This window comes from Triticum aestivum, chromosome 3D, assembly GCF_018294505.1.
Source record: "Triticum aestivum cultivar Chinese Spring chromosome 3D, IWGSC CS RefSeq v2.1, whole genome shotgun sequence".
Classification (NCBI taxonomy): Eukaryota; Viridiplantae; Streptophyta; class Magnoliopsida; order Poales; family Poaceae; genus Triticum; species Triticum aestivum.
Window position 1 is genome coordinate 288,426,258 of NC_057802.1, and position 72,089 is coordinate 288,498,346.

A 72,089-nucleotide genomic window follows, 5' to 3' on the forward strand; every position below is an offset into this window, starting at 1 on the left:
AGCTCTACCACGGCCCAGCGGCTGCGTGCGATTTTCGCCAGCACTTCAGGGAGCATGCTGGACTCCTTCGTCCCGCGAACGATGCACAAGGCTCTTCCCACGGCGGTGTCCGGGGTCTCCAGCGTGGTGGAGCTGCTCGTCGCGCGCACCCTGGGAAGAGCGCGTTGTGGGCGCTGGCGTGGGCATCTTGGAGGTCGCTGCGCCGCCCATGGGTGGTACAACGACACTCCCGGAGGGCCCCGCGCCGCCTGCAGGGGGCCTAGCTCCGTCTTTGGATTTGGCGGCGTGCGGCCCGTCGCCTGGGGCACGAACGACGCCGCTCACCAGGCTCTGACTGCCAGAGCGATGCTTGTGCTCGCGGACTGTGGCCCGGGTCCTGTCCGCGACCTGCCCGCTGCTCGTCCGCACTGGCACGGGCCGTTCGGCTCCCGACGAGCCGATCGCCGTGACGTCTTCTTCTTAGGATCCATGGCGATGAAGAACCACTAGGCTAACTACTAGACCAGATTCTCACAATTGCGTCCCCTACATGGCGCGCCAAAGATGTCGGTGGGAAACGACACCTATGGGATCACAAGAATCCCTACTACGGTTGCCGGGGCGTGGGGTTGTGAGAAGAGCAGGATTAACAGTCGGCACAAGGTTCGTTTACCCAGGTTCGGGCCGCGAGGATGCGTAAAACCCTAGTCCTGCTTTGGTGTGTATTTGAGAGAGTTCTTGAGCTCTCGAACTAGCTATGGTGGCTGTGTAGTTCAAAAGAGCCGAATCCCTCTCCAGTATGCCATGGGCCTCTTTTTAATGTCGAAAGGGGCTGCCACAGTGGCACACAGGAGGTGGAAAGGCCTACAGTGCTGTGAGCTTATCGCCCGTATTACAGGACAAGATGCATTTAATGCGTCGCTTAGGTGCCCTGGCTTTATCAGGGACGAGGAGCGAGGCTCGTCCCGTCCGTCGCCGCTCCTCTTCGCTTCGACACGCGCCCTGGCCAGCGACGCATGCGGTGCCACATAGGCAGGCGAGCAGCTGAGGTGGCGCGGTGGTAGGGTCTTCACGAAGATCTGCATGCCGCCACGCAGGCACTTGCTGATCTAGCCTGGAAGCTGCATGTTGACACGCAGGTCCCAGCCCAACTGGTCGGGCTGGCACCTGCATGCGAACGGCGGTAGAAAATTGGCTGGTGCGGGCCTGGTAGTGGCCCCGCTGATATCCTTGGCAAGGGCCTTGCCGGGGGCCCCGCAAGGGTCTTGCCGCGGCGCGCAGTCGTCCCCGGCAAGGATCTTGCCGGGGGTCTCGTGGCCTTCCTCGGCAAGGATCTCGCCGAGGGTCGCCGTCTTCTGGTCCTCATCTGATCTTGTGTGTTTATGATCTTGACAAAGATCTGCATGCCACCACGGAGGTGCCTCCCGAGCCCTGGCCCCAACATAGTCGGTTGGGTTGGAACTTGTGGGCTCAAGGGCGGCTCACTCCGTTGGTGTGGGCGAGCTGCCCCGGCAAGGGTCTTGCCGGGGGAACCTACTCCGTCCCTCTGCTTCTTTGTGTTCTTGGCATTGGCGTTGCCTTGGGCTTCGGCTTCTCTCCGGGCCCCCTCCTTTGCCCTACTTAGTGTGGCCGTGGCGCGCGGCTCCGACTGCCCGTGCACAAGTAAAGGAGTACAAAGTTGTGCCCCTACTTTTGTACACCGACATTGACGCTCGCAGACGTTGACACACGCATATTTCTGGTAGAAATGGACTAGGTCGGACAGGGTTGGAAGGAGCATAGAGGGGAACTATGGGTTAGAAGCATAATTTGTATCTGGAAGCATTACTTTCAATCAATTGATGCAAATTGTGAACATTTGTATTTTTCGATATGCGTCCTAATGTGCTTGAAATATGTGTACTTATGATGATGGTTATTTTTTATAGTGAAGGTCTAATTTTCTTAGAAGCAATTATCTATTTGCTGGAAACAAGATTTTGATGTTTCGAAGCAAAATTTTCTACTATGTAAGAAATGAAATTCAATTAAACTGTAGCACGTTGATTTTGTCCATCGACGCAAATTCATCCGTAGGCGGGAGCATGTTTAATTCATCGTGAAATAAATCTATTGCTCCAAAGAAAACAAAGCATCACATTGGGGAAAAATTCTACATGTCCGCATGGCTGAGAAACCTCACTTTCGAAGCAATTTTGTTTTTAAGGGGAAAATACTGGAAGCAATTTTAAAAAATACCGGAATCAAAGTTGCTAAATAAGGAAACAAACCGCCTAACGTCTAGTCCAACAGCGGATGGAATCTTGCATTTAATTACCCGTGATTTAAGGTAGTAGTTATAGCAATAAATCACAATTATCCATACTAACTAGTCGGACACTCCTTTTACTAGGCCCCATCGTACGTTGGAGACTAACTCAATCCTACGGCATTTGACTGGTCTGATAGATGCAAAGCATCAGTAGTCTGATGCCTAGTGATTCTCTATATATATTACACAAGACTTGAGGTGCAAGGAAAGTAAACATATAATAATAAGGACTCCTAGACTAGTACTAATACTTCCTCACATTGGTCACTATTGTTGTTTGTTGCTATATATGACAAACAACTCGTAACTTTGTATCATGTTAGTCACTATATTGAGGGTAGCTAACAATTGTAATTGTCTCATGTTGGCATAGGCAGCGTGATAATGATATAATTGACATGTTACTAATTGTAGTGTGGGCTGTCGTAACTAAGTTACCCACGTTATAGTTATCACTAGGTTTGAGATTCCCTACCATTGATGCCGGCAGTTGCGGCATGCAGCATACTACATGTTGCCCTTCACTTTTCTTTCCTACCACTATAGTATCCTAAGTGGCCCAAGCCCTCACCGTGTTGTTCTGTTATCGGTAAGACCCCCATGATGTTGATGGTGCAATAAATAAACAGAAGAAAAGAAATCAAAAGAGATTTTTATTTGGGATAAAAAAGTTCTAGGAAAAATAGCATTTATATTGTAACAACAATGGGCCAAAATGATAGTTTCCATCTATAGAACACAGAGTAAGGTGGGTTGAGGTTGTTATTAGATCATGTGTGGCTCCATCTTAGGTGACCTAGGCTCAAATCCTCCATCACAAAAAAAAAGCGGGAGCGTAAGAAAGGAAATCGTCATCCCAATCGAGTGTCTTTGGCCAAATTTTATCTTACAAACCACTAATCTCGCAAAGACAAATATTTTATCTTACAAACCACTAATCTTGTTTAGTCTTCACAATCAAAGTTATCTCTATGAGAGCTCAATACTAGATTTTGAAGTTGTCGCATGGTGAGTTGTGATGTTGATATCAAAGTTGCCACGTGATAACTTTGGTACAACACAATGACAACTTCAATAATTATGAGATGGCAACTTTGGAGCCCAAAACTTTTTAGGGCAGTACTACGCATCATCCGGATGATTTGAGGGAAACTTAAGCGGCCTCCAGGGCCGTCAGATGCGCCCCATCACACCATCGATTCCGTCCCCAACCAGTCTCTCCGTGACGCGCTGCACACGAACTCCCGACGGAGAGCTGCAGCGTGCTCCATTGGAACATCGGCGGTGCTCCAGCGGTCCCGTGATGCTCCATTCCCGCATAAGCTACGCTTCCGGTGGCCTGGCGTTGCTCCATTGCAACACCGGTGGTACTCCGGCGTTTCCGGTGATGCTCCATTGCAGCACCGCGTGCGTTGCATGGAAGAAATTGTTGGGAACGTAGCATGCAATTTCAAAAAAAATCCTACGATCACGCAAGATCTATCTAGAAGATGCATAGCAACGAGAGGGGAGAGTGTGTCCACGTACCCTCGTAGACCGAAAATGGAAGCGTTAGATTAACGCGGTTGATGTAGTCAAACGTCTTCACGATCCAATCGATCCAAGTACCGAACGTACGGCACCTCCGTGTTCAGCACACGTTCAGCTCGATGACGTCCCTCAAGCTCTTGATCCAGTAGAGGGTCGAGGGAGAGTTCCGTCGGCATGATGGCGTGGTGACGGTGTTGGTGATGTGATCCGCGCAGGGCTTCGCCTGAGCACTACGACGCTATGACCGAAGGAGTAAACTGTGGAGGGGGGCACCGCACACGGCTAAGAGAATTATTGGTGTGCCTTTGGGGTGCCCCCTTCCCATGTATATAAAGGAGGGGGGAGAGAGGCCGGCGTCCAGGAGGGGCGCGCCATGGGGGGAGTCCTACTTGGACTCCTAGTCCAAGTAGGATCCCCCCTTTTCCTTTCTCCACCGGAGGGAATAGGAAGCAGAGGGAGAGGGAAACGGAAGGGGGGCGCCGCCCCCTCCTCCTTGTCCTATTCGGACTCCCTAGGAGGGGGGCGTGCAGCCACCCCCCGCGGGCTTCCCTCTCTCTCCCTTAGGCCCATGTAGGCCGAACACTTCCCTGGGGGGGGGGTTCCGGTAACCCCTCGATACTCCGGAAAAATACACGAATCACTCGGAACCATTCGGATGTCCGAATATAACCTTCCAATATATGAATCTTTACCTCTCGACCATTTCGAGACTCCTCGTCATGTCTGTGATCTCATCTGGGACTCCGAACAAACTTCGGTCTCCAAAACACATAACTCATAATACAAATCGTCATCGAACGTTAAGCGTGCGGACCCTACGGGTTCGAGAACTATGTAGACATGACCGAGACACATCTCCAGTCAATAACCAATAGCGGAACCTGGATGCTCATATTGGTTCCTACATATTCTACGAATATCTTTATCGGTCAAACCGCATAACAACATACGTTATTCCCTTTGTCATCGGTATGTTACTTGCCCGAGATTCGATCGTCGGTATCCTCATACCTAGTTCAATCTCGTTACCGGCAAGTCTCTTTACTCGTTCCGTAATGCATCATCCCACAACTAACTCATTAGTAACATTCCTTGCAAGGCTTATAGTGATGTGCATTACCGAGAGGGCCCAGAGATACCTCTCCGATACACGGAGTGACAAATCCTAATCTTGATCTATGCCAACTCAAAAAACACCTTCGGAGACACCTCTAGAGCATCTTTATAATCACCCAGTTACGTTGTGACGTTTGATAGCACACAAGGTGTTCCTCCGGTATTCGGGAGTTGCATAATCTCATAGTCAGAGGAATATGTATAAGTCATGAAGAAAGCAATAGCAATAAAACTAAACGATCATAATGCTAAGCTAACGGATGGGTCTTGTCCATCACATCATTCTCTAATGATGTGATCCCGTTCATCAAATGACAACACATGTCTATGGTCAGGAAACTTAACCATCTTTGATTAACGAGCTATTCAAGTAGAGGCATACTAGGGACACTCTGTTTTGTCTATGTATTCACACATGCACTAAGTTTTCGGTTAATACAATTCTAGCATGAATAATAAACATTTATCATGATATAAGGAAATATAAATAACAACTTTATTATTGCCTCTAGGGCATATTTCCTTCAGTCTCCCACTTGCACTAGAGTTAATAATCTAGATTACATAGTAATGATTCTAACATCCATGGAGTCTTGGTGATGATCATGTTTTGCTCGTGGAAGAGGCTTAGTCAACGGGTCTGCAACATTCAGATTCGTATGTATTTTGCAAATCTCTATGTCTCCCTCCTTGACTTGATCGCGGATGGAATTGAAGCATCTCTTGATGTGTTTGGTTCTTTTGTGAAATCCAGATTCCTTCGCCAAGGCTATTGCTCCAGTATTGTCACAAAGGATTTTCATTGGACCCGATGCACTAGGTATTACACCTAGATCGGATATGAACTCCTTCATTTGCTGCTTCCGAAGCAGCTATGTACTCCGCTTCACACATAGATCCCGCCACGATGCTCTGCTTGGAACTGCACCAACTGACAGTTCCACAATTCAATATAAATATGTATCCGGTTTGTGACTTAGAGTCATCTGGATCAGTGTCAAAGCTTGCATCGACATAACCATTTACGATAAGCTCTTTGTCACCTCCATAAACGAGAAACATATCCTCTAGTCCTTTTTAGGTATTTCAGGATGTTCTTGACCGCTGTCCAGTGATCCACTCCTGGATTACTTTGGTACCTCCCTGCTAAACTTATAGCAAGGCACACATCAGGTCTGGTACACAACATTGCATACATGATAGAACCTATGGCTGAGGCATAGGGAATGACTTTCATTTCTCTCTATCTTCTGCAGTGGTCGGGCTTTGAGTCTGACTCAACTTCATACCTTGTAACATAGGCAAGAACCCTTTCTTTGACTGATCCATTTTGAACTTCTTCAAAACTTTATCAAGGTATGTGCTTTATGAGAGTCCAATTAAGCGTCTTGATCTATCTCTATAGATCTTGATGCCCAATATATAAGCAGCTTCACCGAGGTCTTACATTGAAAAATTCTTATTCAAGTATCCTTTTATGCTATCCGGAAATTCTATATCATTTCCAATCAACAATATGTCATCCACATATAATATCAGAAATGCTACAGAGCTCCCACTCACTTTCTTGTAAATACAGGATTCTCCAAAAGTCTATATAAAACCATATGCTTTGATCACACTATCAAAGCGTATATTCCAACTCCGAGATGCTTGCGCCAGTCCATAAATGGATCGCTGGAGCTTGCACACTTTGTTAGCACCTTTAGGATCGACAAGACCTTCTGGTTGCATCATATACAACTCTTCTTTAAGAAATCCATTAAGGAATGCAGTTTTGACATCCATTAAGGAATCCAAATTTCATAATCATAAAATGCGGCAATTGCTAACATGATTCGGACAAACTTAATCATCGTTACGGGTGAGAAGGTCGCATCGTAGTCAACTCCTTGAACTTGTCGAAAACCTTTCGCAACAAGTCGAGCTTTGTAGACAGTAACATTACCGTCAGCGTCAGTCTTCTTCTTGAAGATCCATTTATTCTGTGACGCCCCCGATTCGACCGTACACTAATCATACACGCAAATGTGTACGACCAAGATCAGGGACTCACGGGAAGATATCACAACACAACTCTAGACACAAATCAAAATAATACAAGCTTCATATTACAAGCCAGGGGCCTCGAGGGCTCGAATACAAGCTCGATACACAAGAGTCGGCGGAAGCAACAATATCTGAGTATAGACATAAGTTAAGCAAGGATGCCTTAAGAAGGCTAGCACAAAAGCAACACGATCGAAGAGGCAAGGCCTCCTGCCTGGGACCTCCTAACTACTCCTGGTCTGCGGTGGCCTCCATGTAGTAGTATCCGTCGGCGGTGGCATCTGGCTCCAGGGATCCACCATCTGGTTGCAACAACCAGAAAGAAGAAAGAAGGGGAAAAGGGGAAGCAAAGCAACCATGAGTACTCATCCAAAGTACTCGCAACCATCAGATCTAAACTAAGTATGCATTGGTATCAAATGAAAGGGCTGTATCTGTGGACTGAACTGCAGGATGCCAGAATAGGGGGGAAGTCCTAGCCTATCAAAGACTAGCATCTTCAAGCAGATGCAAGTATCTTGCAGCATAAAGAAGAGTAAAGAATAACAGTTTAATTATCAAGCATGTTGTAGCAATAATGCCCAGAGATCCTTCCTCAACTCCCTGCGAGAAAGCAATCCCGGAGCCACATAACTTAAGTATCCATTTCTAGTTGTATTAGATCAAGATATAAGTCTGAACGTCCATTACCGTGGACACGGCTATTAATAGATAATCTTCCCTGTAGGGGTGAACCACGTTTTCCAACACGCTTGATTACTCTGGCCGGACACACTTTTCTGGGTCAATGCCCGGCCTCGGAAGATCAACACGTCGCAGCCCTACCTAGGCTCAGCAGAGAGGTCCCCGCCGGTCTATATCCTAAGCACTCCGGGGTCTTGGGCCCTCGCCCGGTGCACTCCGGGTCGTTGCGCGCAGGGCGGGTCCAGGCTCCACCACTATAGGATGGTGCCGGCCCGGCCGTGCCGCCATGCTGAACTGGACGTCTGACAAAGCTTCGGCTGATACTGCGACGCCGAGGCCCATAACTATTCTCGCGTGGTGGTTAGTGTGTAAAGGCCAAAGGCCAACTCAGAACAAATACCCAAACCATACTGTATTATTAGCTTGCGGAGACGAGCAGAGACTCACGATAATGTGACCCCGTTGGCCCGTCTCGAGGAAATACGGCAAGGGCTAGCCCAGCCCACTTGGGGGCGGCCTGCCGGCCCGGCCGTGCCTCGTAACCATCTTGCGGGTGCTCTCTAGGCCCGCCCGACTTTCCCAAAGGTCTCAAGTAAAGTCAAGGTAACCGTGTGTCCAGACATCAAGGGGAAAACCCGAGGAATCACCCCCGGAGGATTCCACTCAATGTAATCATCAAGGTGAACGTAAGAGGGACCACCCTCGAGGTTCACACTTGAGGTGTTGAACGACAGAGCCGTATCGGGAATGGTGAAAGAGGAAATCACCCTCGATGACCACGACCGAATAGCTACACTACAAAATTATCATCAGGATTGCGTTATGAGGGATCACCCTCGGCACTCGATAGTAGCTCTGCAGAGTCGAGAAACTAAAGGGGCGTGATATATGTGAGGTGTCGGGCTCTGGTCGTTGATCACGTAGATCGAGTCGTCGATGATGAAGCAGGGGCAACAAGGACAAGTGGGGGTCACTGATGGATCACTAACCAACCTATACTAAGCAGTTTAGGAGAAGCAGGTAGGTAACAATAGCAGGTACAAAAGCAGGTTATGCATCAGAATAGGAGCAATCAAATACAGTAGCAAAATCTAATGCAAGCGTGACAGAATGGAATGGGCGATATAGGGATGATCAAAGGGGGGGCTTGCCTGGAAGCTCCGATGAACGGGAAGAAGGGGTCGTCGTCAACGTAGTCGATCACAACGGCATCAGCGGCAGTCTCGGGGTCTACCGGAGAGAAGAGGGGGGAGAAACAGTAAATACATGGCAAGCAAGAGCATACCAGGACAACATGCAGAGCTAGATGTGTTCTAACGCAGTGCTATACGATACCGGCGAAGGGGGAGAACATCCGGGAATGTTTCCCCGAAGTTTGGCATTTTCGGACAGACGAACCGGAGGGGGGCGGTTGCATGTTCTCCATGCTAGGGATATGTGGCGGACAAACGGACCACGTATTCGGATTCGTCTCGTCATTCTGAGCAACTTTCATGTAGAAAACATTTTCATCCGAGTTACGGATTAATTTATATGATTTTTCAAAGTTTTAAACATTTTTTGAAATTAATATTAATTCGAAGATAATTGCTAAAATGCTAAGCGCACCCAGCACAGGGTACACAAAACTGTACCCAGTGGCTGACAGGTGGGCCAGGGGGTCCCAGTTGACCAGTCAACGTTTGACTGGTCAATAGGGGGTGGGGCCCCTGTCATTGGCTCATTTACTAACTACAGATTAAACATTTTGTTAATTAAGTTAATTAACTTTTTAACTGATTAATTAAGTAATTCACTAATTAATTTTACCATTAATTGTTTTTATTTATTTAATTCTCTTTTTTTTAAACAGGGGGATGGGCCCCACTGCTCAGTGGCCCATTAGGCCACTGGAGCGGTGGTTAACGGTGCGGGCGCTGCCCCGGGCGGAGGCCGAACCCGCCCAGGTGCGGGGCCAGGCCGGCGGGGCGCCGCGGGCGCCGGCGAGGCACGGCAGGCCGAAGCCAGAGCGGGTCGAGGCGCCGGGTTGCAGAGGCGGGGTGCGAACGTCGGCGTGCAGCGGCTTGGCCGGAGCAGAGCCGCAGCAGGGGCCGACAGCGGTCGCCGACGAACGGGGCGCAGGCTGCGGGGTTCGCGGCGGCCGAGCGCGGCCACAGCGGTTAGCGCGCAGACCGGAGCGGGGCGGCAGAAGGTGAAGGCGGGCGCGCACCGCGGGGCAGAGAGGAGAGGGAAGAGGCCGGGGCCTCACCGCGGGGCTGTAGGGGTTCGGGCAGTGGGCTCGAGGCGGCTTGGGGTGGTCCGGCGAGGGAGAGGACGAGGCGGACGACGGCAACGGGGACGAGGCAGTCCGGCGACGGCGCGGTCGGCGACGGGGGCGAGGTATCTTCGACGGGGTCCAGTGATGGCAACGAGGTGGCGGAGACTACGAGCGGTGAAGGGGCGCCGATCCCCCCGATCCAGATCGGGGGAGGCAGAGGAGGGGCGAGGGAGTGGCGTGGGGAGTTGCGTGCGGGGCTCTCCCCTAGCGGCGCTGGAGGGAGCGGGTGGAGATCGTGGGGGAGTGGGGGGTTGCTTCTAGGGTTCAGTTGGGGGAGTTGGGGTTATAGGCCAGGGGGTGTGGGGAGTGGGCCGGCCTGCCTGGAGGGGGCAGTTGGACCGAGGCCCAGTGGGGAAGGGCCTATTCTTTTTGCTTTTAACTTTTCTATTTTCCAATTTCTCTTTTTCTTTTGCATTTTCTTTTTGTACCAAATGAGTTTTGTTTTAAACAAAACTTGGCACATAAATCTAACACAATATATTGAGATGGAACGAAAAGTATGGGGTCAAAAGGACTTGTCTAATCATTTTTAGAAACTGAAAAGGCCAAATAATTTGTTGCTGGATCAAAATTTAATTCCCAGGGGCATTTTGGGAATTCAAAAGAGGTTGGTTCCAACATGAAAAATATCAATGGATTATTTGCCACACTTTGAACATTTAATTTTGCATGTTTGAGAAATTTGAATTTTGCACTTTAATTTGAATTTGAATCATGATTTGGATCAAGTGAGGATAGCAACAGTAATGTGATGACATGGCACCATTAGCGGGGGATTACTGTAGCTTAATTAGCCGGGCGTCACAATTCTCCTCCACTACAAGAAATCTCGTCCCGAGATTTAAGGGGTGTAGTAGGGGGAAAGACTCGGAAAGGACGGACCTCAACACAAGATAGGTAACTGGGGCTATCTCTCGAGTTGAAATTTAAGAAAGACATCGAGAGCAAAGCAAGGTGCAATAATAAGTTTCAAGCGGGTAGGCAATCGTTCGTTGCCTGAAACAGAGAGTGAAAGGGGTTCAAGAGCAATGGGAATAAGTATTGCGTCTGATACCAGAACAGATCACAAGGATGGTGGCTCGTGAATTACATACGAAGCCAAGCGCGAGGGACAACTTTGAAAACAAGGAGAGTCAGGTTTCGACCCATAACTATTCTCACGTGGTGGTTAGTGCGTAAAGGCCAAAGGCCAACTCAGAACAAATACCCAAACCATAGTGTATTATTAGCTTGCGGAGATGAGCAGAGACTCACGATAATGTGACCCCGTCACCCCGCTCGAGGAAATACGGCAAGGGCTAGCGCAGCCCACTCGGGGGCGGCCTGCTGGCCCGGCTGTGCCTCGTAACCATCTTGCGGGTGCTCTCCGGGCCCGCTCGACTTTCCCAAAGGTCTCAAGTAAAGTCAAGGTAACTGTGTGTCCAGACATCAAGGGGAAAACCCGAGGAATCACCCCGGAGGATTCCACTCAATGTAATCATCAAGGTGAACGTAAGAGGGACCACCCTCGAGGTTCACACTTGAGGTGTTGAATGACAAAGCCGTATCGGGAATGGTGAAAGAGGAAATCACCCTCGATGACCACGACCGAATAGCTACACTACAAAATTATCATCAGGAGTGCGTTATGAGGGATCACCCTCGGCACTCGATAGTAGCTCTGCAGAGTCGAGCAACAAAAGGGGCGTGATGTGATGTGAGGTGTCGGGCTCTGGTCGTCGATCACATAGATCGAGTCGTCGATGATGGTGCAGGGGCAACAAGGACAAGTGGGGGTCACTGATGGATCACTAACCAACCTATACTAAGCAGTTTAGGAGAAGCAGGTAGGTAACAATAGCAGGTACAAAAGCAGGCTATGCATCAGAATAGGAGCAATCAAATACAGTAGCAAAATCTAATGCTAGCATGAGAGAATGGAATGGGCGATATAGGGATGATCAAAGGGGGGGCTTGCCTGGAAGCTTCGATGAACGGGAAGAAGGGGTCGTCGTCGACGTAGTCAATCACAGCGGCATCAGCGGCAGTCTCGGGGTCTACCGGAGAGAAGAGGGGGGAGAAACAGTAAATACATAGCAAGCAAGAGCATAACAGGACAACAGGCAGAGCTAGACGTGTTCTAACGCGGTGCTACACGATGCCGGCGAAGGGGGAGAACATCCGGGAATGTTTCCCCGAAGTTTAGCATTTTCGGACAGACGAACCGGAGGGGGGCGGTTGCATGTTCTCCATGCTAGGGATATGTGGTGAACGAACGGACCACGTATTCGGATTCGTCTCGTCGTTCTGAGCAACTTTCATGTAGAAAACATTTTCATCCGAGTTACGGATTAATTTATATGATTTTTCAAAGTTTTAAACATTTTCTGAAATTAATATTAATTCGAAGATAATTGCTAAAATGCTAAGCGCACCCAGCACAGGGTACACAAAACTGTACCCAGTGGCTGACAGGTGGGCCAGGGGGTCCCAGTTGACCAGTCAACGTTTGACTGGTCAATAGGGGGTGGGGCCCCTATCATTGGCTCATTTACTAACTACAGATTAAACATTTTGATAATTAAGTTAATTAACTTTTTAACTGATTAATTAAGTAATTAATTAATTCACTAATTAATTTTACCATTAATTATTTTTATTTATTTAATTCTCTTTTTTAAAACAGGGGGATGGGCCCCACTGCTCAGTGGCCCATTAGGCCACTGGAGCGGGTGGTTAACGGTGCGGGCGCTGCCCCGGGCGGAGGCCGAACCCACCCAGGTGCGGGGCCAGGCCGCCTGGGCGCCGGCGAGGCACGGCAGGCCGGAGCCAGAGCGGGTCGAGGCGCCGGGCTACAGAGGCGGGGTGCGAACGTCGGCGTGCAGCGGCTTGGCCGAAGCAGAGCCGCAACAGGGGCCGGCAGCGGTCGCCGAGGAACGGGGCGCAGGCTGCGGGGTTCGCGGCGGCCGAGCGCGGCCATAGCGGTTAGCGCGCAGACCGGAGCGGGGCGGCAGAAGGTGAAGGCGGGCGCAGCACCGCGGGGCAGAGGGGAGAGGGAAGAGGCCGGGGCCTCATCGCGGGGCTGTAGGGGTTCGGGCAGTGGGCTCGAGGCGGCTTGGGTGGTTCGGCGAGGGAGAGGACGAGGCGGACGACGGCAACGGGGACGAGGCAGTCCGGCGACGACGCGGTCGCGGACGAGGTGGCGTCGGCGCGGTCGGCGACGGGGGTGAGGTAGCTTCGACGGGGTCCAGCGATGGCGACGAGGTGGCGGAGACTACGAGCGGCAAAGGGGCGCCGATCCCCCTGATCCATATCGGGGGAGGCAGAGGAGGGGCGAGGGAGTGGCGTGGGGAGTCGCGTGCGGGGCTCTCCCCTGGCAGTGCTGGAGGGAGCGGGTGGAGATCGTGGGGGAGTGGGGGGTTGCTTCTAGGGTTCGGTTGGGGGGAGTTGGGGTTATAGGCCAGGGGGTGTGGGGAGTGGGCCGGCCTGCTTGGAGGGGGGCAGTTGGACCGAGGCCCAGTGGGGAAGGGCCTATTCTTTTTACTTTTTACTTTTCTGTTTTCCAATTTCTCCTTTTCTTTTCCATTTTCTTTTTGTACCAAATGAGTTTTGTTTTAAACAAAACTTGGCACATAAATCTAACACAATATATTGAGACGGAACAAAAAGTATGGGGTCAAAAGGAGTTGTCTAACCATTTTTAGAAACTGAAAAGGCCAAATAATTTGTTGCTGGATCAAAATTTAATTCCCAGGGGCATTTTGGGAATTCAAAGGAGGTTGGTTCCAACATGAAAAATATCAAGGATTATTTGCCACACTTTGAACATTTAATTTTGCATGTTTGAGAAATTTGAATTTTGCACTTTAATTTGAATTTGAATCATGATTTGGATCAAGTAAGGATAGCAACAGTAATGTGATGACATGACACCATTAGCCGGGGATTACTGTAGCTTAACTATACGGGCGTCACATATTCTCTATGGCTTGCCGATCATCGGTCAAGTCAACCAAAGTCCACACTTTGTTCTCATACATGGATCCCATCTCAGATTTCATGGCCTGAAGCCATTTTGCGGAATCTGGGCTCATCATCGCTTCCTCATAGTTCGTAGGTTCATCATGGTCTAGTAACATGACTTCCAGAACAGGATTACCGTACCACTCTGGTGCAGAACGTACTCTGGTTGACCTACGAGGTTCGGTAGTAACTTGATCTGAAGTTTCATGATCATCATCATTAACTTCCTCACTAATTGGTGTAGGAATCACTGGAACTGATTTCTGTGATGAACTACTTTCCAATTCGGGAGAAGGTACAATTACCTCATCAAGTTCTACTTTCCTCCCACTCACTTCTTTCGAGAGAAAACTCCTTCTCTAGAAAGGATCCATTCTTAGCAACGAATATCTTGCTTTCGGATCTGTGATAGAAGGTGTACCCAACAGTTTCCTTTGGGTATCCTATGAAGACACATTTCTCCGATTTGGGTTCGAGCTTATCAGGTTGAAGCTTTTTCACATAAGCATCACAGCCCCAAACTTTAAGAAACGACAGCTTACGTTTCTTGCCAAACCACAGTTCATATGGTGTCGTCTCAATGGATTTAGATGGTTCCCTATTTAACGTGAATGCAGCCGTCTCTAAAGCATAACCCCAAAACGATAGTGGTAAATCGGTAAGAGACATCATAGATCGCACCATATCTAATAAAGTACGGTTACGACATTCCGACACACCATTACGCTATGGTGTTCCAGGTGGCGTGAGTTGTGAAACTATTCCACATTGTTTCAAATGAAGACCAAACTCATAACTCAAATATTCACTTCCACGATTGGATCGTAGAAACTTTATTTTCTTGTTATGATGATTTTCCACTTCACTCTGAAATTCTTTGAACTTTTCAAATGTTTCAGACTTATGTTTCATTAAGTAGATATACCCATATTTGCTCATATCATCTGTGAAGGCTAGAAAATAACGATACCCGCCGCGAGCCTCAACACTCATCGGACCGCATACATCAGTATGTATTATTTCCGATAAGTCAGTTGCTCGCTCCATTGTTCCGGAGAATGGAGTTTTAGTCATCTTGCCCATGAGGCATGGTTCGCAAGCATCAAGTGATTCCAAAATCCCATCAGCATGGAGTTTCTTCATGCGCTTTACACCAATATGACCTAAACGGCAGTGCCACAAATAAGTTGCACTATCATTATTAACTTTGCATCTTTTGGCTTCAATATTATGAATATGTGTATCACTACTATCGAGATTCAACAAAAATAGACCATTCATCAAGGGTGCATGACCATAAAAGATATTACTCATATAAATAGAACAACCATTATTCTCTGATTTAAATGAATAAATGTGTTGCATCAAAATCCAGATATAATGTTCATGCTCAACGCTAGCACCAAATAACAATAATTCAGGTCTAAAACTAATCCCGAAGGTAGATGTAGAGGTAGCGTGCTGACGGTGATCACATCGGACTTTGGAACCATTTGCCACGCGCATCGTCACCTCGTCCTTAGCCAATCTTCGTTTAATCTGTAGCCCCTGTTTTGAGTTGCAAATATGAGCAACAGAACCAGTATCAAATACCCAGGCGCTACTATGAGCATTAGTAAGGTACACATCAATAACATGTATATCAAATATACATTTTACTTTGCCATCCTTCTTATCCGCCAAATACTTGGGGCAGTTCCGCTTCAAGTGACTAGTCCCTTTGCAGTAGAAGCACTCAGTTTCAGGCTTAGGTCCAGACTTGGGCTTCTTCCCTTGAGCGGCAACTTGCTTCCTATTCTTCTTGAAGTTCCCCTTCTTCCCTTTGCCCTTTTTCTTGAAACTAGTGGTCTTGTTAACCATCAACACTTGATGCTCCTTCTTGATTTCTACATCCGCAGCCTTTAGCATTGCGAAGAGCTCGGGAATTGTCTTTTCCATCCCTTGCATATTATAGTTCATCACGAAGCCTTTATAGCTTGGTGGCAGTGATTGAAGAACTCTATCAATGACACTACCATCACGAAGATTAACTCCCAGCTGAGTCAAGTGGTTGTGATACCCGGACATTTTGAGTATATGTTCACTGACAAAACTATTATCCTCCATCTTGCAGCTATAGAACTTATTGGAGACTTCATATCTCTCAACTCATGCATTTGCTTGAAATATTAACTTCAACTCCTGGAACATCTCATATGCTCCATGACGTTCAAAACGTCTTTGAAGTCCCGATTCTAAGCCATAAAGCATGGCACACTGAACTATTGAGTAGTCATCATCTTTGCTCTGCCAGACGTTCATATCGTCCGGAGTTGCTCCCGCAGCGGGTCTTGCACCTAGCGGTGCTTCCAGGACGTAATTCTTCTGTGCAGCAATGAGGATAATCCTCAAGTTACGGACCCATTCCGTGTAGTTGCTACCATCATCTTTCAACTTATCTTTCTCTAGGAACGCATTAAAATTCAAGGGAATGGTAGCATGGCCATTGATCTACAACAACATAGATATGCAAAAACTATCAGGTACTAAGTTCATGATAAATTAAAGTTCAATTAATCATATTACTTAAGAACTCCCACTTAGATAGATATCCCTCTAGTCATCTAAATGATCACGTGATCCATATCAACTAAACCATGTCCAATCATCACGTGAGCTGGAGTAGTTTTCAATGGTGAACATCTCTATGTTGATCATATCTACTATATGATTCACGTTCGACCTTTCGGTCTCAGTGTTCCGAGGCCATATCTGCATATGCTAGGCTCGTCAAGTTTAACCCGAGTATTCTGCACGTGCAAAAATGGCTTGCACCCGTTGTATGTGAACATAGAGCTTATCACACCCGATCATCACGTGGTGTCTCGGCACGACGAACTGTAGCAATGGTGCATACTCAGGGAGAACACTTATACCTTGAAATTTAGTGAGGGATCATTCTTATAATGCTACCGCCGTACTGACAAAATAAGATGCATAAAAGATAAACATCACATGCAATCAAAATATGTGACATGATATGGCCATCGTAATCTTGTGCCTTTGATCTCCATCTCCAAAGCACTGTCATGATCTCGATCGTCACCAGCTAGACACCTTGATCTCCATTGTAGCATCGTTGTCGTCTCGCCAACTATTGCTTCTACAACTATCGCTACCGCTTAGTGATAAAGTAAAGCAATTACATGGCAATTGCATTTCATACAATAAAGCGACAGCCATAAGGCTCCTGCCAGTTGCCGATAACTTTTACAAAACATGATCATCTCATACAACAATTTATATCTCATCACGTCTTGACCATATCACATCACAACATGCCCTGCAAAAACAAGTTAGACGTCCTCTACTTTGTTGTTGCAAGTTTTATGTGGCTACTACGGGCTTCTAGCAAGAACCGTTCTTACCTACGCATCAAAACCACAACGATTTTTCGTCAAGTGTGTTGTTTTAACCTTCAACAAGGACCGGTCGTAGTCAAACTCGATTCAACTAAAGTTGGAGAAACAGAAACCCGCCAGCCACCTGTGTATGAAGCACGTCGGTAGAACCAGTCTCATGAACGCGGTCATGTAATGTCGGTCCGGGCCGCTTCATCCAACAATACCGCTGAATCAAAGTAAGACATTAGTGGTAAGCAGTATGACTATTATCGCGAACAACTCTTTGTGTTCTACTCATGCATAGCATGTACGCATAGACCTGGCTCGGATGCCACTATTGGTAACGTAGCATGCAATTTCAAAAAAAATCCTACGATCATGCAAGATCTATCTAGGAGATGCATAGCAATGAGAGGGGAGACTGTGTCCACGTACCCTCGTAGACCAAAAACGGAAGCGTTAGATTAACGCGGTTGATCTAGTCGAACGTCTTCACGATCCAACTGATCCATGTACCGAACGTACGACACCTCCGTGTTCAGCACACGTTCAGCTCGATGACGTCCCTCGAGCTCTTGATCCAGTAGAGGGTCGAGGGAGAGTTCCGTCAGAATGACGGCGTGGTGACGGTGTTGGTGATGTGATCCATGCAGGGCTTCGCCTAAGCACTACGACGCTATGACCGAAGGAGTAAACTGTGGAGGGGGGCACCGCACACGGCTAAGAGAATTATTGGTGTGCCTTTGGGGTGCCCCCTGCCCACGTATATAAAGGAGGGGGAGAGAGGCTGGCGGCCAGGAGGGCTGCACCATGGGAGGAGTCCTACTTGGACTCCTAGTCCAAGTAGGATTCGCCCCCCCTCCTTTCTCCACCGCAGGGAATAGGAAGGAGAGGGGGAGGGAAACAGAAGGGGGGCGTCACCCCCTCCTCCTTGTCCTATTCGGACTCCCTAGGAGGGGGGGCACGGCCACCCCCTGCGAGCTTCCCTCTCTCTCCCTTAGGCCCATGTAGGCCCAACGCTTCCCCGGGGGTTCCGGTAACCCCTCGGTACTCCGGAAAAATACCCGAATCACTCGGAACATATTCGGCAATATATGAATATTTACCTCTCGACCATTTCGAGACTCCTCGTCATGTCCGTGATCTCATCCGGGACTCTGAACAAACTTTAGTCACCAAAACACATAACTCATAATACAAATCGTCATCGAACGGTAAGCGTGCGGACCCTACGGGTTCGAGAACTATGTAGACATGACCGAGACACGTCTCCAGTCAATAACCAATAGTGGAACCTGGATGCTCACATTGGTTCCTACATATTCTACGAAGATCTTTATCGGTCAAACCGCATAACAACATACGTTATTCCCTTTGTCATCGGTATGTTACTTGCCCGAGATTCGATTGTCGGTATCCTCATACCTAGTTCAATCTCGTTACCGGCAAGTCTCTTTACTCGTTCCGTAATGCATCATCCCGCAACTAACTCATTAGTCACATTGCTTGCAAGGCTTATAGTGATGTGCATTACCGAGAGGGCCCAGAGATACCTCTCCGATACACGGAGTGACAAATCCTAATCTTGATCTATGCCAACTCAACAAACACCTTCGAAGACACCTGTAGAGCATCTTTATAATCACCCAATTATGTTGTGACGTTTGATAGGACACAAGGTGTTCCTCCGGTATTCGGGAATTGCATAATCTCATAGTCAGAGGAATATGTATAAGTCATGAAGAAAGCAATAGCAATAAAACTAAACGATCATAATGCTAAGCTAACGGATGGGTCTTGTCCATCACATCATTCTCTAATGATGTGATCCCGTTCATCAAATGACAACACATGTCTATGGTCAGGAAACTTAACCATCTTTGATTAACGAGCTAGTCAAGTATAGGCATACTAGGGACACTCTGTTTGTCTATGTATTCACACATGCACTAAGTTTCCGGTTAATACAATTCTAGCATGAATAATAAACATTTATCATGATATAAGAAAATATAAATAACAACTTTATTATTGCCTCTAGGGCATATTTCCTTCAGCAACCCGCCGCCTGCAAGATTCGGATCGCAGCAGCAAACTCGTTGCATTGAAGCTCCGTCGGCCGAGATCCGCAGGTTGCAGCATCGTGCGTGTTGCATGGAAGCAACCCGCCACCGGCAAGATCTGCAAGTGAAGCCGTTGGCACCTGTTGGGTGTTGTGTTGGTGGTATTCTTGCATCTAGAGAGGAGAGAAGCAGGGTGGAAGAGAGATAAAGGTGCTTGAAGCAGCTGTTGGCGGCCTGCAGCAGTGCGTGGCGAGTCGCAGCTCCTACGGCGACCGCCGGTCACGAGAGAACTAGTACAAGACGGACTGGGATCAGGTGACATGCCTATAGCATGTCACGCTGCAACATGCGGCCTCCCATCCGCCCTCCAATCTCCATCCAACGTTCCACACGATCCAAGGCAAAAAAATATTCCCAGGCGATAAACTACACAGGCTTGGACCAAATCATGGTGGGTTGCCCGCTCGAAACCAATTTGTGGCGGGGAAAAGTGTTGAGTAAATAGGCAATTTCTCGATTAAATTAATCCACGAGTAAATCACTAGCATGGCATTAACACATATAATCGCATACTGATATTCAGTCAAACTAGCACATACTACGCTAATTGCAGAAAGATCTACGTATAACGCTAGCATGGCTAAAACAGAAAACAGTAGAAGCGGGATAAACGAGTTATACCCTCCAGTAGGCCATGCAGAGGCCGCGGCTTTGGTGGCAGCAGCGGCGTCCTCGGCGGCCTTCTTGTCAGCTTCAACTTTCTCGGCGGCGGTGGACATGGTGATGATAAAGGCGACGCGGACGTAGAGGAAGTAGACGATCGGAAGTGAGCAGTCGCGTAATCGCTGCCCAAAAACCGTTGGCACCTGTTGGATGTTGTGTTGGTGGTATTCTTGCATCTAGAGAGGAGAGAAGCAGGGTGGAAGAGAGATAAAGGTGCTTGAAGCAGCTGTTGGCGGCCTGCAGCAGTGCGTGGCGAGTCGCAGCTCCTACGGCGACCGCCGGTCACGAGAGAACTAGTACAAGACGGACTGGGATCAGGTGACATGCCTATAGCATGTCACGCTGCAACATGCGGCCTCCCATCCGCCCTCCAATCTCCATCCAACGTTCCACACGATCCAAGGCAAAAAAATATTCCCAGGCGATAAACTACACAGGCTTGGACCAAATCATGGTGGGTTGCCCGCTCGAAACCAATTTGTGGCGGGGAAAAGTGTTGAGTAAATAGGCAATTTCTCGATTAAATTAATCCACGAGTAAATCACTAGCATGGCATTGACACATATAATCGCATACTGATATTCAGTCAAACTAGCACATACTACGCTAATTGCAGAAAGATCTACGTATAACGCTAGCATGGCTAAAACAGAAAACAGTAGAAGCGGGATAAACGAGTTATACCCTCCAGTAGGCCATGCAGAGGCCGCGGCTTTGGTGGCAGCAGCGGCGTCCTCGGCGGCCTTCTTGTCAGCTTCAGCTTTCTCGACGGCGGTGGACATGGTGATGATGAAGGCGACGCGGACGTAGAGGAAGTAGACGATCGGAAGTGAGCAGTCGCGTAATCGCTGCCCAAAAACCTATTCGCCCCTCACCCCGTACAGGAACCAGAAGGGCGTGGTTTCGGAGACCTGCTCTCCCGTCGACCGTGTACGCGGCGGACGGGATGGAGTCACCGGCGGCAGCAGCAGCAAGGGAACGACGGTGGGCGTGCTGGCGTCTAGGGTTAGGAGACACCGCACACTTATATAGGCGCAACCGCGTGGAGAGACGTGGCAAAAATAAGCGCATAGGTGTAAGCTCGGCTCGATCCCGCGTCGCGGCGGGCGGCGGAGGAGGAGTGCGCGAGGGCATCTTCTCTTCTCAAGCTCCAATAGCATGTAGAAGAGAAACCCTTATAAGGAGGTCCAACTCCTCTTCCACTTCCGGGGTGGAACTAAACTTCCCACTACACCTAATACCATATAACTCACATGGGCCCTTAGAGATTTTTCAGAAATTGCTACATGGGCCTAGAGCCCATCTCAAATTTCAGCAAAAAGGGGAGATTGGCGCTGAGCGTTGCCACCGCAGAGGACAGGCAGGGCAGCGCCGCCGCCGAGGAGGACCCGCAGGGTCGCACCGCCGCCGCCCCAGTGAAGCGCTCCGCCTCGCCGCGGCGGTAATCAACGCCGCCGAGCCCCCGCGGGAACCAGCTCCGTCGAGTCGCCGGGGAACCAGAAGAGGGACGTCGTGCGCCGGGAAGCAGCGACGTGCCGCCGCGGTCCACGGAGGAGCGCCACCCTGACCGCCACGTCCGGTTTCCCAGGTCGCCTCTCCTTTTCCTTCACATCAGTTTGATGCTTGTGCAGTTTGGGTTCAGAGTTAGCACCGTTTGGGTTTAGTTTTGGTTTCAGAATTAGCTGATAATATGTGTAGTTCTATGAGTTTGCATCAATATTACCGCTGCACCAAAACAATGCATTGGAAAATCATTTGAAATCAGATTTTCATATTCTTTGATTCTTGATGCATTTTGAGAGGACAGTGGCAGTAAAAAGAAGAGCTGAATTAGAATCTGAATTCGATGCAATAAATAATATACCAATAATTAAGATGAAGACTCCTATGTTGGTGGAAGCAAGCGAAGTATACACTCCGATTATTTTTTAGGCTTTCCAAGGTGAGTATGAAAGATCAACGGCTGCATGTTGTAGAGTATTGGATGGAAATAACAGATTTGTTTTTGCTATTGCGAGGTTGCATGGAGATTTACAGTTTGAGGAGGAGCGCATAGTGATAGGTGATCCTTTGACCAAAACGGTTTCATGTAGTTGTGGGATGTCCAATAGGACAGGAATCTTGTGTGCACATGGTCTAAAAGTGCTTGATTTGATGAACATAAAGACATTGCCGGCACATTATGTTTTGAAGAGGTGGACTAGAGAAGCTCGCAATGGAAGTATACAAGATAGACAAGGAAGGAATGTGGTAGAAAATCCAAAAATGGAAGCTGAACTTTGATACAAGGATTTGTCTCATAAATTTCACAAAATGGCACAAAAAGCAGCCAACTCTCCACAATGTTGTATTCTATTGGATAATGCACTTGATTCCGTCGCTCCGCATATACATGATTTACTCAATGCATCCACTAGTGCCATGAATGAACTATGTAAAGACAAAGAGAATGTTGACCCAAATGTGCAGCAAGTAGATGAGTTGCTTAGATCTGCATGGCTGAAGAAAAAAGAGGTTCAGTCAAAGAACTTAAGGAGAAAGAAAACATGGCTTGATAAGTTACTCAAGGGGAAGCATAGAGTAACTAAAGGACCAACAAAACAGGGAGAAAAGGTATGTTGCAATTGGTACATGATATGTTGTTATTGCTCATTTGTTAACTAATTACAGTGATTTTTGTTCTCAGCCACAAAGGAAGAAGGATGGTGTGCAACAAAAGAAAAAAGATGGTGTGCAGCCTCAAGTAGAAGTGGAGAAGTATGACAACAACAAAGAAATAAATTTGGTGCTTCAAGAGTGCAATAATATTATGAGTTTCACCCAGCTCTTGACGGCTGACCATGATAATCTGTTCTAGCATGGAAGCTCCTTAGATAATATTTTGTACATGGTGGTGATGATGATGATTATTTGTTCTAGCATGGAACTTGTTAGATAGTATTTTGGACATGGTTAACTATAGTAGTATGGGGTTAACTATATCATTTTGTAGCCTAAGTGTACAAGTGAAATGGCCGTTTGGTGGAGAATTTGAATGTATCGAGCTTTTCAATTACAAGCAAGTGGTACTGAATTTCAATCAAGTGGTACTTAATTTGTATTGTTAAATTACTGTTGTTTTTGTTGCTATATGACTGTTGTTTGCATACAGTTTTTTTGTATAGCTAAGTTTGAAATTTAATTTATGCAAATTCGGTAAAAAAAATAGCTGATGTTTGTACTGTATAATGACTGAAAAGTTAGTGATTCTATTGAACAAACTCTGAAAACAGTAGTCTGATGCATTTCACCTGTGTAGTTTGATCGCCTGGGAATATTTTTTTGCCTTGGATCGATGTGGAACGTTGGATGGAGATTGGAGGGCGGATGGAAGGCCGCATGTTGCAGCGTGACATGCTGTAGGCATGTCACCTAATCCCAGTTCGGTCAGGAGGAGGTGCGGTCGCTGGGCCCGCACGAGATACGTGTCAGGCGGAGGGAGCGGCTTACAGCAAGGAGGGATCAGCCGGCTTAATTTAAGCGTTTTCCAACTTTTTACGAAGTCCTCAACAATACAAAGCTAATGGTGAAAATGTTTAAAGTCGACCAAGCGATTTAATCTGCAAATCAAAAAAAATTCCACCATTCTCACTTGCATACATGCATGAATATGCTTCTCGCGCTAGAGGACATGAGCTAGACCTGTCATGAAATTAAGATCGTATGTACTCCTTCCGTTCCTAAATATTTGTTTTTTTAAGATTTCAAATGGACTACCATATACGGATGTATATAGACATATTTTAAAGCGTAGATTCATTCATTTTGCTTCGTATGTAATCACTTGTTGAAATCTCTAAAAAGACAAATATTTAGGAACGGAGAAAGTAACAATCATGCATGGATTTTTTAGTAGTCCACCTAGTTCAACTAAATTTGGGGCGTGCTAGGCGATTATCCGGCTAATCCCTCGCGCGGATTAGTCGGGTCAGCCGCCGTCCGATCACACTTAATCTGACGTCTGTCAACAGCCAGCTTTCGTGGTACGGCGCTCGGTCCAGTCCGATGATATGATTGTACATCGCCTTGCTCTCGTGATCTGCACTGCTACGCACGCAACCTGCCAACCTGGTGGGGCAAATTTGACAAATTTGACCTATAGACGAAATCAAATTACAGAATGAACTGTACGTGAAACTATTTCACGCAGCTGACCCTTGGCGCCTAGCTCCTAGGCGTTGCACTAGTGCAACGCCTAGGAGCTAGGCGCTACACTGTATAGTGTGGCGCCTAGCTCTCAGGCGCTGCACATTGACTTAGTAATTTTCGGATCACACGGGTGCGACGCTGGCCGTGTAGCGCCTATCTGTGAGGCGTTGCACAGTGTAGTGTGGCGCCTTCGTGTCGGGCGTCACACAAAAAGGTCAGCCGCGTGAAATAGTTTCATGGACAGTTCATTTTGTGATTTGATTTCGTCCATAGGTCAAATTTGTCAAATTTGCCACCTGGTGGTACCTCTTCCGCATCTCGTTGACTAGTGTGTTAGCACTGCGTTTGCTTGCTTCCTGTACCCTGCCATCAACATGCAGCCAAAGCACAAGAAGGCACAAGCTTAAATGAGAAAAATAAAGGGTGTCTGAACTGCTCATTGAGGCTTTGCAACAAGCCTCGTGTTGCACTCAGCATTCTGCAACAGGAACCTTGTTACAATCCCTTGAATAACTTTTGTTTTTTCCTTTGCGGTGTGCAACGTAGTTCGTGTTGCACCCGTGCGTCTTGCAACAAGGGTCATGTTGCAGGCATCTCAGTCAGGGGCATGTGGCATGCAGGCGATGCGACAGAGTTTCTTGTTTAATCCCGCAGTTGAAGGAAGCATTTTTTAAAAACAGAACACATCAAGTGTAATTGACTTGCTGATCATTGCAACAATGTTTTGTCACTACACAAAAAATGATTAAAAAAATCATTGCAACACTCAAAAACATGCAACGGAAATTATTTAGTGTAAGTTGCGGTCGACCCTTACAGCATCACGCATCCCGCTTGCAACAATGACAGTCAGCTCTTGCAGCAATGGCGGTCAACCCTTGAAGCGTCACACGTCCCGCTTGCAGAAATGGTGGTTAGCCCTTGCAGCAACGAAAGACGACCCTTGTAATTCACGCGACCTGTGTCTCGCCTTGCAACAGTTATACTAGCCATTGCGACATTGTGTGTCCCTCTTGCAGCAACAGAGTCGACCCTTGCAACATCGAGCATCCCTCATGCAGCAATGGTGATCGACCCATGCAACGTCCCGCTTATCGCCTTGCAATAGCGGTGTTGTCCATTGAAGCATCATGTGTGCCGCTTGATGCAGCGGGGTTGACCCTTGCAACGTCCAACATCTCGCTCACAACAATGACGGACGACCCTTGCGGCGTCATGTGTCCCATGTTACTGCAATGACATGTCTTATTGCAACGGCGGTCGATCCTTGCAACGGTACACATCCCGTGTTGCAGTAACAATAGACCACATTGCAATGGCAGTCAACCCTTGCAGCGTCCCAACTTGCAGCAACAACAATGAGCCTTGCAACAACGACGATTGGCCTTACCTTATAACGTCACGTGTCCGGGTTTGTAACATCGTTGCCCAAGCCTTGTAGGCGCCCAGATTGCAACATGTCAACAAATTATTTAGTATTTATTTTGACAAAACCAGCTGGGTTCGGTCGGCTAGTAACAACTGAGTTGCAGCGGTACACATCCCTAGTAGCTATGTGATGTGATATGATAGGAGTGTAAGATGTCCACACACGTAAAAAAGGCATGTAAACCTGGGAGCGCTGTGCTCCACGCTCGGGCCGGATCAGACCGCTAGAAGGTCAATCGCTACAGAAACGTAAAGTGAGGGAAGGGACCACGTACGCGTGGCAAGCCAGGGACGCGGCTGATTTACGGAAAGAAATCATCCGGCTGACATCAAGTGTTTTCCACTAAATTTTGCATCGGAACAACATAGTTGGGGAATAGCTGGTCAAGAAACAGACGTGTTTAACAAGCTGGATCTGAAACAATTTAAAGCAACGAGCACAAATATTTTCATAAAAAAAATAGCATTCTCTATTTGAACTGAAGCACATCGAGTCAGAAAGAATTACAATAGCTAAACTAGAAATAATACCATGTGAAATATTATAGTTCCAAATTAACCTAATAATGAAACAAAAGACTAAAGTAGACAAAACAGTTGCCATCCAAAAAGAATTGTGCTTTCACATATCGCAAGACACGAGACTACCGCCAAATGACATTTCGCATCAACCAATTGTCCCCCATGAAACGGAGGGTAAATTTTGAAGCAAATTGACCAATTTCTGATGAAGTGTGCGCGTGCAGTTAGACAATGGTGCTCATTTGTACAGTGATTGGCCACAATGGAAGGCAAAATAGTACACTTGCTTATTGTACAGCAGTTTGCTTCGAAGTTGCTTGTGGCTGATGAGCACTTGAAGCAAAGATGATTGCCTGTCTTCTGAGGGGTCTGACTAATAATTGCTCGTCAGCTATGCCATTTCAGTCCATGAGATACGCTGCCAATTCACTCTTTTGCTTCTGCTGCGCCAGTTTTAGCTTCAACATCCACGGCAGATACTTCCTTGCTTGGTACCTCCACGACTGCATCAGCTTTCACTCCAACATCCCCGACTGCATCAGTTTCCACGACTGTATCAGTTTTCTTTTCAGTATCCACAACTGCATCAGTCTTGATCGGTACCTCCACATAATCGTGACGGACAGCTTGCTCAGAAGATAATGCCGAGCCAGCCAAATCACTCACATTGACATCGGGATCGGGTGAAGCTTCAGAGATAGGATTGTCCAAATCAGATGAGACAGCTGGTTTATCAACTGTTCTCTCTGCCTGTGTCTCAGTAGCTGGGGCTGAAGATTCAGCTGCTTCAGAGGCAGCTTCGTCTGTGCTAGCTTCAGTACGACCAATTGAAACATCTGGATGCCGCTCGGTACCTTCTGCACTTTCTAGTTGCTCATTCTCAGTGCTAAAATTTGTCTGTTTGGTACATTCTGCAGCATCTTCTGCCTCCTTAGCAGGGCCATTTCCATGACCCAAAGTTTCCATTTGATCCTCAGTGCCAATTGCTTCACCATCATCAGCTTCCTCCATGTCTGGGGAAGCCTCCTCGGAGTTGGGAGAGGAAGAAGGAACAGAGGCAGCTAAACGGTCATTGATACCTCTCTCTCCATCAAACGTGAACCAATTTGAATTTGTAAAGAGGGAACTGCTTTTAAACACATGATACATTGCCAATCAGTTACCTCCATCAAGAGAGAAAAATCAAGGGTGCTGGAGTACGATTTAAGATAGCAAATTACCCGTCCGGATCATCTCCCAGACGCAGGGAAGATATTACCACCTCAGCTGATTCGTCATCAAAATAGACATCCTGAAAGGCAAATATAAGAGATTATTAGACTCAAAAGAAAGCAATATACTTGTCGGTGCATTATACATTCCATGGATAAACCAACCATAATGTTATATGTTTCCAAACAAACTTAAAACTACATAGCAGTTCATACTTTATAGTCGGCTTTTTGTACATTGCAGTAAACATTTTTTTAGGAAAGCCTCAGCATTTAATCGCAGTGAATGCTAGAATCGTGTGCAAATAACAAGAGAACAATATGTTACTTAAATGTACCTCATCATCACGTTCAAGTGACCCTTGTGCCTGCATTCAAATGATCAGCGTGTATCATTAATATGTCTGAATATACAATACAGCAGCAGAAACAATAGCAAGATGCAGGGAATAAATATTTTGATAGTAGCGAACTAGCACATTAGCATACCTCTTCAATGTCATCATTGCTGTATATCCCATAGCGGAATGCCTGGCTCAAGTTATTGGCCAGAGCTGCAACATCATAATCCCTGTCTCGGAAGTCATCATCATCACTATCCCTACCACGGTCATGAAGCGAGGTTGGGCGTCTGCAGCATACAAGTCCACCGATACTTAGAGAAAATGAAAGCAAGATATAGCATGCTAAACAAGGAAAGAAAACCTACCCACAAGCCCAATGATAAACATTCTCCACCTCATTTCGCCTGACCAGAACATCTGTCTGCCATTCAACCCATTCACTGTTACCCTACTCAAACAAAAGATTCCAGGTCAAAGTAAGGCATACAAAACTATAGAAAAATCATACTTACAGACAAAGTATTGAGTGGATGCACAAATAGGAAAGATACCTGCAGGTGAGTCTGGATTGTGCTGTTACTATTTCCCAACTGAATGAGTTTATTGGCTATTCTTGTCATGTGACCAACATTCCCAATTTTTGAAGGGGTTTTCCCTTCAGACGGCACAGTAGGCTGCACACAAGAAGCAAAGCATGATGGGGTATTCTTGGTAGTATTAAGTCAAAGCTGTTATAGCATAAATATAACTTACCCCATTAGACTCTGTTGACAAAGAAGAAAGCTTATCGGCAGCAAGAATTTTACCAACAATGTCACATTCATTAAGAACATGTTCGACAAGTTCTGTTCTTTTACCCTCCAGGCAAGAAACAATTATATTCTCGACATGATGGTGCAAAAAGTTGTTATACGGGTACCTGTTGTTTAACAAACATATGAGATAGCCCTTTAAACGATGATGAAGCAAAAGAAAATAATATATCCATCTTACTCAAAGAATAAGTCAATGGAGCGCTTTATTGCCGATTGGCTGATTAGCTCTTGTTCAGCAGTTTCACTACCAACTGTCAGCAAAACAGAGATGAACTCCACAATCTGTAAAAAAGGGTATATCCAGCTTAACACAAGCGAGCAGGAAATTACCAAGACACTATAACATTGCCGAAATTTAAGAGCATGCAGTGCTAAATAACACTAATACGTTCTATATGGCTAGGTAGAAAGAAATGATATACAAATAGCATTTGATCACACTAGGATCCAAGCATGCATGCATCTCGTCTACGTCTCAACCCCAGGTAACCACACCAAAATTATAGTAGGTCAGTCCAGACAACACTATGCACCTTTACAAAATACAAATAAAGTAAGTCCATCTGGACAGGAAACAAAGAGCTCAAGGCTCAACAATAATCACTACAAGATAGAAATGACCAAATGGTCAACCGAAAGGATTTGCATCATCCAGTACCTTCAGTCGATGTTTCCCCAGAGGTGGGCGTAAACATCCGTAAGTTGTAGGCAAAACATTTTCAGCGGTAGAGGTGTCCAATAAGTTGAGCAAATTACCTACAAAAGTATGTCAGCTATAACAATAAATCTCAAAAAAAAAGATCTAGCAAACCATGACACACAGTGTAGTGTAGACAAAAAGTCTAGAATTGATTAAGGAAGAAGGTTTTCCTAACAAAATCTTGCACAAAATACCCAACACTCACCTAGACTCTCGAGCATACCATCAACTGTCTCAGGACTGGCAGTGACCAATGCCCCATGACTTACGTTGCTTCTGAATGCTTGATAGGAAGCTGATGCCAATCTTTTTGGGTCCAGCAAAGATATGCACACTGACAATGAATGAACCAGCACAGACTTGGGTCTTGATCCTTCAAGAGCATGGCAGAACAACCTCCCAACAAAACTGCAATTGCATAGAACGGAGCATAAATATGTCAGATCCAAAAAGGAAAACCAACAAGGAAACCTACTTGTAAATGTAGGGCTTTGTAACCATCTATGTGAAGCCTCTTTAGATAAAATTAGACATGGACTCTTTACAAGCATAAATTGGACATGGACTCTTTACAAGTAAAGGATTAGAAGAAATGCACGGATATTCTTTCTGTGATTCTCACCACTACCAAAAAAAAAAAAAATGGACTTCCCTGCTGAAAGGTTTTCCCCTGCCCAATAAAGATTAAAAATGTGAAGGCAATAACGTTGTAAGATTGAGACCTTGGACTGCATATCTTTGCAGCGAGAGATGGAGGTGCACATCGAGTCACAGCACAAAGAATTTCGGCAGCATTGGCATGCACTTCAGGAGAGTCCTGCTTGGCAATATCGCAGTATGTCAAATTTCTGCTAGAAACATTTCAATTGAAGTTTTTCAGTGAGAAACTGAATATTGTTATTTAGGAGGCTATGTTTATATAGGTAAAAAATATCTCAAGACAAAATGTTTCTCAAATGAAATGCTAGGTTTGTATGCAATTATGTCTCAAAAATACAAGCAGATATATGCAAAGGCGACAAGGCAAGATAAACAAATAAATGCATTTCCCTAGTGTTATATATTTCCCCAACTCACCGATGAGCTAAACTTATCTGCGATCATTCCAAGAACATCTGTATTTTCTAACCACTGCATTGTATCAGCATAGTTTGAATATATGGTCTCATCAGCACCAATCAGGCGTATCAGCACCTGAAGAATTCCAGGGGCAAAAGCGTCAACCAACTGTAGCAGCCAAAACATCAATCCACTAAATGCAATAATTATCAATAACATCTTACCTCCATTACAGATGTGATGCCAATCAGGTCGACAAGTTGGACAACGATCTCTGGATGCTCCTAATAAAAAATGAGTGTTGTAATCCATTGAAATACTCAAGAATCAAGCTTGTGGGATGAAATTTGTGACCACAGAAGAAAATTGTTCGCATGAAAGCTAGACCCAGTGCATGCCTTGATTAACCAAACCGCCCAAATATTCAAAGAAAGTACACTAAATGAACATATACCCCATAAGTTTAAGTGTGTTAATAAAATGTTCCTTGTTTATACAAGGACAAGGAATACCTGAACATAATTCATTAGTGGGGCAGTCTTCCGCAGCATCAAACAAATTACCACCTACAACAAATAAGTAATCAAACATACTTCAGCCTTGTAATAAATATGACAGCAACCACAAGATGAAGTCTCAACATCAGATTAACAAAAGGCAAGACCAAACTTCAGCAGGGAACTTCTACAACGAATTTATGCCATGATTCGGATATAAATAATCCAAATAAAATGAAATACCTTACTGAAGTAACCAGATAATAATGTGCTGTGTGGATGATCAGGTTTCACAAATGAGAAAAGCAAATCCATTAACTGCAATGCAGAAGATTAAGAGAAGTAAAATTAGCTAGAATGGTTGTAATGAAACATATCTGACAAAGATGTCAAAAGGACAAGAAAGCTTTTACTCTAACCTCTTCATCCTCTACTAGGGTCCTCAAAATGACATCTATTTCACAAGTAAATATCTCACAAGCAATGAAAGGGAACCTGCAAGGAATGGATGAATTTATACAAAGGAGGAAACTCAGTCCGTAACATCTACAGGCAATGAATGTTAATGGCCAATGGCATACTTGAAAGAGCGCTTTTTTTCAGCGTCATCTGGAACTTCTTCAACAACATAACGAAGCAATTGTTCCACCTGGGCCTTGTCACGGAGGCTACACAAAATATTTCAAGCATTATAGGCTGGGAAATACAACAGTATAAGTACAAGGAACACTGGATGCCAACAGTCAAGAAAATGAAGGCCAACATAGGTATTTACTATATCACTCATTCATTCAACCAGATGATCTATCAAGAAAACTCAACGTGCCAATTTGGTTTAACAGTACAAAATACTAGTGTAATAACTTGTATTTGCTCAAAAAGGCATCAGATTCACTTCTTTGCAGGTTAATATAAATAAAACTAGGAATCTATTTGGAGAGGAAAAGGAAAGGGGGAATAGAAACAGTTATCCTTGCTTATAAACAAAAGAACTATGTGAACCATCTATTTAGAAGAAAGCATTACTGCCAGCATTACTGCCAAAAACAAACTACAAATTCTGGGCAGATTTTCTTCCTATGATGGGATTAAAACAGCAACTATTAAGTGCAAAAACAATTGTACTTGTATGATATATGTAGACTGGTTCATAATTTCCTTAACTTAATAAGCGACTGTGTTTCCTTTACAACAGTTGCAGCTATCTCAAGAGAAAAGTATAAAATTCTTCATTGTTACTCTAGTGCACAGGATGAAAATGAATAGTAAGGTTATACAATATTAAACATGCCACCCATGTAAACCTCAAGCTAATAACAGAAGCTCAAGGAAATTACAAATTTATGAGTCGGGTGTTCAGTGCTTTGCACTCTTGAATAATTTCATCCTCATCAAGAAGTTCTTCAAGTGTAAAATTTTCCTTGTCTAGGATTGTATCCACCTGAAATAATAATATATTAAGTTAGGTATAAGTTGATTCATAACCTTTGTTTCTACAATACTATGAAAATATATTAAGATATCATTGAGGTTATAAAATTTATTTACATTGACTATGGAATAATATTATAATTATCATTATTATTCATGATTCATGTGGGCCATGAGATGGAATAACGGAGCCACTTAAAATTATCAGACAATTCCGGATACAGCTGAGTTTGGATGATTGAACACAAGATTTTTTTGAAGGCAACTGAACACAATATCAACGAATGGAATTGGAATTAGAAAGGTACTTCGTTTTGCTCAAACATGGTATTATCTCAGAAGAAAATCAGTAGAGACCAAGTAACTCATAAGAATGGGGGGGAAAAAGGAGGAACAGCTACACTGGCACACTGTTCCAGCTAAGTTCTTCATAAAACAGCGTAAGTACCCAACTCATATGAATCTTCAGTTTAGGATGCTAATCAAATAGTATCACACATCAGATCAGAGATTCAGCTTTAGAAACACAGCAGCTTTGCCATATGCATCCCCGTCTACACAACGATCCGAGTCATCCCCAGGGCTAACTTGCATGCAAAACATAACCAAATCCGAACCCAAGGCATTTACTCCATCCCTGCAACCCGCCCCAATCACGAGAACAGCACATGCACGAGCTCGCCAATGCAAAATAACACAACTCGCAGTCGCAGCGCAGCCGGGAACAAAATAAGAGCAAGCGAGCATTACAACCCACAAACAAGTGCCGCACCCAATCCACAGTGTCAATCTAAACAAACGGGTCCACGACCAAGCTCGCAGCCACCGCAGCACATAGGGACGGATGGACGAACCAATCTGAGAGAGCGGAGGGAGATTGGGGGGAGCTACGAGCAGGGAACTCACGGGTGAGGCCGCGGAGAGACCGGTCATGCGCCAGAACATGGTGGCGGCGGCGGTGGATCTAGGGTTTCCGACCCCGGGGAGCGCGAGTCCGCGGCCGAATCCGCGCGAATCCGGGCGGCGGCGGCCGGATTGGGCGGCCGGGGGAGGAGGGTGGATCGGGAGAGGGGCGAGCGGATCGAATTGGGATCGCGGGGGGTGGGAGGCGCACGAGAGGAGGAAAAAACAGCACGCTTTTCTATTTGGGCTTTCCTTGGGTTTGATTTGGCTTGGGAGATGGGGGATTGGAGCTGAGGGGCGCTGTTAGGCGACGAGGGCAGATGGCGATGGGTCGAATTATTTGCTCACTTGTGTTGTTAAAATAAAAAATAAAGTCTGAACAATGGACTCGTTTCAAAAACTGATTTCTAGGGGTAATGGTTCAACCTTCTCTTCCCCGTGCGTGACGATTCACGCACGATTTGATTTTAACTCCTCACGTACTAATAATGAAGAAATAAGCGAGAAAACAACTGCTCCATCGTCTTCATCGTTGATTCCCCTTCTCCATCAGTCACACACTCGCACCCTGACCTTTGTTTCTTCCCTCTTGCGGACGGTCTTTCTTGACTCCTCCGTCTCCACAAGGGGGATCGATCGACGCGACGAGTGCAGATTGCAAGCCCCGGCAAGCCAGAGTCACTAGAGGTGTGCAACTTGGAGGACCTCCTAGCACCGAGGAGGCGCAAGTACTCTCGAGTTGGCCATCACTTGCGTGAATCGCCAATACATGGTCCACCAACACATGTCGTCGCCCTCGCCCAGCGCAAGCCCCTACACATGTCTCGAGAGAGGAGCGGTCATTAGGAAATGCCAGGGAAGCAGTCACCTAAGAATGAGAGCACAACAACAGTGCTAATTTTTGTATGTCTCTTCATGTTGCGTCGTAATTCCTTTCTCTCACACACACGCCCAGTGAGAGAGAGAGAGAAACACATCACACGGGTAAAGGAGGAGAGGAATCAGAGCATCTCGATCATGATTTGTCTCTACCTGGTTATTAACATTCATCCGGTCCGATATCCCGGCCAGCTGCAATTAATTGTCGATGTCTGGATCAATCTTCTTTGATTTGGCCGATAGGGATCAGGACGAATAAGCGGGGTGATGTTCTTGACATGCTGCTATAACAATGTGGATATGCTCATTGATCCGGACACCATCTACCCCACCCGCCCCGACTGACAAGACGCCCCCAAGTCACAGTTCAAGCCCCAAACACATAATCTTCTCTTCCTCAACTTTTTTTCTGCATTATTATTCCCATTTGGACACCTACGTGGTCCAACTAGAACACGAGTGGGTGCACATGAGATTGAAAGCACGTGTGGGTGTAACTGTGTAAGAATAATACTAATACGCAGAATCATAACTGAAGCATCAACCCCTATCTCTGGATCATCCTCTATGCCTACGCATACAAAAATTCAGAGTCCCAAAAACTGATTAGAGACATTAATGATTGTCATGTATTATCATCGAGCTTGAACTAATTAGCTAAATAAAACTCCATGGCAAATAACAAAGCATATGAGAGTTATAGTATTTACAAATTGTAGTGCAAAGATTGCTTTTGCAGTGCAATTATTTTGGGCGATATTAGATAGGTATGTTTGCGGCTGGTCACTTGGTTGGGATTATGTTTACTCCTTCTCATGATTATGTTTGCACAGAGACATAGACCTAGGTCATTGAGCCTTCAAGCTCGATTTCGTCATGCCCTCATAATCCAACCACCCCCGTGTTCATTTCCTCATGTTTTTCAGCTTTACATTGTGTAAGGTGTGGTGTGCACGTAAAGTTGTATGAGATATGTACAAGAGGAAAATACGCATAGAACTCATGTGTGATGATGTGCAGGTGAAAGAAAGAGCTGAGAAGCTAGAGAGTTGGAGAAACAAGGAGAAGTTGAATGAACAGAAGGTGGAGGACAGGTAGTTCTTCCGCAAGTTGAGTTCTAATCAGGGTTGCTAAAGATAAAGCATAAAAGAAAATTCGCAAGGCTATCATGCATACCACGCTTTTCGAGGTTCATGTTGTGAGGTCAATTGAATTTAAATATGTGGTAATTTTGTGTATTCCGAAAACAATCAAGCACTTGTGTTTTTCTGAGTCACCTCTCTAATATTTGACACCAAAACATACTCTCCCCCTTGTTGCATGGAAAACAACAAATTTTCTATGCACACGCAATGATCTATCCATGGAGATGCATAACAACGAGGGGGAGAGTATGTCTACGTACCCTCGTAGACCGTAAGCGGAAGCATTTGACAATGCGGTTGATGTAGTCGAACTTCTTCGCGCTCCAACCGATCAAGTACCGAACGCACGACACCTCGCGTTCTGGACACGCTCAACTCGGGGACGTCCTCCGCCTTCTTGATCCAGCAAGACGGCAAGGTAGTAGATGAGTTCCGACAGCACGACGACGTGGTGACAGTGATGGTGATGTGATCTCCGCAGGGCTTCGCCTAAGCACTACGAAAATATGACCGAGGGAGTAAACGATGGACGGGGGTGCCGCACACGGCTGAGACAATGTTGTGTGCTTGTGTGGCGCCCCCTCCCCACATATATATAGGTGGGAGGGGGGAGGAGGGAGCCTAGGGCAGCCAAGGCGCGCCCCAAGGGGCTGGCCGCCGGCCCTAGGGTTCCTGCCCTCTTGTGCCCCCCCCCCTTTTCCTTGTATGAAGAAGGGGAAGGAAAGAGGGGGAGAGGGAAGGAAGGGGGGAGTCCTACTCCACACATTCCTTTCCCTCCCATCTTTCCTTCTCCTCCTCATAGGGTCGGCCTCTATAGGGGCGCACCAGCCCCTTGTGGGCTGGTGTGTTCCCTTTCTTGGCCCATAAGGCCCATATCTTTGCCAGGGGTGCCCAAAACTCCTTTCCGATGATCCAATAAGTACCTGGTACCCTCCGAAACACTTTCGGTGTCCGAATACCATCGTCCTATATATCAATCTTTACCTCTCGACCATTTCGAGACTCCTTGTGTAACGCCCCGAGACCGATGCTCTAGTTCCCTTCCTTGTTTTGCGAGTCAGCTGTGTTATTTTTTTGTGTGTTGCTTTCATCATCGCATCATTTGCATTGCATCGGCACTCCGTTGCCGTCATGTTTTGAAAATTTTGCATTCGTTCGTAGTTGCCGCGTTCCCCCCTTGTCTTCGTTGACCGTTCCGAGACCAACCGTGTTTTCGGTTCCCTCTTGTCAAACCAACTAACCTCTCTCGTCAGCCCGCGATCCCCTCCGGCGCGTCCGAAAGTTGTCCCGTACCCGACCCGGGTTGTTGTTACCGTTGAGTCCGGGTCATCCCCTAACGTCTACAAAACATCACCGTTTTCTTTGTTGGACTCTCCTAGCCTATTTTCCTCGATTGTCCGATTTAAATCGGAGGGCCCAAATATCCTCTAATCTAATCCCATGAGATATATATAGGTCCAACCCTAGGATCTAGGGATCCTGTCCCATCCTTGCCATTCCGCCGCCACCACACACTCACCCTGTTCCTCGAGATCCTTCCCCCACCAACCACCTTGCTTTCAACGCCGCCCAACCAGATCGCGTAGCATCTCCCTCCTTGTTTTCTTCCTCGAGCCAATCCCCTCGCTCGATCCAGCAGCCCAGCACCTCGGCCACCTCCTTCCTCGGCCCTGCCCGGCGCTCCACCCCCAAGTAGCAGCAGCGCCCGAGCGCTCCTCTCCTTGCCGGTGCGCCCCCCCCCCCCCTCCATTCCGGCGCCGGGAACGGAAACCCTGCGCCCGGATCTCGCCACCACCGCCTTGCCTCTGCCCGACTGCCGCTGCAGCTCGGGGACACCACAAGCCAAGCTATCCCCGTCGCCCAAGTGCCGAGGAGAGGAGCTCCTCCAACAGCCGTCTTCGCCCGCAGCCGGCGTCCTCCGTGCCCAGCAGTTGCAGCCCCGCCGCCGGCTGACCGAACCAGCACCCCGCGCCAAGTTCGTCTTCTTGCTGCGCCGCCGCCCGGAGTTTTCTTCGCCGGAGGCCTTCGCCTCGTCCGCGGCGCTCGAGCACCGCCTGGAGCCCGACCTCGTGCGCCTCCCGCCTCGCTCCCCTCCCTCTTGGGTTGCCTACAGACGAGTCCGGCCGCCCGAAGCTCCTCGATGCCGGCCGGATCGGACGCCCTGGAGACCCGCGCCCCGCCGGACCTCCTTCCGCCGTCGCCAAGTTCTGCTGCCCCCTGCTTCCATCTCCGCCGCTGCCGGCTGCATCGAGCAGCAACGAGCAGGTCGCTCGTCCCGCGCCCGCTCGCGTTGACCGCGCCTCTAGCGCCTGGGCCAGCGGCCTCCTAGACCCGGCTCCTGCCAGATCCGGCCTGCCCGGCCTCCTCCCCACCAGCTGGGCTGAAGCCCATGGTGAGCAGTGCCCAGCCCCTCTCATGTGCATGTTGGGCCAGCAAGTTTCGGCCCGTAGTGTTTTTTTTTGCTGCGGTGATTTTCGCATTTATCCAGGAGATTACAGATTTGCAGAAAAACCCTTGAACTTCATGCATACAATAACTCACAAATGGTGCATCGGATTAAAATGATTTTAACATGTAAAATGCTTAGAAATTTGTGTAGTTTAATAATATGCCACTCTCATCCAGGTTTAAAATTGTTTAAAATGATGGTTGTTTAAATTTGCATAAATGCCATGTTAAAATGATTTAATTCTTAACTAAATAACCGTAACTCGGATTTTAATAAACTTTATATGTAAATGGGGTAGAAAAATGCCTAGTTTAACATGGTGCACTTCATTTTGCTGTTTAACAACATTAAAATTGTGTTTAGGGCAGAACAGTACCAAATCAAAAATATGCTTATGGGGTTTTTCCGGAATTGTTGTTTGTTGTTCCGGCCTCATTTAAATTGCCTAAAATAGGTAGTTTCCATATGCTTCACCACTTGCCATGGTTAATAACATTTAATATTGTTGGGTCCATAAACGAGAGAGAACTAAATAATTAAATGTGGTGTTTCTTCAATATGCAACTCGTTGCATATTGAGCTCCACTTAACTTGTAGTGTTGTTTGTTGCACTTTGCCATGCCATGCCTCATTAAACCGGACATGCATCATATTTTTTTTTTGCATCATGCCATGTGTATGTGGTGGTTGTTTACTATGTTGTTTGTTTCTTTCCGGGTTGCTTCTCTCGTTACCTTCGGTTTCGTTCCAGAGTTGTGAGGATTCGTTCGACTACGTCCGCTTGTCTTCTTCATGGACTCGTTCTTCTTCCTTGCGGGATCTCAGGCAAGATGACCATACCCTCGAAATCACTTCTATCTTTGCTTGCTAGTTGTCCGTTCTATTGACATGCCGCGCTACCTACCACTTGCTATATCATGCCTCCCTTATTGCCATGTCAGCCTCTAACCTTTTCACCCTTCCTAGCAAACCGTTGCTTGGCTATGTTACCGCTTTTGCTCAGCCCCTTCTTATAGTGTTGCTAGTTGCAGGTGAAGATTAAGTTTGTTCCTTGTTGGACCATGGATTTTATGAACTCTGTTGGGATATCACAATATCTCTTATTTAATTAATGCATCTATATATCTTGGTAAAGGGTGGAAGGCTCGGCCGTTTGCCTGGTGTTTTATTCCACTCTTGCCGCCCCTAGTTTCCGTCATACCGGTGTTATGTTCTTTGATTTTGCGTTCCTTACGCGGTTGGGTGATTTATGGGACCCCCTTGACAGTTCGCTTTGAATAAAACTCCTCCAGCAAGGCCCAACCTTGGTTTTACCATTCGCCTACCTAAGCCTTTTTCCCTTGGGTTCTGCAGACTCAAGGGTCATCTTTATTTTAAACCCCCGGGCCAGTGTTCCTCTGAGTGCTGGTCCAAACTAGAGCCACTTGCAGCGCCACCTCGGGGAAACTCGAGGTCTGGTTTTAGTTGTACGTAGTGTTCATCCGGTGTGCCCTGAGAACGAGATATGTGCAGCTCCTATCGGGATTTGTCGGCACATTCGGGCGGCTTTGCTGGTCTTGTTTTACCATTGTCGAAATGTCTTGTAAACCGGGATTCCGAGACTGATCGGGTCTTCCCGGGAGAAGGTTTATCCTTCGTTGACCGTGAGAGCTTATAATGGGCTAAGTTGGGACACCCCTGCAGGGTATTATCTTTCGAAAGCCGTGCCCGCGGTTATGTGGCAGATGGGAATTTGTTAATATCCGGTTGTAGAGAACTTGACACTTGACCTTAATTAAAACGCATCAACCGCGTGTGTAGCCGTGATGGTCTCTTCTCGGCGGAGTCCGGGAAGTGAACACGGTTTCTGGGTTATGTTTGACGTAAGTAGGAGTTCAGGATCACTTCTTGATCATTGCTAGTTCACGACCGTTCCGTTGCTTCTCTTCTCGCTCTTATTTGCGTATGTTAGCCACCATATATGCTTAGTGCTTGCTGCAGCTCCACCTCATTACCCATCCTTTCCTATAAGCTTAAATAGTCTTGATCTCGCGGGTGTGAGATTGCTGAGTCCTCGTGACTCACAGATACTTCCAAAACAGTTGCAGGTGCCGATGATGCCAGTGCAGGTGACACAACCGAGCTCAAGTGGGAGCTCGATGAAGATCTTGTTCGTTGTGTTGTTTCTTTTCATGTTGATCAGTAGTGGTGCCCAGTTGGGACGATCAGGGATCTAGCAGTTGGGTTGTCTTCTTTTCTTTTGGTTCCGTAGTCGGACCTATGTGTGTACTCTGAATGATGTATGATTTATTTATGTATTGTGTGAAGTGGCGATTGTAAGCCAACTCTTTATCCCATTCTTGTTCATTACATGGGATTGTGTGAAGATGACCCTTCTTGCGACAAAACCACAATGCGGTTATGCCTCTAAGTCGTGCCTCGACACGTGGGAGATATAGCCGCATCGTGGGCGTTACAAGTTGGTAATCAGAGCCATCCCCGACTTAGGAGCCCCCTGCTTGATCGAATCGCTGGCGTTGTTGAGTCTAGAACAAAAATGTTTTGAGTCTTAGGATTATATTTATCGGAGAGTAGGATTCTTTTTACTCCTCAGTCCCTTCGTCGCTCTGGTGAGGTCTCCTGACGTAGAAGTTTTGACTCTTCTCTCCTCAAATTTCACTAAAAAATTTTAGGATCACGCGGGTATCTTGGAATCGTTCCGATGGTTTTGTGACGAGAACATTGTTCTTGGTGCCTCCTGACATTTAGGGGTTGTGGCAGTGTCCCGGGGAGTTGAGCTCCGAGGTGTTGTCGTCACAATTTTATCGTTGCAGTTCTGGAATACCTGAGTTTCGCCGACATCGAAATCTCTTTTATGCAGTTGTTGGTGAGATCACCTCGACGCCACCCAGTACTGGGGCGGGAGTTCGGGAGTATTGCCATAACTCGTATAACGGATGCTTTTCGAAGGTTGAGGTAAACGATTTCCGAAGGTTTCTTGGTTATGTGTTGACGGATGGATACAGCTGGATCTAGGTATTGTTAGTTTGGGTGATATATTTTGTGTCCCCTGTATCCCCAACACCTGATTGCATAACCAGAAAGTTTCGGGAGTTTATAAGTGGGAATTCAAGTAGCTCTTAGGATATCTTTCCGACAGATGCATGATATGAGATTGGGGTTCGACGTCTAGTGGTCCGCCTTTCCACGGTTGGTTTTACAGTGGTCTCGTAGTGTCTTAAAGAGTCCTTGGCTATGCCGACTCGGGGACGCTTCGTATGTCATGTGCACTGCCTTGTACATGATGGTGCTGTACGATCGAGCCCGTGTGGGCCCCACCACGAAAACTTCGGACGAAATCTCTATCATATGTTTGTTCCGGCTTATTCTGCAAGCCAATCCTTTGTTTTGTTTTATTTGTGGTATTCGAGTTGCTTCGAAGTCAAATGTTGGATTCCATACCTTTCCTAAGCGGTGTTCTCATACTTCTACATGGATACTAATCATTCTTGATCATCGAGGTCGTCATGTTAAATTCTTTTCCAACCGGTGTGCTTCTCTTCAAGTGGATCCGATCATTTCAACATTCGCGAGATCAATTCTTAGTTCTTTGCAAGGGTGTTTGCTTCATCCGTCCCAAGTTGCCTTTGTTTTTTCCCGCCCTCCCACCCTTTTCCTTCAAGGGATCAAATTTCTTAATCATGCATCCATATTATGGATGTGAAGTTTCTTCATTCTTTTCCATCAATGTTCTTACCCGGTGGTTCTCATGAAGATGTTCTTCAAGTTTTTCATTCTTCATTCTTTTTCTTCTCCGGTGGATTCAATTCAAGCTTTCGGTGTTGATCATATTGCCTTCATCGTTTCAAGTGTTTTCGTATGTTGGTTCATCTCTTAATCATTCCCCGTTTGCTATTCAATTGTTCTGGAGTGCTGAAGTTATCCCAGAAGATTCAAGTTTCTATTCGAAATCCTTTCAAGCTATTTCGAGGTCTTACCTTATTCAAGCCATTTAATTCAACCGGTGCAATCTCCTTTTTAAGTAATCATTTCAACGGTGTTTCTTTTGAGTGGGCCCTAACCCACAGGTCTTTTTCCAGGATCTTACCTGACTCTTCTAATTCTTTTCGGAGCTATTCCTAAATTCTTTTCGAAGTTTGACGTAAGAATAAATTTTCATCAGTCATATGTCTTTCTCCAAGATCTTTCAAACTCTTTTCATTGTTGATTCAACCTTTCTATTCTTCATGGTTCCGGAGTGCCTCATAAATTCATGGTGGTGTTTCTCGTCATCATTCTCAACATTTGAAGACCGAAGAAGAGTTTTTCCTCCAAATCTTATCCGTTCTCTTGAAGATTCATAGTTCTAGCTTATGCCATCCTCTCATAGTTGTTTTCGATTGTGAGAATTCTTTTCATACCCATCCAGAGCATTTCATGAGTCTTTTCAGTTTGATTCTCCGAAGGCCATCATTTCAGAAGATTTATTCGTTTTCAACATTCAGCTCTTGTTCTCCAAATCTTACCGGTGCATCATTCAAGTATCATCTAATCAACTCGTGATCTCTTCGTTCTCGTGTATCAAATTCCCTTGAGTATTTTCGCGCGCTCTTTAATTTTTACGGTGATTCATTTTTTTTCATTCATTTTAAATTCTTACGGTGGTTCGTTCAAGATTCCTTTTCCTATGTCCGCATATTAATTTATTCGTTGTTTCAATCCTACCGGTGGTTCGATGAAGACCTTCCCAAGTTTGCGCAATATCTATCTTAATCCTTTCTACGAGAATAAGTAGTATGCAAAAATCCATTGCTTGTCATCAATCTAAATTGGTGAAGGATACGCGTAATGTAATTCTTATTCTTGTTTCATCCAAGTGATTAATTCCTTCTTCCGGAGTTCGTTCATGATATCAAATTTTCGGGCCCAAGTTGTTCATCTTTTCTTTCCGGAGCTCCAAGTTATTTCAATTATATCATTTCAAAGCTCCATCTAAATAATTGCAAGGTTTCTCCAGGAGTTCTTTTCAAGTTTCCATTTCGTTTGATCATTCTTTTATTACCGGAGTTCTTCATCGAGGCTCTACATGGTGGCTCATCAAGGATTCGTTTCATTCTTCAATTGTTCTTCAAGATTTCTCTCGGAGTCAAGACCCGCCAAGATATACTCTAAAATAAACATGGTGTTCAACACATGTTTTGTTTTGAGGAGTTCAAGCATTCTTCATCTTGCATTCCGAAGTGCAATTCTCTCTATCTTATCTTTTGAGACGGTGTTATGTCATTCTTGATAATTTCCCTTCGCGTTTCATGATTCACAAGTTTTCAAGGGTGACATATTTAAATCCATCGTGTTATGTTTCATTCAAGAGATCTTTTCAACCAATCAATCTTTTTGTTGGAGTTATATTGGGTTATAATTCACCTAAAGCCTTCCCTAAGGAATGTAGCTATTTGTGGTGCTTATCAATGATCCAAGTTTTCTCCTATCCTCTTGGTGAAAGAAGCTTTTCATCGCCTTGGTGCTCTCACTCAAACCATTGGCTTCCTTTAGTGGCCGTTCGTCACCTCATAATTTTGAGATGTGTTCCATAAGCCCACTACAAGCTTGTTCTTTTCCTTGTTGATTTCCCAACAACTCCGTTTACCTTCTTGGAAGGATGTTTTCGAAGCTCATTTGTGGCAGAAGTTGTCATTTTCTTCTACATTCTTTATTCTAAGGATCTATCTTCCGGAGGCATTGTGATGTTGCTCTCTTCACTCATCTTCTCGGTTTGTGAGGACCGTGTTCTTTTCGTGCTTATCCTTTTCCAACCGGAGTGTCGTGCCCTCTTTTCAAGTTCTTCCCATTCTGTCAAGTTTTGTCTCCTCCCTCAACCGGAGTGCTGTCTGAAATCTTTCTTACCCCTTGTGCCATTCTTTCATTAGTACCGGAGGCAATGTGTTGTTAATTTCATCGAGTATCCTCTCATCTTGTCAAGATCATGTTCAATTCCTTCCATTTACAGTCGGAGTGCTGCCCAAATTAGATCATTCTCATTCCTTCTTTATATTGTTTTAACCGGAGTGTTGATGTCTATCATTCCTCTCCTAACCGGAGTTTCATCCAAGTGCTTTCATTTTGCCAAGTCCATATTGTACCCCTTCCATTTCCAACCGGAGCGTTATCGTAATTGATCATTATCATTCCTTGTACATCTTGTTTCAACCGGAGTGCTTGCATGTATTTCTCGTTCATTGATTTTTCCATTCATGTCTTTCCTACAAGGTTCTCGTGATGTTCCTTGTTCCTTTTTCCTAACGGATTGTTTTCAACTTTGTTCATCTTCGTTGTTTTCTCTCTTTTAATTCGTTCAATCTCTCAAGGTTCGTGGTTTCACTCGTTTATCAAAGAAGCAATTTGTTTTACCTCTTCCTCTTCTGCTTTTTCTCCGGTGCCATCCTAGATCTCGGGACGAGATCCTCTTGTAGTGGTGGAGTGTTGTAACGCCCCGAGACCGATGCTCTAGTTCCCTTCCTTGTTTTGCGAGTCAGCTGTGTTATTTTTTTGTGTGTTGCTTTCATCATCGCATCATTTGCATTGCATCGGCACTCCGTTGCCGTCATGTTTTGAAAATTTTGCATTCGTTCATAGTTGCCGCGTTCCCCCCTTGTCTTTGTTGACCGTTCCGAGACCAACCGTATTTTCGGTTCCCTCTTGTCAAACCAACTAACCTCTCTCGTCAGCCCGCGATCCCCTCCGGCGCGTCCGAAAGTTGTCCCGTACCCGACCCGGGTTGTTGTTACCGTTGAGTCCGGATCATCCCCTAACGTCTACAAAACATCACCGTTTTCTTTGTTGGACTCTCCTAGCCTATTTTCCTCGATCGTCCGATTTAAATCGGAGGGCCCAAATATCCTCTAATCTAATCCCATGAGATATATATAGGTCCAACCCTAGGATCTAGGGATCCTGTCCCATCCTTCCCATTCCACCGCCACCACACACTCACCCTGTTCCTCGAGATCCTTCCCCGACCAACCACCTTGCTTTCAACGCCGCCCAACCAGATCGCGTAGCATCTCCCTCCTTGTTTTCTTCCTCGAGCCAATCCCCTCGCTCGATCCAGCAGCCCAGCACCTCGGCCACCTCCTTCCTCGGCCCTGCCCGGCGCTCCACCCCCAAGTAGTAGCAGCGCTCGAGTGCTCCTCTCCTCGCTGGTGCGCCCCCCCCTCCATTCCGGCGCCGGGAACGGAAACCCCGCGCCCGGATCTTGCCACCACCGCCTTGCCTCTGCCCGACTGCCGCTGCAGCTCGGGGACACCACAAGCCAAGCTATCCCCGTCGCCCAAGTGCCGAGGAGAGGAGCTCCTCCAGCAGCCGTCTTCGCCCGCAGCCGGCGTCCTCCGTGCCCAGCAGTTGCAGCCCCGCCGCCGGCTGACCGAACCAGCACCCCGCGCCAAGTTCGTCTTCTTGCTGCGCCGCCGCCCGGAGTTTTCTTCGCCGGAGGCCTTCGCCTCGTCCGCGGTGCCCGAGCACCGCCTGGAGCCCGACCTCGTGCGCCTCCTGCCTCGCTCCCCTCCCTCTTGGGTTGCCTACAGACGAGTCCGGCCGCCCGGAGCTCCTCGACGCCGGCCGGATCCGACGCCCTGGAGACCCGCGCCCCGCCGGACCTCCTTCCGCCGTCGCCAAGTTCTGCTGCCCCCTGCTTCCATCTCCGCCGCCGCCGGCTGCATCGAGCAGCAACGAGCAGGTCGCTCGTCCCGCGCCCGCTCGCGTTGACCGCGCCTCTAGCGCCTGGGCCAACGGCCTCCTAGACCCAGCTCCTGCCAGATCCGGCCTGCCCGGCCTCCTCCCCACCAGCTGGGCCGAAGCCCATGGTGAGCAGCGCCCAGCCCCTCTCCTGTGCATGTTGGGCCAGCAAGTTTCGGCCTGTAGTGTTTTTTTTCTGCTGCGGTGATTTTCGCATTTATCCAGGAGATTACAGATTTGCAGAAAAACCCTTGAACTTCATGCATATAATAACTCACAAATGGTGCATCGGATTAAAATGATTTTAACATGTAAAATGCTCAGAAATTTGTGTAGTTTAATAATATGCCACTCTCATCCATGTTTAAAATTGTTTAAAATGATGGTTGTTTAAATTTGCATAAATGCCATGTTAAAATGATTTAATTCTTAACTAAATAACCGTAACTCGGATTTTAATAAACTTTATATGTAAATGGGGTAGAAAAATGCCTAGTTTAACATGGTGCACTTCATTTTGCTGTTTAACAACATTAAAATTGTGTTTAGGGCAGAACAGTACCAAATCAAAAATATGCTTATGGGGTTTTTCCGGAATTGTTGTTTGTTGTTCCGGCCTCATTTAAATTGCCTAAAATAGGTAGTTTCCATATGCTTCACCTCTTGCCATGGTTAATAACATTTAATATTGTTGGGTCCATAAACGAGAGAGAACTAAATAATTAAATGTGGTGTTTCTTCAATATGCAACTCGTTGCATATTGAGCTCCACTTAACTTGTAGTGTTGTTTGTTGCACTTTGCCATGACATGCCTCATTAAACCGTACATGCATCATATTTGTTTTTTGCATCATGCCATGTGTATGTGGTGGTTGTTTACTATGTTGTTTGTTTCTTTCCGGGTTGCTTCTCTCGTTACCTTAGGTTTCGTTCCGGAGTTGTGAGGATTCGTTCGACTACGTCCGCTTGTCTTCTTCATGGACTCGTTCTTCTTCCTTGCGGGATCTCAGGCAAGATGAACATACCCTCGAAATCACTTATATCTTTGCTTGCTAGTTGTCCGTTCTATTGACATGCCGCGCTACCTACCACTTGCTATATCATACCTCCCTTATTGCCATGTCAGCCACTAACCTTTTCACCCTTCCTAGCAAACCGTTGTTTGGCTATGTTACCGCTTTTGCTCAGCCCCTTCTTATAGCGTTGCTAGTTGCAGGTGAAGATTAAGTTTGTTCCTTGTTGGACCATGGATTTTATGAACTCTGTTGGGATATCACAATATCTCTTATTTAATTAATGCATCTATATATCTTGGTAAAGGGTGGAAGGCTCGGCCGTTTGCCTGGTGTTTTATTCCACTCTTGCCGCCCCTAGTTTCCGTCATACCGGTGTTATGTTCTTTGATTTTGCGTTCCTTACTCGGTTGGATGATTTATGGGACCCCCTTGACAGTTCGCTTTGAATAAAACTCCTCCAGCAAGGCCCAACCTTGGTTTTACCATTCGCCTACCTAAGCCTTTTTCCCTTGGGTTCTGCAGACTCAAGGGTCATCTTTATTTTAAACCCCCGGGCCAGTGTTCCTCTGAGTGTTGGTCCAAACTAGAGCCACTTCCAGCGCCACCTCGGGGAAACTCGAGGTCTGGTTTTAGTTGTACGTAGTGTTCATCCGGTGTGCCCTGAGAACGAGATATGTGCAGCTCCTATCAGGATTTGTCGGCACATTCGGGCGGCTTTGCTGGCCTTGTTTTACCATTGTCGAAATGTCTTGTAAACCGGGATTCCGAGACTGATCGGGTCTTCCCGGGAGAAGGTTTATCCTTCGTTGACCGTGAGAGCTTATAATGGGCTAAGTTGGGACACCCCTGCAGGGTATTATCTTTCGAAAGCCGTGCCCGCGGTTATGTGGCAGATGGGAATTTGTTAATATCCGGTTGTAGAGAACTTGACACTTGACCTTAATTAAAACGCATCAACCGCGTGTGTAGCCGTGATGGTCTCTTCTCGGCGGAGTCCGGGAAGTGAACACGGTTTCTGGGTTATGTTTGACGTAAGTAGGAGTTCAGGATCACTTCTTGATCATTGCTAGTTCACGACCGTTCCGTTGCTTCTCTTCTCGCTCTTATTTGCGTATGTTAGCCACCATATATGCTTAGTGCTTGCTGCAGCTCCACCTCATTACCCCATCTTTTCCTATAAGCTTAAATAGTCTTGACCTCGCGGGTGTGAGATTGCTGAGTCCTCGTGACTCACAGATACTTCCAAAACAGTTGCAGGTGCCGACGATGCCAGTGCAGGTGACACAACCGAGCTCAAGTGGGAGCTCGATGAAGATCTTGTTCGTTGTGTTGTTTCTTTTCATGTTGATCAGTAGTGGTGCCCAGTTGGGACGATCAGGGATCTAGCAGTTGGGTTGTCTTCTTTTCTTTTGGTTCCGTAGTCGGACCTATGTGTGTACTCTGAATGATGTATGATTTATTTATGTATTGTGTGAAGTGGCGATTGTAAGCCAACTCTTTATCCCATTCTTGTTCATTACATGGGATTGTGTGAAGATGACCCTTCTTGCGACAAAACCACAATGCGGTTATGCCTCTAAGTCGTGCCTCGACACGTGGGAGATATAGCCGCATCGTGGGCGTTACACCTTGTCATGTCCGTGATCTCATCCGGGACTCCAAACAACATTCGGTAACCAAATCACATAACTCATATAACACTACATCGTCAACGAACGTTAATCGTGCGGACCCTACGGGTTCGAGAACTATGTAGACATGACCAAGACACCTCTCTGTTCAATAACCAATAGCGGAACCTGGATGCCCATATTGGCTCCTACATATTCTACGAAGATCTTTATCGGTCGAACCGTTATGACAACATATGTAATTCCCTTTGTCCATCGGTACTTGCCGAGATTCAATCGTCGGTATCTCTATACCTAGTTCAATCTCGTTACCGGCAAGTCTCTTTACTCGTTCCGTAATACATCACCTTGTGACTAACTCCTTAGTCATTTGCTTGCAAGCTTATGATGTGTATTACCGAGAGGGCCCAGAGATACCTCTCCGATACTTGGAGTGACAAACCCTAATATCGTTCTATGCCAACTCAACAAACACCTTCGGAGATACATGTAGAGCATCTTTATGATCACCCAGTTACTTTGTGACGTTTGATAGCACACAAGGTATTCCTCCGGTATCCGGGAGTTGCATAATCTCATAGTCGAAGGAATATGTATTTGACATGAAGAAAGCAATAACAATAAACTGAACGATCAATATGCTAAGCTAACGGATGGGTCTTGTCCATCACATCATTCTCCTAATGATGTGATCCCGTTATCACATGACAACGCATGTCTGTGGTTAGGAAACCCTAACCATCTTTGATCAACGAGCTAGTCTAGTAGAGGCTTACTAGGGACATGGTATTTGTTTATGTATTCACACATGTATTTAGGTTTCCAATCAATACAATTCTAGCATGAATAATAAACTTTTATCATGAATAAGGAAATATAAAATAACAACTTTATTATTGCCTCTAGGGCATATTTCCTTCAGTCTCCCACTTGCACTAGAGTCAATAATCTAGATTGTAATGAATCTAACACCCGTGGAGTCTTGGTGCTGATCATGTTTTGCTCGTGGAAGAGGCTTAGTCAACGGGTCTGCTACATTCAGATCCGTATGTATTTTGCATATGTCTATGTCTTCATCCTTGACTTATTCACGAGTGGAGTTGAAGCGTCTCTGATGTGTTTGGTTCTGTTGTGAAACCTAGATTCCTTCGCCAAGGCAATTGCTCCAGTGTTGTCACAAAAGATTTTCATTGGACCTGATGCACTAGGTATTACACCCAGATCAGATATGAACTCCTTCATCCAGACTCCTTCATTTGCTGCTTCCGAAGCAGCTATGTACTCCGCTTCACACGTAGATCCCGCCACGACGCTATGCTTGGAACTGCACCAACTGACAGCTCCACCATTCAATATAAATACGTATTCGGTTTGTGACTTAGAGTCATCCGGATCAGTGTCAAAGCTAGCATCGACGTAACCATTTACGACGAGCTCTTTGTCACCTCCATAAACGAGAAACATATCCTTGGTCCTTTTCAGGTACTTCAGGATGTTCTTGGCCGTTGTCCAGTGATCCACTCCTGGATTACTTTGGTACCTCCCTGCCAGACTTATGGCAAGGCACACATCAGGTCTGGTACACAATATAGCATACATGATAGAACCTATGGCTAAGGCATAGGGAATGACTTTCATTTTCTCTCTATCTTCTGCAGTGGTCGGGCTTTGAGTCTGACTCAACTCCACACCTTGTAACACAGGCAAGAACCCTTTCTTTGACTGATCCATTTTAAACTTCTTCAAAACTTTGTCAAGGTATGTGCTTTGTGAAAGTCCTATTAAGCGTCTTGATCTATCTCTATAGATCTTGATGCCCAATATATAAGAAGCTTCACCTAGGTCTTTCATTGAAAAACTCTTATTCAGGTATCCTTTTATGCTATCCAGAAATTCTATATCATTTCCAATCAACAATGTGTCATCTACATATAATATCAGAAATGCTACACAGCTCCCACTCACTTTCTTGTAAATACAGGCTTCACCGAAAAGCTGTATAAAACCGTATGCTTTGATCACCTCATCAAAGCGTATATTCCAACTCCAAGATGCTTGCACCAATCCATAAATGGATCGCCGGAGTTTGCACACTTTTTTAGTACCTTTAGGACCGACAAAACCTTCTGGTTGCATCATATACAACTCTTCTCTAAGAAATCCATTAAGGAATGCAGTTTTGATGTCCATTTGCCAGATTTCATAATCATAAAATGCGGCAATTGCTAACATGATTCGGACGGACTTAAGCATCGCTACGGGTGAGACTCATCTAGTCAACCCCTTGAACTTGTCGAAAACCTTTTGCGACAAGTCGAGCTTTGTAGATAGTAACATTACCGCCAGCGTTTGTCTTCTTCTTGAAGATCCATTTATTCTCTATGGCTTGCCGATCATCGGGCAAGTCCACCAAAGTCCACACTTTGTTCTCATACATGGATCCTATCTCAGCTTTCATGGCCTCAAGCCATCTGTCGGAATCTGGGCTCATCGTAGCTTCTTCATAGTTCGTAAGTTCGCCTTGGTCTAGTAACATGACTTCGAGGACAGGATTACCGTACCACTCTGGTGCGGGTCGTGCTCTAGTTGACCTACGAGGTTCAATAGCAACTTGTTCTGAAGTTTCATGATCATTATCATTATCTTCCTCTCTAGTTGGTGTAGGCATCACGGGAATGGTTTTCTGTGATGTGCTACTTTCCAATTCAAGAGAAGGTACAATTACCTCATCAAGTTCTACTTTCCTCCCACTCACTTCTTTCGAGAGAAACTCCTTCTGTAGAAAGCTTCCATTCTTGGCAACAAAGATCTTGCCTTCAGATCTGTGGTAGAAGGTGTACCCTATTGTTTCCTTAGGGTATCCTATGAAGACGCACTTTTCTGATTTGGGTTTGAGCTTATCAGGCTGAAGCCTTTTGACAAAAGTGTCACAACCCCAAACTTTAAGAAACGACAGCTTAGGTTTCTTGCCAAACCACGGTTCATACGGTATGGTCTCAATTGATTTAGATGGTGCCCTATTTAACGTGAATGTAGCTATCTCTAATGCATAACCCCAAAATGATAGTGGTAAATCGGTAAGAGACATCATAGATCGCACCATATCTAATAAAGTACAGTTACGATGTTCGGACACACCATTATGCTGTGGTGTTCCAGGTGGCGTGAGTTGTGAAACAATTCCACATTGTTTTAAATGAAGGCCAAACTCGTAACTCAAATATTCGCCTTCGCGATCAGATCATAGAAACTTTATTTTCTTGTTATGATGATTCTCCACTTCACTCTGAAATTCTTTGAACTTTTCAAATGTTTCAGACTTGTGTTTCATTAAGTAGTTATACCCATATCTGCTCAAATCATCTATGAAGGTCAGAAAATAACGATACCTGCCGCGTGCCTTAACACTCATCAGACCGCATACATCGGTATGTATTATTTCTAATAAGTCATTAGCTTGCCCCATTGTTCCGGAGAACGGAGTTTTAGTCATCTTGCCCATGAGGCATGGTTCGCAAGTATCACATGATTCATAATCAAGTGATTCCAAAAGTCCATCTGTATGGAGTTTCTTCATGCGCTTTACACCAATATGACCTAAACGGCAGTGCCACAAATATGTTGCACTATCATTATCAACTTTACATCTTTTGGCATCAATATTATGAATATGTGTATCACTACAATCGATTCAACAAAAATAGACCACTCTTCAAGGATGCATGACCATAAAAGATATTACTCATATAAATAGAACAACCATTATTCACTGATTTAAATGAATAACCGTCTCGCACTAAACAAGATTCAAATATAATGTTCATGCTCAACGTTGGCACCATATAACAATTATTCAGGTCTAAAACTAATCTCGAAGGTAGATGTAGAGGTAGTGTGCCGACGACGATCACATCGACCTTGGAACCATTCCCGACGTGCATCGTCACCTCGTCCTTAGCCAATCTTCGTTTAATCCGTAGCTTCTGTTTCGACTTACAAATATGAGCAACCGGACCAGTATCAAATACTCAGGCGCTACTACGAGCATTAGTAAGGTACGCATCAATAACATGTATATCAAACATACCTTTGTTCACTTTGCCATCCTTCTTATCCGCCAAGTATTTGGGGCAGTTCCGCTTCCAGTGACCAATCCCTTTGCAGTAGAAGCACTCAGTTTCAGGCTTGGGTCCATCTTTGGGCTTCTTCCCGGGAGTGGCAACTTGCTTTCCATTCTTCTTGAAGTTCCTTTTCTTTCCCTTGCCCCTTTTCTTGAAACTAGTGGTCTTGTTAACCATCAACACTTGATGCTCCTTCTTGATTTCTACCTCCGCGGCCTTAAGCATTGCGAAGAGCTCGGGAATTGTTTTGTTCATCCCTTGCATATTATAGTTCATCACGAAGCCTTTGTAGCTTGGTGGCAGTGATTGAAGAACTCTATCAATGACACAATCAACTGGAAGATCAACTCCCAGCTGAGTCAAGTGATTATAATACCCCAGACATTTTGAGTATGTGTTCACTGACAGAACTATTCTCCTCCATCTTGCAGCTATAGAACTTGTTGGAGACTTCATATCTCTCAACCCGGGCATTTGCTTGAAATATTAACTTCAACTCTTGGAACATCTCATATGCTCCATGACGTTCCAAATGTCTTTGAAGTCCCGGTTCTAAGCCGTAAAGCATGGCACACTTAACTATCGAGTAGTCATCAGATCGAGCTTGCTATACGTTCAAAACATCAGCTTCTGCTCCTGCAGCAGGCCTTTCACCTAGTGGTGCATCAAGGACATAATTCTTCTCTGCAGCAATGAGGATAATCCTCAAGTTACGGACCCAGTCCGTGTAGTTGCTACCATCATCTTTCAACTCAGCTTTCTCTAGGAACGCATTAAAATTCAGGGGAACGGTAGCTCGGGCCATTGGTCTACAACATAGATATGCAAAACTATAAGACTAAGTTCATCATAAATTAAGTTCAGTTAATCAAAGTACTAAAGAAATCCCACTTAAATAGACATCCCACATGTAGCGCCCAAGATGCGATTCTATCCCAATCATGTGATGAATTCATGATTGGGGCACAACCGCATTTCGAGCACATAGCAAGGTGGATATCATTACAACATACCATGTACTGAATAGATGAGAATACAAGATAAAGGCTTACACTCGCCACAAGCTACACATGCATACATCAATACATAGCAATCATCATACAAAAGAGCAGGATCCGACTGCGGATGTAATCAAACGAAAAAGAAGAACGACATCCACCCTACTAATCCCAGGCCCCCGACCTGAAACCTATCCCTTGATCGAAGAAGAAGAAGAAGAACTCCAAAACAAGCAAGCATCGCTCTCATGTCAGATCATCGCATTACCTGTACCTGCACCTGTCGTTGTAGTAACCTGTGAGCCATGAGGACTCAACAATCCCAGTACCATGGGTATCAAGACTAGCAAAGCTTAATGGGTATGGAATGGATAAGTGGTGAGGTTGCAGCAAGCAGTAAGAATTGTATGGTGGCTAACTTACGAGTACAAGAATAAGATGAGAAACTACGCAAATGTTCGCAAACTAGTAATGATCAAGAAGTGATCCTGAACTACTTACATTCAAACATAACCCCGCTGTTTTCTCTTCCCGAACTTCATCGAAAAGAGACGATCACGGTTACACACGCGGTTGGTGTATTTTAATTCAGATTTGGTGTCATGTTCTCTACAACCGGATATTAAAATTTCCCATCTGCCACATAACCGCGGGCACGGCTTTAGAAAGTTTAAACCCTGCAGTGGTGTCCCAACTTAGTCCATCACAAACTCTCACGGTCAACGGAGGAAAATCCTCCTCCCGGAACAACCCTATCAAGCTCGGGATCCCGGTTCACAAGACATTTTGACAATGGTAAAAAAACAGCAAGACATCCGACGTGCCGACACCCCGATTGGGGCCGCGCGTATCTCGAAATCAGGTCGTGATCAAATGAGCACAGCGTACATCAACTGAGACCCGAGTTGCCCCGGGGGAAGCCGCAAACGACTCTGTTTTGGACCAACACTCATGAGGAGCACTGGCCCGGGTTGTTAATTAAGAATCCTCGGGTGCTAGCCGGTCCCTATGCAAGTTTTAGTTGTTATTAGGCAAATGGTAAAACCAATGTTGGGCCTTGCTGGAAGAATTTTATTCAAAGCGAACTGTCAAGGGGGGCCCATAAACCCCAACCGTGTTAGGAACACAAAATCAAGGAACATAACACCGGTATGATGGAAACTAAGGCGGCAAGAGTGGAACAAAACACAAAGCAAAAGGCCAAGCCTTCCACCCTTTACCAAGTATATAGATGCATTAATTAAATAAAAGATATTGTGATATCCCATGATATCCATGTCCCAACATGGAACAACCTGCAACTAGCAACGCTATAAGAGGGACTGAGCAAAGCGGTAACATAGCCAAACAACGTTTTGCTGGGATGATGGAAAATGTTAAAGGCTTATCATGTCAATTTGGGAGGCTTGATAAATAAGTGGTAGGTAGCGCGACATAGTGATAGCATCGAGACAACTAGCATGGCAAAGATAGTAGTGGTATCCAGGGTAATGATCATCTTGCCTGGAATCCCGCTAGGAAGAAGACCGAATCCATGAAGTAGACGAACCAACGTAGTCGAACGAATCCTCACAATCGCAACGAAACTAAAACTATCGAGAAGAGGCATGACCGGAAAGAAGCAAACAACATGGTAAACAACCATCACATAAACATGGCATGATGCACAATCAAGTATGATGCATGTCCGGTTTAATGAGGCATGGCATGGCAAAGTGCACAAACAATACTACAAGTTAAGTGGAGCCCACTTTACAACGAGTTGCATATTGACGAAACACCACATTCGACTATTTAGTTCGCTCCTGTTTAATCTACTTAACAATATTAAATGTTGGTTAACATGGCAAGAGGTGCATGATAAAACTACCTATCTAGGCAAGTTTAAATGAGGCCGGAACAACAAACAACAATTCTAGAAAATCCTCATATGCATATTTCGAATTTGGTACTGTTCTGCCCTAAACACAATTTTTTAGTTGCTACACATGCAAAGTAAAGTGCACCAAATTAATCTATGCATTTTCTACCTCATTTATATATAAAGTTTATTTAATTCGGAGCTACGGTTATTTAGTTATGAATTAAACCACTTAGCATGTCATTTAAGCAAATTAAATGCAAACAATATTTTAAACAGGGATGAAAGTTGCATATTATGAAACCAGATGAAATTCTAAGCATTTTACATATACAAAACATTTTAATCCGATGCACGGTTATGAAGTTATTATATGCATGAACAATGAGGGGTTTTCTGCAAATCTGGCGTTCTCTGGATAATTAGCAAATTCACAGAACCCGGAAAAAACTATACGGGCCGAAACTTGAGCTACAGGTACACGCGCGGCTCACCATGGGCTAAAGGCCCAGTCGGAGGCAGGCCTCGCGGGGCTGCGGGCTGGGAGGCCGACGAGTAGAGAGGGGTGCGGTCAACGCTCGGGGACGAGCGTTCGCTCGAGGCCGAATTCACGGTTTTGAACCTTTTTCTAAACTTTAGCGCGATCTGACCTCGATCTGAAATTTTTTCATGATCTGACCCTTTTTCTACCACCATCTTCCTTACCGGTAGGACTTGACTGCGCCGTCACGGTCGTTTGAGTTGAAAATACGCTACCGCTATAGTCCTTGGCGGTAGGGTCCGAAATGTATATATTAGGCGTGGCGCCTATTAGATCTGAAGCATTGTGGTGGCGAGTTGGCTAGCACGTGCAGGTTTACTAGGCTGGTCTTGGGTTCGAGCCTTACTAAGGGCATTTTTTGTTTATTTTTATTTTGGCCAGTAAACAATAAACAATTTGTACAACTAATATTAGTTCATGAATTATTGATAAAAATATTGTTTTACTTACCTGTAAATGTTTTATAAAATCCCCGCAAAGATATAAAAAAATATGATGTGATAAAAATGTGTTCAATTAATGTTAAGGTATGGATTATTTATAAAAATATTTTTTTGAAACTGCTCAACACTTTTTGAATCAGTCGGACGTCTAATTTGCAGTTTGTATATGTTCTTTTGAAACTTGTGTTCTGACACCGGAACCCAAAAAAGGATGAAATACGGCTCTATGACCATTTATTTATCCTCTTCCATATCAAGAAATAATTTGCTTACCTAGTGGTTGTACTACTTCCTGCTATATTTCTTAGTTGGTTTAAAGTTCGGAAGACCATTGCACACCACGATTTGTATCAGTGTTTGGATGATAATACTGAGAACGAACTTACATCGTATTTGATCTTACTGGAGAGCTCATCTTTGTATCGCAAAATTTATAACATACTAAGGGCATTTTTTGTTTATTTTTATTTTGGCCAGTAAACAATAAACAATTTGTACAACTAATATTAGTTCATGAATTATTGATAAAAATATTGTTTTACTTACCTGTAAATGTTTTATAAAATCCCCGCAAAGATATAAAAAAATATGATGTGATAAAAATGTGTTCAATTAATGTTAAGGTATGGATTATTTATAAAAATATTTTTTTGAAACTGCTCAACACTTTTTGAATCAGTCGGACGTCTAATTTGCAGTTTGTATATGTTCTTTTGAAACTTGTGTTCTGACACCGGAACCCAAAAAAGGATGAAATACGGCTCTATGACCATTTATTTATCCTCTTCCATATCAAGAAATAATTTGCTTACCTAGTGGTTGTACTACTTCCTGCTATATTTCTTAGTTGGTTTAAAGTTCGGAAGACCATTGCACACCACGATTTGTATCAGTGTTTGGATGATAATACTGAGAACGAACTTACATCGTATTTGATCTTACTGGAGAGCTCATCTTTGTATCGCAAAATTTATAACATAGTAGCAACTAAACTGGAGGACTTGGAGGTGCGTGTGTGTAGTGGTTTGAGCGCAGAGCCGGCCAATCTTGCTGCTCAGAATAAACATTTACTTTTAATTAAACAGTTCAAAATCAAGCATAAAGTGCTTTTATTCCGATAATTTGTTGCAAACAATTATTAATTACACACCATATGTAGCTCTTTTGGCAAAACAACATGAAAGAATACTCATAATTAACATAGCTAGTCAGAGACAGACAACAATAGAGTTAAACAAAGTAAAGTATGATGAGCGCGTAATCTTCATGATGAGCAAAGAGTAAAAATGCTCTCTCCCATTTATGTTACAGATATAAGCCGCAAAAAGACTGCAGAAAAACAAATCTTTGCGGGAATTTTATAAAACAGTTACATATAAGTAAAAAATATTTTTATAGATAATCCATACCTTAACATTAATTGGACAAATTTTTTATCACATCATATTCTTTTATATCTTTGCAGGGATTTTATAAAACATTTACAGATAAGTAAAACTATATTTTTATCAATAATTCATATCCTAATATTAATTATACAAATTGTTTATAGTTTATTGGGCAAAAGAAAAATAAACAAAAATGGCTTGAGCAAGGCTCGAACTCAAGACCAACCCAAGTATTCGTGCACGCGCTAGCCAACTCACCACCAAAGTGCTTCAGATCTAATGGCCGCCACGCCAAATATATATATTCCAGACCCTACCGCCAAGGACTATGGCGGTAGGGTATTTTCAACCTCAAACGGCCGTGACGGGGCAGTCAAGTCCTACCGCCATAGCCCTCGGCGGTAGGCTGTGTTACCCTACCGCCAAGGACAATGGCGGTAGGAAAAGGGTCAGATTACGAAAAAAAATCAGATCGGGGTCAGATCGCGCTAAAGTTTTTAAAAAGGGTCAAAACAGTGAATTTGGCCTTCGCTCGATGCAGAACGCGGCTCGAAGCAGAGGAGGCCGGGACTTGGCGAGCGAAGCGTGCGGTGGCTGGCGTTGCAGGAAGCAACAGCAGGCAAGGCGGCTCCATGGACTTGGCGGGGCGGCAGGTCAACGCGGGGCCTTGGTCGATGCGGACGAGCGTTTTGGCTCGATGCAGAGGAAGACGACCAGGTTCAGGAGACGATGGCTTGCTGGGACTTGGTGTGGGGCCTCGACAGCAGGGAGGCGCGTCCATGGCAAGGCAGGAGCACGGCTGAATGCTGCAGGCGGCGAGCTCGGCGGGGGGGAGGCCGGGAATGGATGGATCCGGGCATGGCATCCCCGGATCCGGCGACGAACGAGGGCGCTGGGCCCCATGTGGTCGACGACGCGACAGAGCTCATGGCGTTGGGCTCAGCCATCCATGGCGGGGGGTCTCCCTATTCGAGGCAAAGGAGAGAGAGAGATCATGAGCGAGAGAGAGAGATCACCAGAGAGGAAAAAAGAAGGGAAGAGATAGAGGGAGGCGCGACGGGGCGGCGCGAGGCATCACTGGAGAGGCGGCGACGGAGCTTGAGGAGGCCGTCGGCCATGGCGGTTCCCCGTGAGAGAGAGATGTGAGAAAGAGAGAGAAGCACGGGGAGGAAGGGAGACAGGGGAGGAGATGAGCGGGACGAGGCCGGCGGTGCTCATCTGCTGCTGCTGCTTGGATGGCCGGCGGCCATCGGCACGAGGTGGGGCGTGGAGGAGCTCTCTCCTCCGGATCGAACAGGGAGGAGAAGGCAGCGGGGCACTGGTTGGACCACTGGGGAAAACGATGGAGGTAGGTGGCTGGATCTAGAGGGATCATGAGTCTCCAACGTATCTACTTTTTCTCATGCTTTTCCTCTTGTTTTGGACTCTAATTTGCATGATTTGAATGAAACTAACGCCAGACTGACGCTGTTTTCAGCAAAACTACCATGGTGTTGTTTTTGTGCAGAACTATCAATATGGACCCCGTTGCCATAGGAGGGTAGGACAAAAGATGTCATGCATGTTCTTTTAATAAAGCACGTATGACTATTTACGGAATACATGCCTACATTATATCGATGAACTGGAGCTAGTGCCGTATCGCCCTAGGTTATAACTATCACATGATGAATATCATCCAACAAGTCACTGATCCAATGCCTACGAATTTATCTTATATTGTTTCTGCTAAGTTACTACTGCTATCATCACTGTTACACTTGCTACAAAAAATACTGCTATCACTGTTACTGTTACCGTTGCTGTTGTCACTACATCAAAACCATCAAACTACTTTGCTACTGATCAATTTGGTGCAGATAATTAATCTCTAGGTGTGGTTGAATTGACAACTCAGCTGCTAATACCTTCAAATATTCGTTGACTCCCCTTGTGTCGAATCTATAAATTTGGATTGAATACTCTACCCTCGAAAACTGTTGCGATCCCCTATACTTGTGGGTTATCAAGACCTTTTTCTGGCGCCGTTGCCGGGGAGCATAGCAATATTTGTTGAGTCACTTGGGATTATTATCAAATTATCACTATGAAGAATCTGAAGGATCCAAAGACTAAGATTTATCCCTCTAAGACGAGGGGAGGTAAGGAACTGCCATCCAGTTCTGCTTTAGATTCACCTTCTGTTATGAGTAAACTTGCAACACCACCACATGCTATCAATTCTAATATGTCGCAAGTTACTAATGATGCTACTTCAGCTACGAATGATGCTTATGATGATGCTAGTACCTTGCTTGAAAATGATGATGTGCCACTTGGTGAATTTCTAGATGAATAAATTGCTAGAGTAATACAACATGAGGTTGTTGAATCTGATGATGAGCTTGAAACTGAAACTCCTGAAACACCTGCTAGAACTAGCCTTCCTAAATATGAATTGCCTAAGGTATCGAAAGGTTATGTTATGAATGAGGAGACAACTAGAGATATTCTTGCTTGTAAGGATAGAGATGGTCTAGAGAAATTACTATGCAAGTATGAAGAAAAATATCAGAATGCTAGAATGAAATGTGATCCTAAGTTTGCTACTTCACCTATTTTTATTGATGATAAGGATTATGAATTCTCTGTCGACCCAGAGTTAATTACTTTGGTTGAATCTGATCCTTTTCATGGTTATGAAACTGAAACTGTTGTGGCACATCTTACTAAGTTGAATGATATAGCCACCCTTTTTACTCATGATGAGAAAACTCGTTATTACTTTATTCTCAAGTTATTTGCTTTCTCATTAAAGGGTGATGCTAAATCTTGGTACAATACTCTTGCTCCTGGTTGTGTGCGTTCCCCAGGATATGATTTACTACTTCTTTGAAAAATATTTTCCTCCTCATAAGAAATAAGTTGCCTTACAGGAAATATTTAACTTTGTGCAAACTAAAGAAGAGAGTCTCCCACAAGCTTGGGGGAGGCTTTGCCAGTTACTTAATGCTTTGCCTGATCATCCTCTTAAGAAAAATGAAATACTTGATATCTTCTATAATGGACTAACCGATGCTTCTAGGGACTTCCTAGATAGTTGTGCTGGTTGTGTTTTCAGGGAACAGACTATTGCTCAAGCTGAAGAATTATTGAATAATATATTAAAAAGTTATGATGATTGGACTATTCCTGAACCACCGCCTAAACCCACTCCAAAGAAGAGGGGTATATTATATCTCAGCCCTGAAGATATGCAAGAGGCAAAGAAATATATGAAGGAAAAAGGTATTAAAGCTGAGGATGTTAAAATTTTACCTCCTATTGAAGAAATACATGGGCTTAATACACCACCAATGCCTTTATGAAGTTTAATGAAAATGATAATCCTCATAACATGCATCCTAGTCAATGCCTTTATGAGTTTGAAAACTACATTAGAAAACAAGATCACTTCAATGCAAATCTTATGAAACAATTGAAATATAATTCTGATATGATTGCTCGCTTGAGTGACTTGTTATTTAGAATATCAAATGATGTTAGAGGTGTTGTAAAACATGCTTCTATGGTTCAAACTCAACTAGAACAAGTTGCTAAATCACAAAGAGAATTACTTGATGAAATGAATCATAATATGCATGACTTTGCTGTTAGAGTTGCAACTAGAGGAGGTAAAATGACTCAGGAGCCACTTTATCCTGAGGGACACCTAAAAAGAATTGAACAAGATTCACAAAGAAACAACATTAGTGCACCTAGTCCTTCTAAAAAAATAAAAATAAAAACGATAGGACTTTGCATACTTCTAGTGAACCTGAAATAGAAAAACCTCCTGATAATGAAAATGAAACTTCTATCTCTGATGCTGAAACTCAAACTGGTAATGAACATTCACCTAGTGATAATGAAAAAGATAATGATGAGGTTCATGAAGACACTCAAACAAATAATGATAAGGAACCAGACAATGATGTTGAGATAGAACCACCAGTTGATCTTGATAACCCACAACCCAAAAATAAAAGGTATGATAAAAGAGACTTTGTGGCTAGGAAACACGGTAAAGAAAGAGAACCGTGGGTTCAAAAACCTATGCCTTTTCTACCCAAGTCAACTAAAAGGAAAGATGATGAAGAATTTGAACGCTTTGCTGAAATGTTGTGGCCAGTCTTTTTGCGTACTCGCTTGACTGATATCTTGAAAATGAGTCCTTATGCAAAGTATATGAAAGACATCATCACTAATAAGAGAAAAATACCGGAAGCTGAAATCTCCACTATGCTTGCTAATTATACTTTTAAAGATGGAGTACCTAAAAAACTTGGAGATCCGGGTATACCAACTATACCTTGCTCTATCAAAAAGAATTATGTGAAAACTGCTTTGTGTGATTTAGGAGCTGGTGTTAGTGTTATGCCTTTTTCTTTATATAAAAGACTTGACTTGAATAAACTCACACCTACTGAAATATCTTTGCAAATGGTTGATAAATCAACTACCATACCTATCAGTATTTGTGAGGATGTGCCTGTTGTTGTTGCTAATGTTACTATTTTGACTGACTTTGTTATACTTGAGATGCCTGAGGACGACAACATGTCGATTATCCTTGGTAGACCCTTCTTGAATAATGTAGGGGCTGTTATTGATTGCAATAAAAGCAAGGTCACTTTTCATATTAATGGTAATGAGCATACGGTGCACTTTCCGAAGAAACAATTCCAAGTGAATGGTATTAATGTTATTGAAAAATCTCCGACAATCACTATTGGAAGTTTTCAAATACCTCTACCTACTGTCAAAAAGAAATATGAAATGCTTATTGTTGGGGACATTCATATCCCCATTGAGGTAACTTAGTGATTTACGAAAGTTCTTTGGTTTCATGCTAATCGAAAGTGGTTGTTAATAAGACCTGATCAACCTTATTAATGAACCATTTTTAGTGGTATGAAGTTGATGAATTTAGTAAACACTACCTTCTGTCCTTACATTTTTTTGTTCTGTTTTTAGTAGTTAAATAAAATAAAATGCCATGTTTTGTCTGTTTTCTGAATTTCCCGTGCAATAAAAAATGACCCAAAAATAAAAGTTCTCAGAATGCCCTGAAAATTTTATATTATTTTTTCTGAATATTTCTGAATTTTTGGTGCAAATAATACCATAGGGAGGTGCACCAGGTGGGCACAACCCACCAGGCGCGCCCCCAGGCGCGCCCTGGTGGGTTGTGGTCCCCACGTGGGCCCCCTCACTTATCTCTTTAGCCCACATCATCACTCACCTCCAGAAAAAAAATCCCCATTGCTCTCTCTCTCCCGTGTTCTTGAGCTCAAACCCGCAGATATCGATCTCTTTGCTTGAAGCTCCGTTTCCGAAACTGTTTCGGGGGATTGTTGCTTGGTATGTGACTCCACCATTTGTCCAATTAGCTTTTGTTTTAGTGGTATATACTTTGAATAATTAGCTACTCTTGGTGCTGCTGTAGATGTGCTTGCATGTTGAATTCTTAGTGTTCTAAGTAGTTCGAATGCTTGCTATGGCCTCTATATATCCCTATGAGTAGTTGCTATCAATTTTGTGAAGTTTTGTTGAGAAAATTTTGTGAACTAAAAATTCAGATTTTTGTTCATAGGAAAAATTATACGCGGACATGAATATCTTCAGGAAGTTTGGCTCAAAGAAGAACTCCAAGGGTGTTATTGGGGAGTCTTCTGACAGTGATCTCCACCCTCGGAGGTTGGCGGAGGTACGGCCGTGCGAATGGCCGCACATCCTGTTCCCACAAGAGGCTGGAATCCATGAGACATGCAATACATCGCTAATGTTGGCCTCACGGACTTCATCGTAGATGAGTGTGAACAACACCAAATCCTCACAAACATCTTTGTTCAAAGTTTTACTTTCGTTCCTAGAAATGATCCTCCTGAAGCGAGCTTTGACTTATATGCTGAAAACCATCAGATACTACTTACTGAATTTTGTAACATATGCATGATCCCGTCTGATGGGAGCTTGGCTGAGCCTAGGCCGGCCGAGTTTGAGGACTTTTGTCGCACTTTGACAGTGGGTGATGAGAGAAGAGTGTCAGCCACCATCGCCGCTGGCTTACATTTTCCTGCTGTTCGTTACTTTGCACTCTTTATTACCAAATGCTTGCTTGCTAGGGAGAAGGTGGGTGCACTTAGTTCACCGGACCTTGCTGTTTTACGTCGTGCACTTGAGGGCGACAACACGTATAGCTTGGGAGCTATCGTTGTTCGTCGCCTGCACCTTAATAAATCCCAGGGTAAAATACATGGTGGGATTTTTGCTACTCGTTTGGAGGCTCACTTCGAGGTTGAGATACGCCCTCATGATTACCGTCTGACCAAGGTTTACCCAGCCATGGATCACCATCACTTTCTTGCACATGATCATCCTGATATTGCCATTCCTTATAACCTGGTCTATAGCGTTACAACTCGTGATGTTATCCCCTTGCCTGCACCTGCTTTGTTTGATTCTGCTGCCAGGGGCGGATATAGGATTATGCCTGCAGACATCATCACCTACTGGAACGCTCACGCTCCTGCAGAGGCTGCGCAGGTACCTCAGCAGTGGGATGAGTGGATGCCTGCTCCTCAGGATCCCTACTACCCTCTAGGCTACTAATCGATTACCAACTTAGGCCAAAAGCCTAAGCTTGGGGGAGTATGTGTTCTCACCGACATTATATTCATGTTCACATATCATTCTATTTGTCGGCGTTCACACTTTTTCATTGTATTATCCATGCTTAGATTTATTTTCTTGCTTTCTACTTGTGTGTTTGAAAAACTTTAGAAAAACCAAAAAAATTAGTTGTAGTAATTTACTTTCTTTGCATGCTTAGTAGTAGTACTAAAAAGAAAACTCAAAAAGATTTCCTTGTTCTTCTTTTGCTTGTTGGGAGCTTTCCCGTGTAAACAGTTTTTCTCATTTTTGCTTTTCCCTTTTATTTGCTTGTCAAAGAAAACCAAAAGCTCCAAAAATATTTTAGTGTGTTTCTCTGAATTTCTTTTATTTTTTATTCGAGTCTTACCGAGGAGAAGACCACGATGAAAATGTTGAGTGGCTCTCATATGAATAATTGTTGAACTAATAAAGAGCACATTTTACCTTGTCTTCTCCTGTTGAATAAAATGTCTTGCAGATTCCAACTTAGTCCATGGCACTCTTGCACAATTATTATTTTCATATCGTTCGGTCGTGCAAGTGAAAGGCAATAATGACGATATTCGATGAGCTGGCCGTGGCAGAGAGAAACTGGTATGAACTCAACTTGTTCTGTTTGTGTAAATATGTTTAACCTAGTATCCAGGCTTCGGCCCTGTTGGAAATATGCCCTAGAGGCAATAATAAAATGGTTATTATTATATTTCCTTGTTCATGATAATTGTCTATTGTTCATGCTATAATTGTGTTATCCGGAAATCGTAATACATGTGTGAATACATAGACCACAACGTGTCCCTAGTGAGCCTCTAGTTGACTAGCTCGTTGATCAACAGATAGTCATGGTTTCCTGACTATGGACACTGGATTTCATTGATAACGGGATCACATGATTAGGAGAATGATGTGATGGACAAGACCCAATCCTAAGCATAGCACAAAGATCGTGTAGTTCGTTTGCTAGAGCTTTTCCAATGTCAAGTATCATTTCCTTAGACCATGAGATCGTGCAACTCCCGGATACCGTAGGAGTGCTTTGGGTGTACCAAACGTCACAACGTAACTGGGCGACTATAAAGGTGCACTACGGGTATCTCCGAAAGTGTCTGTTGAGTTGGCACGGATCGAGACTGGGATTTGTCACTCCGTATGACGGAGAGGTATCTCTGGGCCCACTCGGTAATGCATCATCATAATGAGCTCAATGTGACTAAGGAGTTAGCCACGGGATCATGCATTACGGTACGAGTAAAGAGACTTGCCGGTAACGAGATTGAACAAGGTATTGGGATACCGACGATCGAATCTCGGGCAAGTAACGTACCGATTGACAAAGGGAATTGTATACGGGATTGATTGAATCCTCGACATCGTGGTTCATCCGATGAGATCATCGTGGAACATGTGGGAGCCAACATGGGTATCCAGATCCCGCTGTTGGTTATTGACCGGAGAAGCGTCTCGGTCATGTCTGCATGTCTCCCGAACCCATAGGGTCTACACACTTAAGGTTCGGTGACGCTAGGGTTGTAGAGATATTAGTATGCGGAAACCCGAAAGTTGTTCAGAGTCCCGGATGAGATCCCGGACGTCACGAGGAGTTCCGGAATGGTCCCGAGGTGAAGAATTATATATAGGAAGTCCAGTTTCGGCCACCGGGAAAGTTTCGGGGGTTATCGGTATTGTACCGGGACCACCGGAAGGGTCCCGGGGGTCCACCGGGTGGGGCCACCTATCCCGGAGGGCCCCATGGGATGAATTGGGGAGGGAAACCAGCCACTGGTGGGCTGGTGCGCCCCCCATGGGCCTCCCCTGCGCCTAGGGTTGGAAACCCTGGGGGTGGGGGGGGCGCCCCACTTGGCTTGGGGGGCAAGCCACCCCCTTGGCCGCCGCCCCCCCAGATGGGATCTCCAGGGGGCCGGCGCCCCCCCAGGGCCCCTATAAATAGTGGGGGGGAGGGAGGGCAGCAGGACCACAGCTCCTGGCGCCTCCCTCTCCCCCTGCAACACCTCTCCCTCCCGCTTGTGCTTGGCGAAGCCCTGCCGGGATCCCCGCTACTTCCACCACCACGCCGTCGTGCTGCTGGATCTCCATCAACCTCTCCTTCCCCCTTGCTGGATCAACAAGGAGGAGACGTCGCTGCTCCGTACGTGTGTTGAACGCGGAGGTGCCGTCCGTTCGGCGCTCGGTCATCGGTGATTTGGATCACGACGAGTACGACTCCATCAACCCCGTTCACTAGAACGCTTCCGCTCGCGATCTACAAGGGTATGTAGATGCACTCCTTCCCTCTCGTTGCTAGTAGACTCCATAGATGGATCTTGGTGATGCGTAGAAAATTTTAAAATTCTGCTACGATCCCCAACAGTGGCATCATGAGCCAGGCCTATGCGTAGTTACTATGCATGAGTAGAACACAAAGCAGTTGTGGGCGTAGATGTTGTCAATTTTTCTTGTCACTACTAGTCTTATCTTGTTTCGACGGTATTGTGGGATGAAGCGGCCCGGACCGACCTTACACGTACACTTACGTGAGACAGGTTCCACCGACTGACATGCACTAGTTGCATAAGGTGGCTAGCGGGTGTCTGTCTCTCCCACTTTAGTCGGAACGGATTCGATGAAAAGGGTCCTTAGGGTAAATAGAAATTGGCATATCACATTGTGGTTTTACGTAGGTAAGAAATGTTCTTGCTAGAAACCTATAGAAGCCACGTAAAAACTTGCAACAACAATTAGAGGACGTCTAACTTGTTTTTGCAGCATGTGCCTTGTGACGTGATATGGCCAAAAGGATGTGATGAATGAGATTGATCATATTCTTGTAATAGGAATCACGACTTGCATGTCGATGAGTATGACAACCGGCGGGAGCCATAGGAGTTGTCTTCATTTTTTGTATGACCTGCGTGTCATTGAATAACGCCATGTAAATTACTTTACTTTATTGCTAAACGCGTTAGCCATAGAAGTAGAAGTAATCGTTGGCGTGACAACTTCATGAAGACACGATGATGGAGATCATGATGATGGAGATCATGGTGTCATGCCGGTGACGAAGATGATCATGGCGCCCCGAAGATGGAGATCAAAGGAGCAAAATGATATTGGCCATATCATGTCACTATTTGATTACATGTGATGTTTATCATGTTTTGCATCTTATTTGCTTAGAACGACGGTAGTAAGTAAGATGATCCCTTATAATAATTTCAAGAAAGTGTTCCCCCTAACTGTGCACCGTTGCGAAGGTTCGTTGTTTCGAAGCACCACGTGATGATCGGGTGTGATAGATTCTAACGTTCGCATACAACGGGTGTTGACGAGCCTAGCATGTACAGACATGGCCTCGGAACACACGCAATACACTTAGGTTGACTTGACGAGCCTAGCATGTACAGACATGGCCTCGGAACACGGAAGACCGAAAGGTCGAGCATGAGTCGTATAGAAGATACGATCAACATGGAGATGTTCACCGATCTTGACTAGTCCGTCTCACGTGATGATCGGACACGGCCTAGTTAACTCGGATCATGTTTCACTTAGATGACTAGAGGGATGTCTATCTGAGTGGGAGTTCATTGAATAATTTGATTAGATGAACTTAATTATCATGAACTTAGTCTAAAATCTTTACAATATGTCTTGTAGATCAAATGGCCCACGTTGTCCTCAACTTCAACGCGTTCCTAGAGAAAACCAAGCTGAAAGATGATGGCAGCAACTATACGGACTGGGTCCGGAACCTGAGGATCATCCTCATAGCTGCCAAGAAAGATTATGTCCTAGAAGCACCGCTAGGTGAAGCACCCATCCCAGAGAACCAAGACGTTATGAACGCTTGGCAATCACGTGCTGATGATTACTCCCTCGTTCAGTGCGGCATGCTTTACAGCTTAGAACCGGGGCTCCAAAAGCGTTTTGAGAAACATGGAGCATATGAGATGTTCGAAGAGCTGAAAATGGTTTTCCAAGCTCATGCCCGGGTCGAGAGATATGAAGTCTCCGACAAGTTCTTCAGTTGTAAAATGGAGGAAAATAGTTCTGTCAGTGAGCACATACTCAGAATGTCTGGGTTACACAACCGCTTGTCTCAGCTGGGAGTGAATCTCCCGGATGACGCGGTCATTGACAGAATCCTTCAGTCGCTTCCACCAAGCTACAAGAGCTTTGTGATGAACTTCAATATGCAGGGGATGGAAAAGACCATTCCTGAGGTATATTCAATGCTGAAATCAGCGGAGGTGGAGATCAAAAAGGAACATCAAGTGTTGATGGTGAATAAAACCACTAAGTTCAAGAAAGGCAAGGGTAAGAAGAACTTCAAGAAAGACGGCAAGGGAGTTGCCGCGCCCGGTAAACCAGTTGCCGGGAAGAAGCCAAGGAATGGACCCAAGCCTGAGACTGAGTGCTTTTATTGCAAGGGAAGTGGTCACTGGAAGCGGAACTGCCCCAAATACTTAGCGGACAAGAAGGCCGGCAACACCAAAGGTATATGTGATATACATGTAATTGATGTGTACCTTACCAGTACTCGTAGTAGCTCCTGGGTATTTGATACCGGTGCGGTTGCTCATATTTGTAACTCAAAACAGGAGCTGCGGAATAAGCGGAGACTGGCGAAGGACGAGGTGACGATGCGCGTCGGGAATGGTTCCAAGGTCGATGTGATCGCCGTCGGCACGCTACCTCTGCATTTACCTACGGGATTAGTTTTAAACCTCAATAATTGTTATTTAGTGCCAGCTTTGAGCATGAACATTGTATCTGGATCTCGTTTAATTCGAGATGGCTACTCATTTAAATCCGAGAATAATGGTTGTTCTATTTATATGAGAGATATGTTTTATGGTCATGCCCCGCTGGTCAATGGTTTATTCTTGATGAATCTCGAACGTGATGTTACACATATTCATAGTGTGAATACCAAAAGATGTAAAGTTGATAACGATAGTCCCACATACTTGTGGCACTGCCGCCTTGGTCACATTGGTGTCAAACGCATGAAGAAGCTCCATGCAGATGGACTTTTGGAGTCTCTTGATTACGAATCATTTGACACGTGCGAACCATGCCTCATGGGTAAGATGACCAAGACTCCGTTCTCCGGAACAATGGAGCGAGCAACCAACTTATTGGAAATCATACATACTGATGTGTGCGGTCCAATGAGTGTTGAGGCTCGCGGTGGCTATCGTTATGTTCTCACTCTCACTGATGACTTAAGTAGATATGGGTATGTCTACCTAATGAAACACAAGTCTGAAACCTTTGAAAAGTTCAAGGAATTTCAGAGTGAGGTTGAGAATCAACGTGACAGGAAAATAAAGTTCTTACGATCAGATCGTGGTGGAGAATATTTAAGTCACGAATTTGGTACGCACTTAAGGAAATGTGGAATCGTTTCACAACTCACGCCGCCTGGAACACCTCAGCGAAATGGTGTGTCCGAACGTCGTAATCGCACTCTATTGGATATGGTGCGATCTATGATGTCTCTTACCGATCTACCGCTCTCATTTTGGGGCTATGCTTTAGAGACTGCCGCATTCACTTTAAATAGGGCTCCGTCGAAATCCGTTGAGACGACACCGTATGAATTATGGTTTGGGAAGAAACCTAAGCTGTCGTTTCTAAAAGTTTGGGGATGCGATGCTTATGTCAAGAAACTTCAACCTGAAAAGCTCGAACCCAAGTCGGAAAAATGCGTCTTCATAGGATACCCTAAGGAAACCATTGGGTATACCTTCTACCTCAGATCCGAAGGCAAGATCTTTGTTGCCAAGAACGGGTCCTTTCTGGAGAAAGAGTTTCTCTCGAAAGAAGTGAGTGGGAGGAAAGTGGAACTTGATGAGGTGATAGTCACCCCTTCCGAACCGGAAAGTAGCGCAGCGCGGGAAGATGTTCCTGTGGTGCCTACACCGACTGGGGAGGAAGTTAATGATGATGATCATGAAGCTTCGGATCAAGTTACTGCTGAACTTCGTAGGTCCACAAGGACACGTTCCGCACCAGAGTGGTACGGCAACCCTGTCCTGGAAATCATGTTGTTAGACAACGGTGAACCTTCGAACTATGAAGAAGCGATGGCGGGCCCGGATTCCAACAAATGGCTTGAAGCCATGCAATCCGAGATAGGATCCATGTATGAAAACGAAGTATGGACTTTGACTGACTTGCCCGATGATCGGCGAGCCATAGAAAATAAATGGATCTTTAAGAAGAAGACAGACGCGGATGGTAACGTGACCATCTATAAGGCTCGACTTGTCGCTAAGGGTTATCGACAAGTTCAAGGGGTTGACTACGATGAGACTTTCTCACCCGTAGCGAAGCTGAAGTCCGTCCGAATCATGTTAGCAATTGCCGCATTCTATGATTATGAGATATGGCAAATGGACGTCAAAACGGCATTCCTTAACGGCTTTCTTAAGGAAGAATTGTATATGATGCAGCCGGAAGGTTTTGTCGATCCTAAGAATGCTAACAAGGTATGCAAGCTCCAGCGCTCCATCTATGGGCTGGTGCAAGCATCTCGGAGTTGGAACATTCGATTTGATGAGATGATCAAAGCGTTTGGGTTTACACAGACTTATGGAGAAGCCTGTGTTTACAAGAAAGTGAGTGGGAGCTCTGTAGCATTTCTCATATTATATGTGGATGACATACTATTGATGGGAAATGATATAGAATTCTTGGAAAGTATAAAGGCCTATTTGAATAAGTGTTTTTCAATGAAGGACCTTGGAGAAGCTGCTTATATATTAGGCATCAAGATCTATAGAGATAGATCAAGACGCCTCATTGGTCTTTCACAGAGTACGTACCTTGACAAGATATTGAAGAAGTTCAATATGGATCAGTCCAAGAAGGGGTTCTTGCCTGTATTGCAAGGTGTGCAATTGAGCACGGCTCAATGCCCGACCACGGCAGAAGATAGAGAAAAGATGAGTGTCATCCCCTATGCCTCGGCCATAGGGTCTATTATGTATGCCATGCTGTGTACCAGACCTGATGTAAACCTTGCCGTAAGTTTGGTAGGAAGGTACCAAAGTAATCCCGGCATGGAACACTGGACAGCGGTCAAGAATATCCTGAAGTACCTGAAGAGGACTAAGGATATGTTTCTCGTTTATGGAGGTGACGAAGAGCTCGTCGTAAAGGGTTACGTCGACGCTAGCTTCGACACAGATCTGGATGACTCGAAGTCACAAACCGGATACGTGTATATTTTGAATGGAGGGGCAGTAAGCTGGTGCAGTTGCAAGCAAAGCGTCGTGGCGGGATCTACATGTGAAGCGGAGTACATGGCGGCCTCAGAGGCAGCGCAAGAAGCAATCTGGATGAAGGAGTTCATTACCGACCTAGGGGTGATTCCCAATGCGTCGGGCCCGATGACTCTCTTCTGTGACAACACTGGAGCTATTGCCCTTGCCAAGGAGCCCAGGTTTCACAGGAAGACCAGGCATATCAAGCGTCGCTTCAACTCCATTCGTGAAAGTGTTCAAAATGGAGACATAGATATTTGTAAAGTACATACGGACCTGAATGTAGCAGATCCGTTGACTAAACCTCTCCCTAGAGCAAAACATGATCAACACCAGAACTCTATGGGTGTTCGATTCATCACAATGTAACTAGATTATTGACTCTAGTGCAAGTGGGAGACTGTTGGAAATATGCCCTAGAGGCAATAATAAAATGGTTATTATTATATTTCCTTGTTCATGATAATTGTCTATTGTTCATGCTATAATTGTGTTATCCGGAAATCGTAATACATGTGTGAATACATAGACCACAACGTGTCCCTAGTGAGCCTCTAGTTGACTAGCTCGTTGATCAACAGATAGTCATGGTTTCCTGACTATGGACATTGGATGTCATTGATAACGGGATCACATCATTAGGAGAATGATGTGATGGACAAGACCCAATCCTAAGCATAGCACAAAGATCGTGTAGTTCGTTTG

The 72,089-nt window shown here is 45.2% G+C and overlaps 1 protein-coding gene across 2 annotated transcripts; it reads right to left on the minus strand.

The window, feature by feature from the left end:
- Nucleotides 1–26,189: 26,189 nt before the first annotated feature.
- LOC123078472 (serine/threonine-protein phosphatase 6 regulatory subunit 3) lies at nt 26,190–33,550 on the minus strand. 2 transcript variants are annotated; one of them, XM_044500996.1, is made up of 19 exons: nt 33,259–33,550; nt 32,259–32,362; nt 31,503–31,589; nt 31,341–31,416; nt 31,165–31,239; nt 30,937–30,990; nt 30,649–30,708; nt 30,443–30,559; nt 30,088–30,182; nt 29,571–29,773; nt 29,324–29,421; nt 28,844–28,947; nt 28,604–28,769; nt 28,402–28,524; nt 28,216–28,298; nt 27,996–28,137; nt 27,845–27,874; nt 27,516–27,586; nt 26,190–27,424 (listed from the first exon to the last, which is right to left on the minus strand). In XM_044500996.1, exons 1-19 carry the CDS (start codon nt 33,295–33,297, stop codon nt 26,722–26,724), a joined length of 2,430 nt encoding a protein of 809 aa, XP_044356931.1. In that variant the 5' UTR covers nt 33,298–33,550; the 3' UTR covers nt 26,190–26,721. The 2 variants fall into 2 exon arrangements, with proteins under 2 accessions (XP_044356931.1, XP_044356932.1); XM_044500997.1 differs by having other exon boundaries at nt 26,190–27,421; nt 33,259–33,548.
- Nucleotides 33,551–72,089: the final 38,539 nt, after the last annotated feature.

Coding starts and splice junctions, on each gene's coding strand:
- LOC123078472 (XM_044500996.1), bottom strand. CDS start 33,297: ATGTTCTGGCGCATGACCGGTCTCTCCGCGGCCTCACCC. Junction 30,991..31,164: donor TATCTGGTTACTTCAGTAAG/GTATTTCATTTT, acceptor TATTTGTTGTAG/GTGGTAATTTGTTTGATGCT. Junction 29,774..30,087: donor GCAAAGATATGCAGTCCAAG/GTCTCAATCTTA, acceptor ATGCAATTGCAG/TTTTGTTGGGAGGTTGTTCT.